General features: G+C 36.0%; 2 protein-coding genes across 3 annotated transcripts; one reads left to right on the top strand and one right to left on the bottom strand.

The window, feature by feature from the left end:
- Positions 1-11,703: 11,703 nt before the first annotated feature.
- Positions 11,704-20,064, bottom strand: Cdk5alpha (Cdk5 activator-like protein). The gene is made up of 2 exons (XM_088230898.1): positions 19,260-20,064; positions 11,704-16,120 (listed from the first exon to the last, which is right to left on the bottom strand). Exons 1-2 carry the CDS (start codon positions 19,908-19,910, stop codon positions 15,743-15,745), a joined length of 1,029 nt encoding a protein of 342 aa, XP_088087024.1. The 5' UTR covers positions 19,911-20,064; the 3' UTR covers positions 11,704-15,742.
- A 3,527-nt stretch (positions 20,065-23,591) lies between these two features.
- Positions 23,592-71,867, top strand: cutlet (chromosome transmission fidelity protein 18 homolog). 2 transcript variants are annotated; one of them, XM_088230897.1, is made up of 14 exons: positions 23,600-23,745; positions 23,941-24,063; positions 27,959-28,388; positions 29,721-29,889; positions 33,811-33,990; positions 34,237-34,456; positions 35,122-35,250; positions 36,818-37,173; positions 37,794-37,960; positions 38,038-38,266; positions 39,149-39,455; positions 40,924-41,152; positions 70,484-70,544; positions 71,711-71,867. In XM_088230897.1, the coding sequence occupies exons 2-12, from the start codon at positions 23,985-23,987 to the stop codon at positions 41,133-41,135; spliced, it is 2,478 nt and encodes an 825-aa protein (XP_088087023.1). In that variant the 5' UTR covers positions 23,600-23,745; positions 23,941-23,984; the 3' UTR covers positions 41,136-41,152; positions 70,484-70,544; positions 71,711-71,867. The 2 variants fall into 2 exon arrangements, with proteins under 2 accessions (XP_088087022.1, XP_088087023.1); XM_088230896.1 differs by having other exon boundaries at positions 23,592-24,063.
- Positions 71,868-72,089: the final 222 nt, after the last annotated feature.

Genomic DNA, 72,089 nt, shown 5'->3' with positions numbered 1-72,089 from the left:
CCATCTTTGTTTTGTCAGTGCCACCTGTAATTTTTTCTTTCCGGAAATAGAAGCTTCCCGAAGAAGCGTTTTTTCATATTCGTTATATCGATTCCTTCTTTTAATTTAACTTCAGTTGTGTTTCGTCTCTGCATTTGGTGAGTGCTTCTTCTCGCATCTTTGCATGATACTTACAGCATTTTGTATTATTGTTTTGTGTTTCCATTGATTTCTTCCATTAAATTCACTCGTTTCCTCTAAAGTAGTAGTTTTTTCACATCAGTAAATTTAACTTCAGATTTGTTTTGTTTTGTGTGGCGTCCATTTGTGCGTTCAATCAAGTAAACTCGTTTCCGTCAAATTAGCTTCAGTTTTTTTGTGACGTTTATTAAAATCTTTCATTCTTTTTAAATAAGTGAGTAAATAAATTCAGTAAAGTAGATTAAATTCCATTTTTATATTATAAATTCGAAAAGGTACCGGCGGCGAGCCATCTTTGTTTTGTCAGTGCCACCTGTAATTTTTTCTTTCCGGAAATAGAAGCTTCCCGAAGAAGCGTCTTTTCATATTCGTTATATCGATTCCTTCTTTTAATTTAACTTCAGTTGTGTTTCGTCTCTGCATTTGGTGAGTGCTTCTTCTCGCATCTTTGCATGATACTTACAGCATTTTGTATTATTGTTTTGTGTTTCCATTGATTTCTTCCATTAAATTCACTCGTTTCCTCTAAAGTAGTAGTTTTTTCACATCAGTAAATTTAACTTCAGTTTTGTTTTGTTTTGTGTGGCGTCCATTTGTGCGTTCAATCAAGTAAACTCGTTTCCGTCAAATTAGCTTCAGTTTTTTTGTGACGTTTATTAAAATCTTTCATTCTTTTTAAATAAGTGAGTAAATAAATTCAGTAAAGTAGATTAAATTCCATTTTTATATTATAAATTCGAAAAGGTACCGGCGGCGGGCCATCTTTGTTTTGTCAGTGCCACCTGTAATTTTTTCTTTCCGGAAATAGAAGCTTCCCGAAGAAGCGTCTTTTCATATTCGTTATATCGATTCCTTCTTTTAATTTAACTTCAGTTGTGTTTCGTCTCTGCATTTGGTGAGTGCTTCTTCTCGCATCTTTGCATGATACTTACAGCATTTTGTATTATTGTTTTGTGTTTCCATTGATTTCTTCCATTAAATTCACTCGTTTCCTCTAAAGTAGTAGTTTTTTCATATCAGTAAATTTAACTTCTGTTTTGTTTTGTTTTGTGTGGCGTCCATTTGTGCGTTCAATCAAGTAAACTCGTTTCCGTCAAATTAGCTTCAGTTTTTTTGTGACGTTTATTAAAATCTTTCATTCATTTTAAATAAGTGAGTAAATAAATTCAGTAAAGTAGATTAAATTCCATTTTTATATTATAAATTCGAAAAGGTACCGGCGGCGGGCCATCTTTGTTTTGTCAGTGCCACCGCTTGGGCCAATTGAATCTACCTTTTTTTTTTTTTTTTTTTTTTTTTAGCTCTCGCTTAGTAAAATGCAACGTACCCCTACGAAAAAGAAAATAGATCCACCTGACTTTTCCCCAGGTTCAGAGAGAGCTTTTACTGCTGAACCGCAGGCATCTGAACCCGCTCGAGCCTCCAAACTCGTAATATCCCCAGCATTAGTCATTAAAGATAAAGCAGAACAGGCTCTCAGAGCTCTTTGTAATAGCGGCAACATTAAAGCCGCTATAAAGAATGAAATATCAGAATGCCTTTCTGATATCATTACTGCAAATGCCACCTTCGAGTCAGAAATGATGTCTATTGGTCTAAAGCACCAATCGGAGATGCTAGCCGCGAAGCTCTCCTTTACGGAACAGGCTCTAGAACAGGAAATTAGACACAGTTCAGTGTTGGCAGTTCAAGTGTCTTCCCCATCTAACACTCCCTCTCAACCAAATAATGCTACTGTTTATACTCCTCCTGTGAGTTATGCGGGTGTAGCAGCAGCAAATTTACAAACAGCTTATCACAATTCCGACCAACCAGCCTTGAAACCGAAAACTCGGCACACGGTTATTATTCAGGGTAAAATAACGCCTACAGCGAGCGAAACCCTCGAAAAAACTATTAAAAGCACCGTCAACGTTGCAGCATTAGGGATCGGAATAAAAAGCCTTAAAAAGACAACAAACAATAAAGTTCTTATACAGTGCGATACTGAAGAACAATGCAACCAGCTATCGGCCGAAATTTCAAAAAATGACAGTCTTAAAGCCCAAATCGGCACCAAGATTAGACCAAAGGTCATCTTGAAGGGGATCGACGCCGATCTTACCAAAGAACAGATCGTAACTGCTCTGTTTAATCAAAACACAGCCCTAATAGACACTAATGAAACTTCCACTCCTAAGGCTTCCGTTCTCTTTACACTAGCTTTTAAAAAAGATGTCACACGCAAATGCGCCGTGATTTCAGTCGAGCCTGAAATTTGGTCCCGCCTCGTTAAAATGGAACGCGTTAATATTGGGTACGACAGAGTCTGGGTGGCAGAATACATGGCCATCATTTCATGTCAAAAATGCATGAGTTACGGACATTCCGTTGCTCATTGCAAAAACAAAGAGGTCTGTTGGAAGTGTGGCGGAGAGCACAAAGCTGCTCAATGCTTAAATACCGACATAAAAATTAAATGTTACAACTGCTCCATAGTCAACAAAGTTTATAAAAGCAAAACACCAACTGACCACAAAGCTCTAAGTCTGGAGTGTCCGGCACACCAAAGACAACTAATTAGATATAGAAACATGGTCGATTATGGACAGTAAATCTATAAAAACCATTAAAGTTGCTCAGGCAAACCTCCAAAGATGCGAGGCAGCCACATTGTCATTTTTAGAACAAGCTATACAACAAAAGTATGACATAGCACTCATACAAGAGCCGTATACTGGTAACACCGGAAAGATCAATAAATCAACGTTCAGTGGCAAAATATTTCAAAAGTGTAGCCGAAATTCACCAGTAAAGGCAGCCGTTATAATTTTTAACTCTGAGATATCTCAGAGCTGCATACTCTTAGATAAATATAGTGATACTACGAGCGTTTTTATTGAAATTAAAACAACATTACAACCACTTGTATTAGGCTCCCAATATTTTACTCCAAGCGAAGACGTCGACTCCTGCCTGAGCAAAATCAGCACCATGTTGAACGATAAGATCAAAAATCTAATTCTTATCGGGGCAGATGCAAATTCTAAGAGCATCTGGTGGGGCAGCGACAGATCAGACAAAAGAGGAGATAGAGTTAATGACTTCATGTCCCAAAATCAACTTCACATATTAAACGAGGGAACCACACCCACATTCGAAACGTTTCGAGGAAATGATTTGTTAACAAGCATCATAGACATCACAACATGCTCTACAAACATGATTGGTCTAGTCGAAAAATGGCGAGTCGACCGACAGCTAGCCGCTCTTTCAGACCATAATGCAGTTACATTTAATATTAAATTAGAAACGGACTCTAATACTTGTGTAAATGACGCTACGACGTTTCTATACAAAACCAGCAAAGCAAACTGGAAAACATTTCAAAAAACCTTAAAGAAAATATTAACAGAAAAAGAGCTAAATTCAATAAAAATAGACGAAAATATTGAACCGAGCGTCCTTAACAGACAGGTAAGTACGATTACAGATGCAATATCTGAAGCCTGTCGCTCATCCATCCCCAACATTAAAGCCTCAAAAACCAAAAAATGTCCCTGGTGGACTGCAGAACTAAATGATCTTAAAAAAGAAGTCATTAGATTAAAAAGAAAATTGGTTAACTCGGCTGCTGGTAGAAGAAATTTTGTAACATTACCAGCATACATAGAGATCAAGCAAAAATATAAAGAGGCGATCTCGTTAGCTAAGACTAAAAGCTGGAAGGATTTCTGTACGGGACAAAATAAAGATACGGTTTGGTCTACGGTACAAAGAATATTAAGAAATTCACAATCACGACCCCCCGAGACGCTTAAATTCAACGGCGTTCAAACCACCTCAGCGCAGGAGTCGGCAACTGAGCTTCTTAAACATTTCTTTCCGGATGATACCACGCACGGTGAAACAAGCGAGCAACTCGAAATTAGGCAAAATATAGCAAAAAATCTACTAGCCGATAATGATATGCCTTTTACGTTATTAGAAATAAGAAATATTCTATTTAGTTTAAATTCCAGTAAAGCACCGGGCCGCGATCATTTCACTGCAGACATTTGCCAAAAAACATTCGAATGCATTCCGAACACCATTCATAGCATATTTAATGCGAGTCTGAGACTCGGCTGCTTCCCAGCACTATGGAAAATTGCCAGAGTAAAAGTAATCCCAAAACCAGGTAAGGAAGATTACGGAGACGTGTCTTCATATAGGCCAATCGGTCTTTTACCCGTATTTGGAAAGGTCTTAGAAAAACTTCTAATCAAAAGAATCTCATGGAGATTCAATAAACTTGAAAAACTAAGCCCTAATCAATACGGATTTACCCAACAAAAGAGTGCCGAAGACGCTATGGTGAACGCGGTCACTCTCATTAAAGAAGCAACAAAGAATGGTTACCATGTCTGTGCTATATCTTTAGATATTAAAGGGGCCTTCGATAACGCTTGGTGGCCCCATATTTTAAATCAATTAACAAAACTTGAGTGCCCGAAGAACATATTCAATGTCTTCCAAGACTACCACTCCGACAGGATGGTAGAAGTTAAATACGCTGGCGCATACTCAAATAAAAGTTCAAACAAAGGTTGCATACAGGGATCTGCTTGTGGACCGGTGCTTTGGAATATCGTCCTAGACGAACTTTTACAGTTAAGTTATCACTGCAATGTTCATTTACAAGCATTTGCAGATGATGTCCTAGTTTTAATAAAGCACAAAGATACGAACTTATTGGAACAAATAACAAACGAAACTCTCTCCTTAGTCACTTCTTGGGGAGACAAAGTAAAATTAAAATTTTCCGAAGAAAAAACAAATGCTCTATTTATAACTAAGAGAAAAGCACAACCTCCAAATATATTTATGAGAGGAAAAAGGCTTTATTTTGTCAAAGATTGTAAAATCCTTGGTGTAGTTCTGGACGAAAATCTAAATTGGAGTAAACACGTTGACTCAATAACAAAAAAAGCAGCGAAAATAGCAAATCGCCTAACATTCATGGCCAAACCGACATGGGGACTCAGCCCAGAAATAGTAAGAACGATTTATAGCGGGGTAGTAGAACCCACTATTACTTATGCTGCCGCGGTATGGTCAGAAGCAGCAAAGAGGAAAAATATCCAGACAAAACTAAATAGAATTCAACGGTCAATGGGAATAAGAATAAGCAAAGCATATAGAACTACATCCCTCACCTCGGTCCAGGCAATTGCAGGACTCATGCCATTGGATATTAGAATTAAAGAGATTAGCGATATCTATTACACAAAATTGAACCATACTATCATAAATGCTCCAAACGACATATTGTATCAAGGAAGGATCGCCTATACAGATCTTCCACATCCAAGCAAACAAGTGGGCTTATCTACTGGGCATCCAGAAACGTACGCCAGACTTGAATTTCCAGAGGATGAAATAGACATCTACACGGACGGCAGTAAAACTGGAGGGAAAGTGGGCGCTGCCTTCGCCGCATTTGACAATTCCGGAGAGTTGTACAGTAAGAAGCTTCCCATGGCAGACTACTGCACGGTATTCCAAGCCGAACTCTTCGCAATTGTGAAGGCACTAGAATGGGTCAATAGCAAAAAGAAAAACTGGAAGACTGTCAACTTATTGTCAGATTCAAAAAGCTCTATTCAGGCGCTAGATGATGGATCGCCTAACAATCCCATGGTATTCTGCATACAAGAATCTTCGAGAAATCTCGAGAAAAGAGGCATTGAATGCAAATTCTTGTGGATACGTGGTCATAACGGTCTCTCTGGAAATGATAGAGCTGATGAGTTAGCGAAAGATGCAGCCTTACACGTAAAAACTGTAAAGCTATACACAAAGTTTCCACTAAGCTACGCAAAAAGGGAACTAAGAGAAAAGTCTCTCGAAGAATGGGAAAACCGATACCAAACAAGCTCTACTGGGTCAGTAACTAAATATTTCTTTGAAAATTTAAATGACTGCAAACAATTTCGCAAAGCAAACAAACACACCTTTGAATTAACACAAATTCTCACAGGTCACGGTGCTACACTTTCGTATCTTCACAGATTTAAATTGAAGAGTAGCAGTGCCTGCCCATGCGATACGCTAAGCGAGCAAAATGTCCAACATCTTCTCCTTCACTGCCCAATGTTTGCGAAAGAAAGGTATGATTTGGAAAAAGAGTGCAACAAAAGAAAAATTGCAATTGAAGATTTTCGGACAGTTCTACAGCACAGCATATTGTCCCAAAAGTTCGTGTCTTACGCTAAACTAATAATAGAAAAAATAAGGCCAATGAACAAGTAATGGGGCAGGTACCCAAAACTTTTCAACTGTGATATGCATGCACTAACAATAGACATAGCTATATTTTATATTTAAATTGCTATAGTTTAACCATTTTACAGTTGTTACTGTTATTTTGTTACTTGTTGTTACTTGTTGCTTTGACTGACTCTGTAATGTAACTTTTGTTACATTATTGTTTTGAAGTTGATATGTAACTTTTGCTACATATATATTGTTATGAAGTAGGTGCGTAACTTTTGTTAAGTATCTATTGTTAAATAACTTATTGTTACAAATTATTATGTAACTTTCGTTACATTTATTGTTATTATGTTATAGAAATATAAATTTATGTTAATCCCTTTCCAGTCAAGGTTTTACATGGTTCCCTTGACAACGGTGCTGATTCCAATTCCGAGTCTCGACATGCGCACGTGTTGCTGGATATGTTGTGGTGACTAAGTTAGTGTACGCAGAGCGCACTTGGCAAAAACCGCAAGGTGACCGCCTGTGCATGAAGCGTGACACTGGACTGGGAATCGTGACATTGTTTGGTAAAACGTGGGCGGGCGGGACGAAGATGGATAGGCACTAGACGAATGTCGGAAAGTGCAAATAGTCCATGTCACAGCTTCAACACAAAACATAAACACATAAAATCATACACAAAGCACTAACAAAAATAACAGCCCAAAAATATCACCTTGTATAGTTATAAGCAAGGGATATCAAATAACACAACAAAAAAAAAAAAAAAAAAAAAAAAAAAAACCTAACCTAACCTAACCTAACCTAACATTCACTCGTTTCTTCTAAAGTAGTAGTTTTTGTGCGTTTTTTCACATCAGTAAACTTAACAAATTCAGTAAAGTAGATTAAATTCCATTTTTATATTATAAATTCGAAAAGGTACCGGCCGTTTGGGCCAATTGAATCTACCCTTTTTTTTTTTTTTTTTTTTCGTCGTTTGGCCGAATCGCACATACTCACTTAATCTCTCGTGACCCTTAAATTTTTACTTATAAATAATAATGGTTCTTAGAACCCCTCCACGGAGAACCCGAAAAGATCCTCCTGACAGATCTTTATCAGGAGGCCCACTCTCTCCTCCCTCTCCGATTCCTTCAACATCGAAAAAAGCATATTCTGATGATGAAGAATGCCCCGAAGAGCAAAGTCATGAAATCGTCATGATACTTTCGCCCACAGATACCATTCAATCAAAAGCAGAGCAAGCGATTCGCGCTTTGTCAAATAGTGGAAACATTAAAAGCTCCATTAAAGCAGAAATTCGTGACTGCCTCAAAGCTATAATTTTTGCAAATACTGCTATTGCCGCTGAGGCTTCGGCGACAAAAATTCGCTTTGAAGCAGAGTCTCTTAAAGCACAACTTTTGTATACTGAGCAGGTTCTTGTACAAGAAATAAAGCATAGTGAAGCCTCAAGGCTATAAAGAGGTCAACCTCGTTCAAAGCACATATTACTATGCCCCAAAGCTCTTCATTATCGCATGCTACCGCATCCTCAGCCATAAGCTATGCTCTGAAAATATGCATACTGAACGATAATCGAGAGGTGGAAATTGAAAGAAGGTAAGGTCTTACATAGGCGATGATCACGCCACTTGCTTGTTAGCAGTTGATCGCTCGAAATTCTGGTTCGCGGAATGCGTTATTCTTTATTTGCTTTGCCACGGAACCCTAAATATAATGACTTCAATAACCTACCCTATCCTAGGTTCTGGCACTTTTACTTTCTGGAACTTCTATCACCGCATTCAGGATCAGATCAGATCTTGCGGTCAGGAAGGAGGGGCACTTGACGATTACACAGTAGATTGAATAGTTATTGATCGCAAAATATCTTCTTCGATCGTGATGAGAATATAAAAAGCACATCGCATCCCTAGTTCTAGACTATGACACGTCAAAAAATAGCATTCTGAGATAATTGAATCCAAAGTTTCATTTCTCCGAAAAAAATCAAAGAATGTGTTTAGTTAACTGTGGTTTTTTTATAATTTGTTTGTCCGGGTTTGTATTTTCAAATGCAATTTTTTTTAAATATTATAAGGAAATTGTATGTATAGTCGTGTTTTTGAGATATACTCTAAAACTAGACGAATAAAATATTTGAATCAAGAATTTGAGTTAACTGATCATATACATTATTATTGCACTAACAAAAGTGGGAAATAAGATAATTTTTCTTTAAGATATTATGCAAAAGAATAAACTATCATTAATTTTTAACAATTTTTTTTATTTTGGGCCAAAATAACCTCTAAAAACAAAAAAAAAACAGCATAGAAACCATCTTACCAAATTATTATAGTTTAGTAATGTAATTGAAAGAAATAATAAGAACTTTCAAAGTCTCTTGCAAAAATACAATGGTTTATAGGTGCAAATTCAAAAATTGGAATAATTTTAATCATCGTTTTCTTTATAAGTCGATGGATTTTCTCTTTGAGATCAACGATTTTTAAATTATTGTAAAAAACGTGGTATGGCGTAGGAATTTTAATTTAATTAGAATTAGAATTAAATTTTTCTTACATAGGTTTAAAAGATCTCTCTTTTTGTTCAGTTATTCCCAGTGGCACACTATAAGCTTTCTGAAAATTCATACAATTTAAACTTAAATCCTTTTTTTACAATGTCAAATATTGTAAAATTGTAGGTTGTGAGTTTTTGGGTGTAGTAAAAGTCTGAAACTTCACCACAGGGCGATCAAAGAACTGCCAGTAAATCGAAGCATGCGACCATTATCTCTGAATCGGGGGTAGCAGCATTTGCCTCTCTTTTTTGTTTCGGATATGATAATTAATTTAAACTAATTGTTTTGATTTTCGCGTCTCATTAGAATTTTAATATGATGTGCACTTTTTTAGGTTGGAAACGCCCAATGTTGAATTCAGTATTAAAGTTTGTAGAATACTGCGACAATTTAACAAATGATAGATTATTTTTAACACTTTTCTTTGTATAGTCTATTTAGTGTTGCCAAATTCAAAGACCCATCAGTGAACTCTCTGGTAGTTTAGGCTCTCAGAAAGAAGGATTCCATTCTTGCTATTGATGAACTCCCTAACATATTGTTTTAATTCAGCGTCATTTTTTTTATGATTGTCATGTGAGCTCTAAGATCTTTTTAGATTATTCCATCACTGCTTGTTTTATTTATAAGTGTTCTTATCATGATAGAACTGATTGACAAGGTTGCCAAAAAAACTTTTCACAACCCCTTGTTCGTTCGGGTACATCGAAATAATATGCCGCTTTCTTAGAGCGATTGCTGCTCTCTCTGACATACCTATACTTTGGATTAATTTCTTCCATACATTTGGAAATGAAATATCTCTGCTGGTTCACTTCTCCAATATTCCAAAACTTTTGTAAAATTGTTTTACATTGGTCGTGGGTAATTTTAAAACTACATTTCAATCTGCATTTATGGTTCTTTTAACAATTTTTTTCAAAACTTCTCGACCCTTAGTGTTAGCGTATGCTTCATCTTTGTGTCTCTTACGTTTGTTTTCATTCACCACCCAATTGTCTGAGTTTCTTACCCTTTTCTTGCTCTTACGTTGTTCAACAACTTGTTGATCTGCCTGAATTATGTCAAGCACGTTGGTGGTTACATTGTTGGTGGTATTAGTAGTTGGTAGAAGTGACTCTTATTCTAGCTGGTGAAATGTCTCAACCGTAGGAATATCAGAAGATTGTTTATTATCATTCATTTGGAGGTGTATACTATCAGCAGTAGTATCACTCTCAGATGACGAAAGTTCAGATTTCAATGGTTCCCATTAACCTACTTCATGTATTTTTGTATCCAAAAACTCATTAGTGTCCTCAGTATAACATTCCACTTGTACAACAGGCACCGGGTCCAAATTTTGTAGGTTAGGTTTTGACGAACTCTTATATAATATAATTTTTTAATCTAATGCCCTTTTTTCTAGCCAATTCAATGCAATATTTACTTCTTAATGAACTCATCTTGAAAAATAAACGAATACTTAAAGTGTATATAAGAGTATCTCAGTGCTTAAAACGAAATATCTGTAAACAATAGAGCGCGCTTCGAAATAAACTATGACTGTCGAAAATTAATGTGTTACCAAAACTAAAAAATTAAGTCATTTGTCTATTCTTAAACTATGATAATTCGAAAATTTATTAGTCTAAAATTCATAAATATGTTGTTTTCTGATACAAGACTATAGAAACTCAAAATATCATAGCTTTGAAATACCACACTATGATTTAAGAAAATTTAAGACAGCATTTTGTGTTATTAAATTTAGAACAGTTCATTTAGACTTGTGATAGTTTTTGACCAGGTAGTTTATCATATTATTAATACTTCTACATTATTAACTCAAAATCTCAGTTTTTTTAAATTGTCATAGTCTTAAACTAGGGGTGCGACATGTACACACGATCAGTTCAGTGGTAATTCTCAGGCCGAGACAATACCGGTACCCACGGTAGGCAAATGCAACATCTTAACCAAGGCCCCGTAGGTAGCAAATAAATTTGAACGCCTCACCCCAGTAATTGTGCTATGTATATGGGTGTGTACACATAGAGTTAATGTGGCGGAACCAGGTGGTCCAAAGACCAGAACTTTGGTAAGCTGTAATAAGTCTCCTAAGTATTCACATTACTTTAAAAAAAAATTTAAGGCTAATCTTCTCCTTGTTTATATGACAGAATTTTTTTTGTATCCACGAAGACAATTTAAACTAATTTTATCAATAACACACAAGGGGCTATGGAAAATATAATGCTGGGTAAGAGATTAACTAACTTAAACCGAGGTGAAAGGCTTGATTGTTAATTTAATGTTAACTATAATTTATAAAATGTCGCATTTCTATAGAAAATATATATTTGAGGAGCTAGTTAAAATACGCAAGGCCGCTGCAAATCACTAGTTAAAAAAATTAACAACCCAATATATGGTGCTCCTGTTTTTTATAATTTATTTTAAATTTTAACATTTAATTTGCCAGTACCTAGGACTAACTCAAGGAAAAACTACTTTTTCTTTAGAGCATGTCATTATTATAATACTGTTCTCTCCGGTCACGCACATTTTTCATCTCTCCTATATGAAATATAGAAAACTCCTTATAAGGAGTCTATGTCTATAGACAGTACACCCGTTTAGTTTTACGATGAAATTCTCTTAGGGAAGGACTCAACTAAAACCAAGAAACTTGTCAAGGAAACGGGTTTTAAATGATTTTCAAAATGTTTTTTTTTTTTAAGAAATTCTTTATTCCAGTATTCGTGTACACTATTTACAATATATTTGGTAGTCAGTAACAGTAATAATTGCGGAGATTCTTTTCAATAAATCACTAAATAAACGCTATAAGAATCGCCACCTGAGAGGACCACCGAGGGCGCGGGCGCGGGCGAAGTTCGGCGGCTGCGCCCTCACTGCGTACAACACCCGCCGTACCGCAGCGCTGTCCTGAAAAGCGATCCATCTCGCGACCGACGACCGCTGACCATCTAGCGATTACTTTTCTACATCCACGAAAAGACAATGTAACATTCATATAACAATGGTAACAAATAACGAAACAATAAGCACGAATCACAGAAATATTATTAAATATTTGAAATAAAAACTTATTTTTAGAAAACTACTTATTTTACAAATTAAAATGCATGGGTAAACAGAATAATATCGACCGTTTAAATTTCCCGAGAAGTTCGACAAACTTGCCGCCGACTGCGGTTGACAAGTTCAGTACCTATTACATACATACATACATAAATAATGTTATTATAACAATGTAATAATCAATGAATGTCATAATATTGGAGAATATCAGATTTTTGTTTTATTTCTCACTCGTCACGTAATTTGGGAATAAATCTACCGAGACTAGAAGGTTCGCGATACAGTTAACCGGTGCTCGGACCTCGGGTAGCGGAGTGCCGGACCCGCAGCGGGACCGGGGGCCGGGGGCCGGGGACCGGGAGAGAACAACGCTGCAGGTTACAGCACCCATCTATTGACTATAGTTAGATGTAAGAAGTAATATTATGTTTTGTATAATACTATAAATAATAATATTTTATCAGATAAGCTTTCGTATTAGCACATGAAGGTACGTTTGCTTCGGTAGAATGACACAATAGAATTATAATTATAGGTTACCTAATGTATTTATAGGTAAACGCATTTTAGTATGTTAACGGTATTAAAATAAATGAAAACGTGTATGTAACGTTCACTTCTGCCATGAGCGGCTCTAAATAATCCACATGAGTTTTTTTCCCTCACCGCACATATTGTACATTGGTGGGTAATATTGAGCAGATTTATAATATTATATAACTGAATACAATCTTTCTCAGATTAAATGACAGTTCTAACGCTAATGGTTTTAATCTAGGTAATATTTTAAGTATAACAGTTTGTTTTTTATGCAGTTACAAAATACATTATAGACGAGTTGATACAGTCAACTTGGCGAATGCAATAAAATATGTTTTTAAAACTAAATAATGAAAACTGACTTCCATAATACTCGTACTGAGGCGCATGTAGGGGGTACTCTGTCAGCCAGCTGCTCTCGTGATTTTATTTAACTTAAAACCCTTTTTAAATAATATTTATGTTAACCTTAGGGCAGTAAACCAATCTAAATCTTTGTGTATGGTAAGTATGCTTTACTCACAACAATCAAGGGGTGAAAAATAGTATTTATTATTGAGAACATAAGTAGGCTTGTATCTCAGGTAGGTACCTCATCGATCGCATAAAGTTAAGTAATGAAAATGATCGATTTGCATATATAATGTAAGAACGAAATATTACTAAAATAATAAAATTACCAGAGTCCCAAAGTTTTTACTTTCCGTAAAAACTTTTAGAGTAATAAAATAAAAAACGATATTGCATAATTATGTTGCATCAAAAACATTTTCATGGACACGACGAAAAATGATTGAATCGTACCAACTTATTTTCTTTGCAATAAATATTTTTTAATATCTCCTCATACCGAATCAGGATTCAGGAGACTGCAGACTAGCAGCTAGAAATTCAATAGGTACCTACTACTAAAAAAAATCTAATTTTAGCGATCGCATTACTTCTAACTTTAGAAAGTATCGATAATTCGTACAAAATGTTTGTAATAATAACTTATACATGTAATAATGAGTTTCCTAGAAAGGGAATAGTTGGTCACCACTCACCGATCACCAGGCACACCGGTCACACCGGTCACAGTGGGTACTAGGTAAATACAAATGCCCATAGGTGATATATACTCGTATATATATAATATATCATCGCGCATCTTCCACGCGTCACGGTAAAATTAGGGTGGATTGACGTTCATCGTGGGGTTAGTTGGGGCAAGAGGAACAAAGGATAATCTATCAAAATCCAAAGAATTATGGGCCTATCTGCTAGTCGGTCAGACAGAGAGATGCGTTGTTGTTCTAGAATCAAAACAAATATGTTATTATTGCGTTCCATTTTTTTAAATAATGATAATTTTTGGCAGTGCTGATTGAAGGTACAAATTTTATTGGGAGTTACTCTAGATATTTGTATTCAAGGAAATAATATCTGTATTGTGACAATATAGTCGTCCGAGTATGGGAGATTTCATTTTTTTATTTTAGTTACATAGAGAACATTACAGAAATGACCTGCTTTGATACTCTTACCCCCGGTGATTGGGCAACTGGAACATTCGTGAATATTTTTTTATAATATTATTTATAACTCACTATTTTTTAATGTTTTTGGAGAAAAAATCAGCTTTATATAATAAAAAAATATAAAAAAGAAATATAAGCGTAGTTATATAATTTACCTAAATATTTAAATTTTGGTGGCGATTTTCAACGAGATGTAAATAACTCACTATTAGAAAATGGAAGTCAAGATGGGGCAGAGGGGGATTCGAAGTTCGGACCTCTGATCCGCGAGTCCGCAACACTAGCCACTGGACCACAACCCGTTTAATAGAACATTTAATTTGACTTTACAAACAAGTATAACACTCTTACCCCCCCCTGACCTCTTTCGTTTGTATTTAATATTCAAGAGGTACTCTCGGGTAAAATTTCGGCAAAAGGAAATCGAGTGGAGATTAGTCGGTCTCATAGTATACTGGTTAGTACGTTTTCCTCTCATTACGTCGAGAAGAATTATGAATGAATAAATATACATAATATAATAAATATTAATCCACCTTTGTAATTTTATCGCTATTTTTACCTGAAGGTAACAGGTAGAAGGTTAAATAAAAAATAAATGATATAAGGAATATCAATCCATCCTAATTTTACCGTGTCGTCCAGATTTAGACGAAATGTATGAAATGGGTTTACGGGACCCTCTTCCCACCTGTGCCCTGTGCCCTGTGCCTACGCCCGCCTCCGTTCACTTCCGCTACCCGCCACTGCCCTTAAGCAATCAGAATATTGACGATTTATTTAGAACTAGATAGGTACAAATGAAAATAATATCGTTTTCTAGTAATCTTATTATTAAACATAATAAATTTTAATAAACCCTTTTTTATCTATCCGCCCGTCATTATGTTAGTACAATATATAGGTAACAATATGAAGCCAGTGCATTATTATTGTGTGAAATCCGTTGATTTTTTCTTACTAAGAACAATAATATTATGTTGACAACTCTCGTTAACCGATATTTTTGTCAAACGAGAAAACTGAAAAACGGTCATATACGTACATACATATGGTCGGGATCTACGTTCAAAGCGCACGGAAGGAATGCGGTAGTGTGTTATGACACTGTCCGGTTGAGTTTAGATAAAAATTATCTAGTCGATATTTACGAATATTTTATATTCTCGAATATCGAGGCCCCAATTTTTATCGAAACTCAACCTGGCATCGTCAAAACACCTTATCGCATTCCTCCCATGCGCCTTGAACGTAGACCTCGTATATAGGCGTATTCCGGTAGTTAAATAATATTCTATTTTATACCAAAAATATATTCTAACGAGGATGAATGTATTTCATTCGGCCCATTAGAATAATTTTAATATCGGAGTATTTTATAAAAGTATCATCTTTAGAATTTTCCGAATTCGAAAGGAGCTGATTCCTCGCGCTGGCGGCCCGCAGACTGTTCGCACTGTACACTCGGGGCGAGGAGGACAGGTGGGGGGACACCGGACACCGGACACCGGACACCGGACATTGGACAGCGGTAGTAAGGCAGCAGCTAGCGCTGGGGGCGGCCCGCCAGCAGCAGGCGCACCACGGTCACCTCCGGGCGTCAAGCCGCGCCGCTGAGGGCAGCAGGCGCGGGCGCGGGCGCAGGCGCGGGCGCGGGTGCGGCGCGGGCCCCGCACGCCTTCAGCTCCGTGAAGATCTCCGTGAAGAAGCCGGGCTCGGAGTTGATGCGCAGCATGCTGGCCGACAGGCGCTCCACGATGAGCAGGCAGCGGTCCCAGAAGCGCTCCTTGGAGTCCTCCACGAGGAAGGGCTTGAGCGGGTAGGAGATCTCGTTGCCCATGTAGGAGTAGGACAGGTAGAGGCACGTGAGCACCACGGCCTGCAGTTCCTGCTCTCGCCCGATGCTCTCCCCGTCCACCAGCTCCCGCACCAGCATGTACACGAACACCACGTTGGCAGGGTTGATGAAGGCCACATCCTGTAACACACGTGCCATTTATTGTACGAGCCAAGTACCCACAATTATAGTCCTACGTCCTACCGTTCGCCGGCCGCCGCAGCCGGTACCGGAACCGGAACCGATAGTAGGTAGGTACTCAAACAAAATAAATAAACATTAACAAAAACTTAAAAATTAAAATGAAGCATTCTCGGGGTTGCTGCGTTTTCCGTAATATTTTTATTACTGTTTTGTTGTAAACGTAAGCGTTTATGTGAGTGTTTTTGTATGGAAATGCGAGTGAGCATCGATTGATCTGTACGGCCCATTTCGGCTAGTGACAAAATAACCTTCTGTGTGTAAAAAATACAATCAGACTCCCGGACGAGTGTTTTCGACTCTTCGACTCGGTAACTGAGTACTCTCAGGTGAAAATATCGAAAGGGGAATTCGCGGTATAGTGGTTGGCGCGTTCGCCCACCTTGCTAGAGATCTCATGTTCAATTGCCGGATAGCCGACCGATAGGTATTTGAGTAAAAAGTGTTATTATACTACAATATTATTTCCCTGTTCCCGGATTGGCACCTAAAGCGTAAAACTGATCAACTTAACTTCTTTTTGCAGATGATCAATATATGCTTAATTTTGTCTTCCAATGATGTGCCCTATGCACCATTGTGTGTGTCTACGAAATATTACTATTATAAATAGGTATTAAATTAAATACATAGATAGATCGGTTGGAAAATGATGTACACTGATAGATCTCGGCCAGATTCGCCAACCCATACCCATGCATCTGTATTTACATCGGAATGTATCGCAATCCAAGAAGCTGTCAAGTACGCTTTAAGCTCACAATATAGCAAGTTCCTAGGACACGACTAGTCGTGTCGGATTCCTCGAGTGCCTTACAAAAAACAAATCCCCTCCATCCTCTTATCCCGAGGACGAGCTCTGCGGGGAAACTCGATTTCTACTTTCTTTATCAGAGGCGTCCAATATGAGCATTGTTATGTCCTGGATCCCTAGCCATTGTGGTATTTCCCGGGAACAAAAAAGTGGACGCGTTAGCAAAGGAAGTGGTCCGCTCCGGGGATCCTGCCTATAGTAATTTACTACCACTGGGTGATCTCCTTGTTATGACGAAGGAGAAGCAACGTCGCACATGGCATGAACATTGGGTAGCCTCCTCCCAAGCCAAGGGTAGACATCTTTTCCAACTGAAGCCAAATGTAACAAAAAAACCTTGGTTTTTCAAAGTAATTCTGAACAAGTTTTAGATATCCTCCATATGCAGAATGCGCATGGGGCACTGCTGCAATGGTTCTCACCTGTTCAGAATCCGTGTTCGGGACTCTGCCATTTTCGAATGTCAGCTTGATGAGGAAGACTTAAGCCATGTTTTTTTTTTATGTCCCATAAATGATAGTTATCCTGATTTCCTATCCGACTTCTCTGATAATTATATCCCATTCCCTATTCATAGTCTAACTCTCCTGTCCCCACCCAATAAACATGTATTTAAAATTCAATGTAAATTATAAATGGTGTTAAGATGTTAATTGTTATATTATAATATTGAAGTGAAGTGAAAATGTGAAGTTTCCAAAATATTGAATACTAAATTCCTAACCTGTGTATATTACACATGTAAATAAAAGAAAAAACAAAAAACTTGACACTGGCCAGAACACCCGAGTTGAGAGGCGAAAGGGCCATAAAAAACGAAAAAGAAGATATATTGGGAAGGAAAAAGAAGGAAAATAATGAAGAGTGCTGGAGAATTAATGAAAAAAGTAGGAGTGTGAAAAAAGTTGAAGTGAAGTGAAAATGTGAAGTTTCCAAAATATTGAATACTAAATTCCTAACCTGTGTATATTACTAACACACATGTAAATAAAAGAAAAAACAAAAAACTTGACACTGGCCAGAACACCCGAGTTGAGAGGCGAAAGGGCCATTAAAAACGAAAAAGAAGATATATTGGGAAGGAAAAAGAAGGAAAATAATGAAGAGTGCTGGAGAATGAATGAAAAAAGTAGGAGTGTAAAATTGCATTTAATTTGACGAGAAATAAAAAACAAAAAAATACAGAACGTCCATTCTCTGTTATTCTAAATCAAGCTTATTAGTTCTCTTTTGTACATTCGTATAATTGTATACGAAATATTAAATTATATGGACTATTAAAATTCTTGTTTAATGTTTCACACATACGAGGGATGACAGAACGTTTCCGACGATTAGATTCAATGTGAGGAATATATATAAAAGATCAGACGGTCTAGTTGATCTGAAGGGGACACGGTAAACAAGTAGATTTATTAGTTATTACAATTGTGTAAAGCAGGATCTGGTCGTAGATATCTCTTCTGTGTGTTAGTGAATCAAGATTATGAAATTTAAAGAAGCTATATAATTTTAAAAATGCAAATATTTGTATTCTACTCGTTTCAGGTTTTTTTTTCAACACTCTCAATTCTAATAATATTCAAGATGGGGGCGTACGTATGTATTACATTAATTTATGAGTGAAATTTGGCGTGTAAGTCGTCAGACACAACATATTATTTACTTTCTATAATAAGTACAAATCCATACCTGCTAAATTTCAAGATTTTATAGTACTTTTTGATATGCCTGTAATGAATAGTAACTATAATGATGACATTAATGAGAAACCCATAATATTATTATTTAATTATTATAGGTGCATAAGTAGGTTTTCCAAAAAGTTTCTTACAAAATTAGTGCGATGAAGATACAGTATTTTCATCGTAGGTACCTGCGTTGGTACCTACTTTCCCACTTACAAAATGTTTTACGATTTTATTTTATTTACAAGTTAGTTTCATCTGTAATAACTCTGTAGATAATAATGTACATAACAATGCATCACCTATTATAGAGTGTTAAATTGGACATACCCTCTGTTGCTACTAGATACCACCACTACCACTATCTTTGTTTGTAGTTGTACATAGGTGTGTATTTCCCCGATTTAGCCCAGTTCAGTTCCTCTACGAACTCTACATCCAACGTAATAATGGTATTATCAGTTCTAGTGACCTACGTTCCGTAATTGGCTTAGTAGGTATGTTGCGCGCTGAGGAAGGCGGGAGTAGGCAGTAGGCAATGAGGAACGGGGAACGGGGAGTGAGGAGTGACGCTCACCTGCCAGCCCTGCAACAGGAGGCTGCGGTCCACCGTGCGCAGCCACATGACGGCGTCCCCCGCCTGGAAGTCGCGCAGGCGGTGGCAGCGCTCGTGCAGGAACAGGCCCAGGCAGCGCAGCAGCTCGGACGTGGAGGCCTGGATCACGGTCTTGCGGGGCCCCGGGGGCGCGACGCGCGGGGGCGCGGCGGCCGGGGGGCGCAGCGCCTCGGCCGGGAAGTAACACGGCGCCACGCGCGGTATCCGCTCGGCGGCGGCGGGCTTGGCCGAGATCACCGGCTGATTATTATCACTGAGAGGTTGCCTGAACACGGCCAACTTCTTGTTATTATTGTCCAACTTCTTTTTGTTATTGTTCGCGGTCGAAAACCTCTTCCACGACAAGGCGTTGATAAACAACGAGTGCTTCTTGAGGTTCTTCTCCAGGGCATTTTTCTCGGAAATGATCTTGGCACTGTCCCCGGTGCGGCTGTGAGCCAGCGCGGGCAAACTGTCGCGGGACGCCGCCAGCGCGCCGCCCCCGAGCGCCTTGTTCTCGCGATTCTTGACATTGTTCAGCTGCTCGTACGAGAAGCTATCCAGGCTGAAGTCGGGCGGGGCGGGGCCGCCGGGCCTCCGCTCCCGCGGACTGAAGCTCAGCACGGTGCCCATCCTGCTACTGGCTGCTGGCTCTGGCCGCCTCCGCCAGGTCACGCCGCTCCATGCAGCCGCGGGTCACGCCGAGCCGCAGCGGCCATCGGGCGGCCGCCAGAAGAACACGGAAGGATCCCTTGTTTAGCTCCGCCACTCGGAGCCGCAGCCACTTTGTACTGGCGCTATCGGGTCGATGCTTTGGCGCATGCCCCCGCTTGCCGATCAATAGTCGTCTGTCACGTGACGGGGTGGCGCTTCCGCCCCCTCCTCACTGCCCTGCGCTGTGTAGTAAACACCGCTGAACCGTAGGCTCTCCATAGATATGTATATTATATAGGTGCGTGATATAGCAACCTATCTTGGTATAATACAACTACTGCCTACCTCATGTTACGCATGCATAATAATATAGTAAAATGTATTTATTCCTCAATGTTGGATTTAAATACTTCAAAACAAGATTTACAAAGACAATGCGCCCTTGAAGTGATTACTCGCGAAAACTTGTAGAGATTTATTATTATTATTAAAGTGAAAGATAAAGCAATTTTTGGTAATTCCTAAATGAATGAAATAATAATTGATTATATTATATCTCAATGATTATGTATTAGTTTGTCGACATAATTTATTGTCAGATTGAGTATTGAGTCATTTTTCCCTACACTTTTTTGTTCGTATTTTTTAAATATAATTTTAACTACAGTTTTAATTTTTTATCGTCATATTTTAAAACTGGTTGCGGTAGCTTATACATTATTCTTATTAAATTATTATTTGTAACACACTGCATACTGTGAACAATTATAACGGATGATGGCTGCACCTACCTACCTACAAAATAATATGGGAGGTATGTTTGATCTTTTTCAAGCATACACAGGTTTTGTTTTACAATCTTCATTAAAAAAAATAGGAGGTACCTAATTTTTGATCCATTTAGTATTTATTTAATTTTTTTTAAAGTTTTATTTATTTTAACAAATAAATAACATCCATAATTGCATTTTTGCTCCCGCAAGGCCGAAGCTTGTCTGCGGGTTACATTACATTTTTTTATTTATTTTTAAAAGTTAAGTACATAGTTTAATAATAAATGAAGAATATAATATATTTATGTGCACACTTAAGTTTCACTCGCTGTTTTCAACAAGTGTTTACTATTTTTAAAAATTTATTTAGGTTTTTTTTCCTCGCGGTTTTCAACAGGTATTAAATTAAACAGTTTTGGTACTACACTCCCCATTGTTCTGTCTCCATAGTAGTTCTTTTGTCGTGGCACCGTCAGCTGCTGTGCCGATACTTGTCGAGTCACGATCTGGTAGGTTACTTTGGATTTGAAACTGCAATCGAGGAAATTATTTGTCATTATCTTATACTGACACTGTTTGTTAATTGGCATAACGTTAACATAATCAAATAATATTTTATTATTGTCTTTTGCCTCAATCTTTATTTATACAAGTACGATAGTTTTTAAAAATTTTACTTGTAGGTTTAAGACTTTGTCGGTATAAAATTTGATCAATCTATCCATATTATATTAATAACTATATTAATTATCTCAATCCATATTGAATTATTGGGTCAACTAGCCCGAAGTAAACTGATCTCAGCACTGGGTATGGTAGATATGGTTTTAAGTCGTACATGTTAAGCAGGCAAACTCTTAGCTTATTGCAAGCTGTTCTTTCCAATTAAAAGTATCTTTAAAAAGTATCTTTAAAAGAATCTTTAATAATACCTAAATACTTATATTTTGATACAGGATCTATTTTTGTGCATTTACAGTCTTATAGATTTTTATGCAAACATTCGTGAGTGTGCGCATATATTAATATGTTTTCTCTTGGTCTATTATATGGGGAAGAAATGTGTAACGCTTTCGTTTTCTTCGTATTTATTGTTAGGCTATAATCATGTGACCATCTTAAAACTTGATTAAAATCCGACTGCAGTTTTTGCTGCGCGTCTGGTTGTGTGTCTCTAATAGCAACAATTAGTTAGGGGACTAATTACTGACCACTCCCGTTTTAACTTGTACTTTATTGCTGAATATGTCTTGTATTTTCTCAATTATATTTCGATTATTGAGATAGTTAGCGAGTAGTTCTATATACATACTTTGCTATGATCCCAGCATCGTCCAAACATTCTACAAAGCAAGAATGATCTAAGGTGTCGAAGGCTTTAGCATATTCGACAATAATAAAGTATTAACAATATATCCTATTTTAACGTTTCCCATTCCTAATACGATGAAAAATAGAATTGTGTACAATAAAGAGGGGTGACATTTTACAATTATGTCCTTTCTTTTTTCTCTTAATAAGTATTCCTATAATTACAAATAAAATCACAAAAATATAGTATTTCCATTGTTAAGTAAGTAAATATACAGTTTTTTTCACTTAAGTTCCATATAAAAAATATCTGAATATATTTTACATACCTATCATTTTGAATATCAGAATAACTGAGATATGTGAGGATGAGAATATCGTAAGATGGAGTAGATAGCGAAGGAGGGACTGGTATAGTCATGTCCAAGGAATGGACACCACCGGACTGCCCTACATAATCAGCCCCACTCTACTCGTCCCCGTGGAAGACCTCCCGAAAGATGATAGGACAGCTGGGAATCCACCTTTCGTCATCAGGAGGAACGACCCTTAGGATAACGGACCGCATAGATCTACAGTAATGAAGAAAAATATTATTTTTACTTGGTTGTATATTTAGTTTTTTTTTTCATTAATTTTATTGAAGAAAAATATTATTTACTTTAAAATATAAAAATATAATGCAGTTGTTTGTTCAATGTTTAATTTCATTTTTCAATTTTTCCTTATTGAATATAATGACATCTGTGCGATGACAGTCGAACCTCTATCAAAATGTGCGGTTAATCCTTAAAGTATCTATATACTCGGATACTTTAAGTATAAATAAATATATGTTTCTTTTAAAACGCAGACGGCGTTAGTTTCTGTCAACAGAAGGGTGGGTTTTTAAATATCAGAGACGGAGGATGTACTTCAAATTTATTCAATTAGCGCTAATCGCTGCGCAGCGATGAGGTGAATAAAGCCATCAAACAAGAAAGAAAAAGATAACACCGCAGTACGTAAGAAAACATTTAACGGTACAATCAACAAACAAGCTGCTTGACGAAAGCGAAAAGCTTGGCAACCGTACGTAAACCTCAGCATCCACACGCTTGCGAAATCCTGAGCGTTCACCGGTTCAAGTCTAAAGTGCATAGCTTCCTTTGATTTGTGCTCAAAATACCAACACCGTCTCAAACCGCGGCATCGCAAGCAGCGTTGTCAACCTCCATCAAATGAAAATCAGTAGATACTGAAAAATAAATCGGTAGATTAATAATTATTAACCCTTGTATCGTTGACGAAGGGCAGCATTGCCAACTTCAAAATTCATTATTTTTCTATCGAGAGCAAGAGCGTTGGGGGGGGGGGGAGGATTCCCAGTGTTTCCAAAATCTAGTTACTGGTTGTGTCAACAAATTGAACAATTATTAAGAATTCCACGGATAAAACTATTTTTATGTTGTAATTTTATTCCATGAGAAAATATTTCAAAACCGGTAAAATTTAAGTCAAACTTGGTAGATTGCTCCCAAAATCGGTAGGGTCGGCAACACTGTCCGCAAGACAAGCCAAACGCCCGATCTACACCGACTAGACAGATGAACGTTGGCCCATTTACACGCTGGCACTTATCCACGTTTGGCAAGGGTGTGGAGTACCTTTACGATCACTCTGATTTGCGCATTTCATATCTTGTTAAAATCTATGCAGTTACTACTGTCAAAATAGCTGTCAGAATTTTGGTAATAATCTGTGGTTATAATTTCGAAAAGAGCGGCAATTTGCTGCTAGTTATAATAAATATAATAATTACGCTATATCCAAACTAACTTCAACACCTTCATTTTTATGCTAAATACCACCTCTTTATTTGGTTTCGTGGTATGGTAAAAAAAAACGAAGTTTTATAGTTGTTTCCTAAACCATTAAACTTTTAGGTTAACAATTTGATACTAACATAAATATCATACTGTATCTAAACATGGATGAGTTTCCCGATCCCGAAGACGAATATGAATTAATGTATGGCGATGACTTGGAAGCTGTTCGAGAATTAGAAGGTTAGTTTAAACAATCGGGAGAGTCAATGTGTGTCACGTGAATTCACTTATTTTCAGCGTAACATAATGAATTACTAGAAAATATATCTGCTTCATATTGTCTCGCTCGATACTGACCGTCGCAATCTACGGGGATATACAGTCGAACTTGGTTATTACGAGGGAAGATAGGACCGACTGAATATGCTCATTATAAGCATTAATCTTTATACCAGAGACCGGTTTTTTTAAAATCCAATCGCCATCGCATACTGTACAGATAATTAAATAAAACTATTACCGAAAATTATAATAAATGCTGACAAACGCTGATGCTGTCGAAATTTCAAATGCAGATAAATATTTTTCCACAATATTACTTTGTATAAGGATAAAAATAACTTTTGACAAACTTCAGCATTTTTCGCACCACATTCTATTTCACAAATATTTGCCACTTTTTCACAAATTGAGAGACTCGTCCTCTTATTAATAGATATGTTTACAATTCAAGGGTTAGTTTTCAACTGATCTAACACCACTCACTCCTAATGTTTATTATGCATTGACCATAGAACATTACAAAAACTGTAAAATGTAAATCCCCGAAATAGGGAGATCATTCATGAACTACAAAAGAAGTTGTGAATTGTAATGCATTGTCTAGCCGGTACTTCTGAGTTCACAATGCTTGGATTTTATAAACGCAATTTGAACCATGTGTGTGATAATTTTCCAAAGTTGTTGGCGAAAACACCAATCAGGTACTTAGACATTTACATAGTGTCATAAACTTCATTTGATCCCGATTTCCAATCGCATCGGCCTTAAGTTAGCCGCCCGTTTGGATTTTATTGCTTAAGTTCTTATTTCAAAAATTATATTTTAAATGATTGAAGTGTTTTTGCTCAACTTTAGACAATATTTTTGTCCGGTACGTTCAAAAAGTAGCTCGTTATAAAACTGAATAAATATGTATGAAGAAAACCATAAACCAAAATATCAACTAATGTTTGCTCATTACATCTGAGATCTCGCTATTTCCGTGATCATTATAACCAAGTACGACTGTATATACGTCCATTCCTCCCGATACTGAGCCGAGTTGTGTTCGGCATTTAATAAAGACCCCGTTAATAAGAATATTTGATCCTCGATGCTGGAGACCCTTGTCTCGCTCGTTAACTCTCAACTGTTCCTGTCCATCAGCTTTTCTAATTTTTTCTAGCAATATGTCAACAATAGGATAGAATCCCTTTTCTGCTTGTCATATTGATAGTTCCTGAAGAATGGAGACGTTCGTATGTCTCGCATTCCGTAGAATACCCAGAATTTGTCTCCGGCACCACATTTCAAAAGTGTAAAACTATCAGTATCGCAATATATTTTTAATTTACTAAATGTTATTAAATATTTGTATATAACCACTTACTGACTTTTCTATGTCTACCGGTTTCGAGATGTACCCGTCTCTTCGTCAGAACACCAATTAAACCAACATGCAAAACCCATTATACACCTTCACTATAGCTGTTGCACAAAAATATAAAATCCACACGACATGCATTTTAATAAGCACATGCACTGGTTAGGACAAACATGCTCAGATTAGATTATGAAAACATTTTATGTTGTTTGAGAAATAGTTGAAAAAAAAGAAAGAGGATGGAAGGAGGAGCTGGAGTTTAATAGGTTTAGGGCGACCATTACAATAGAACATTATATAACGGGCTATATTGAAAGGTTGTTTGATTATTGATTAAAATCTTATATACAAATAATCAAGGGTCTTTTAACCCTTTATTATTTGTATCTAAGATTTTAATCAATAATCAAATAACCTTTCAATATAGCCCGTTATACGATGTTCCATTATAATGGTCACCCTAAATCTATTAAACTCAAGCTCCTCCTTCATTCCCTCTCCCTTTTTTCAACTATTTCTGAAACAACATAAAATATCTTCATAATCTAATTAGTGCATGTTTGTCCTAATCAGTGCATGTGCTTATTGTATTGTATTTATTTTAGATAGTTGTACAAATAAAATTTGAACATCTAATTAGTTATATCTTAAATAATAAACAATATATTGTTAAAAATCATCGCTATCCCACGAAACGATACTATAGACCCAGCATCTCTAATCTCTTGTGGCGACTCATTAAACATCTTAAGTCCTTTATGACACAGATTGTTTTGAGTTGCCCGGTTTCTTGTTTTGAGGAGTCTGAAATCCTCACCTCCCCTATTGATAGCGATGAATTTTGTCATTACGCCGAACATCACAAAACATGTATTCAAGCAATAATTTATATTTATAATTTAAAATGCATGCTATCGGTAAGTGGTTATTTACAAATATTTAAAAACATTTAGTCAAATATTTGACCACAGAGTTAATCCTTTAAATATTAATAATATTTATAATTTACCTATCAACTTTTAATCATTAAATAATTAATGATTTAAAGTTGATAAGTTCACATATTACCAATTCAATAATATGAAAAGAGAATTCTGGCTGTGGTGGTTTTACGGATGCACAGAACGATGGTCGTCGATCGACGTATTGCGATTTGTGTGGTAGCATCGGCCCATTGATGGGTACGAATCGATAAAATAATGGACCATCGGCACGGCACGGTGAGCCATTTATAATTGATCGATGATGGATCTATAAAAATAAAATAATCGGTCAGATCAATTTGGTGTAGCAAAAACTGTCGATCGACCTCAGTCGGATGAATGTGGTAACACCCTATGTTTTTTTCTCTAATTTGAGCTTCATTTAATTTTTGGATTAATTTTTTCGATTTTTTATGATTCTTGGTAACTCACATACTACAGAGTCAAAAAAGATTACTAATTCAATTATATGTGTGCCTGTAAGTGTTACCGGTAACTTGTGCTGATTAATTTTTCCTGTTTTTGGACTATACATAAATCAGTTAATGTTCGCGATACTCTCAATAATCATCATCCTAAATATTCCCTCCTATTTTGTTCAAATTTATTTAACTTATTTTCAGTTCACAAACAGTAAAATATATCATTTTTATTTTTATTTTATTTATTTCGAATACAGACAGATGTACAGGTCAAATTATTATAAATAGAAACTATAAAAAAATATACATATAAAAATAGTAGGGCCTGCCATCCAATAATATGTATTTACCTAATTATACTAAAGATGACGGTTTAAACTATATAAAGAATAAATATACTATATATTCAAAACTATGGAGATACCAACATAAATGGAGTCACGTGTTAAACATATTCTTGTCACGTTTTGTTCTCCTGTTCAGAAATTGTAATACATATTGTACTGTATATATTATGGTTTTTTTTGTAATAATATCACTGTAATTGTACCAATATGCACAACAATATACTTAAATAAAATAAATATTAAAATAAAATAAATATGGACAAAACAAGGAAATAGTGGGAAGGAAAAAAAGGAAATTGATGAGGAGTGGTGAAGGATGAATGAAGGAAAGTAGGAGTGGAAAATTGTACACTTCATAAAACAAAAAATTATAACACTTAAATATCTTTCACCAATAATGACAAAACATAAATGAAAAATGTTAAATAGACCAAAATTTCATTAACAATACATATGTATAATTTATGCAATAAATTAAAATTTAATCTAAAATAGATATAATTTATACAATTTGATTGAATGAATTTAAATATTAATAATTCAAAGACACATAAAATATACTTTTTAATAGTAAAAATGTTTACAATGCGCTATGTTATTAAGCGATGTTAAACATTGTGTTAAAATATTTTCTATAAGGTAGACCTTTAATAAATTTGATTTATTATTTTATATAACAACAATAATAACAAAATTCCATACGACACTATTAATAATTATTTTAATGTTACCCTACAGAACAAACGCCTCGAGTGGATTTTGAAAATGACGCCAAGAGTCGCAGATCCCTCGATTTTTCAAGTCCCGCTGTTAGAAAAACCTTAAGTCGTTTCCCTGACCACTCGGCCCACGATTCTCAGGATGCAGCCTCTTCGACAGCGCCGCAGGAAGGTCTGGACATGAGCGGAATAGACGCTAACACCAGCACGCACCAGAAACGCAGCTTGGAGGAGCTATTCGGGGACATTGGGGACCTGGAGTGGCAGGAGACAGAGAAGCCATGCAAGCGCCAGCGCGTGGAGGACGCTGATGAACGGGACCGCCGCCTCGTGGAGCGCATCCGGGACCTGCGGCGCCACAAGCGCCTGGCGGGTCTCGTCCCCTCTCACACCCCCGCTGATGCCCTCACGCACGCCCGCTCTGATAACTTCTCCTTTACTATTCCCAGGTACAACATTTTAGTCGTGTTTCATTAAAAATAGTAATAATGTATTTTGAGATATTGCTATTTTTAAGTAAAAAGCTCACCCCAAATCAACTATTCAAATAAAACCGCTAGCCGAATATTATGAAATATTTTTTTTGTATTTATAAAATATGACTTTTTTTATTTACTTTTTAAACAAAGATTATTTGATGCCAGTTATGAAGAAATCTTTTTTTCGAAAATTTGTTTATTCATAATTTTTCCGATCTATAGAATTCATAATTATTTTCCTTCCACAAACATTTTCTATGTTTAATTAAGATTCTTAGATTTCCATGGCCGTTCAGGCACACCCACATATTATTCTCCCATCAAATGTAAGTTCTGGGTGATTTTGTTTCTACTCGTGTAGGTACCTGGTTTGGCATGATAAATTATAGGGCATAGTAAAATCAACAAGTAATCGCATCCACTAAAATTTTTAAACCGAAAATCTTATTGTATTTCAATTTTACAAAACTTGCCTTTGGACCCAACAGTAAAAGAAGGAATGAAAACAATTCATTTGAGTACCATGTTATATGAACAATAAAGTAGGCAACGGTTTTATGAATACCTTTCTGTGAACATGCAATTATTTTAAATAATAAATTACCTTAGAATATTGCCTGCATATAAATACCCATTTAATTCTTTCTCAATCGTAATCGTTTTATGGAGGTGCTGACCAAATTCTAAGAAAACGTAATTTATAATAAATCTTTTCGGTCATCGAATTAAATTGTAGATAATTATGAGCACAATAGAATTTATGAAAAATAGACATAATTATAAATGCGCAAAAACAGCATTGTAATCACTGCAGATTTTAAAATATTATTCATATTTATAAAAAGGAAGTAATCAAAAATACAGAAAGTGTATTGGGCTCGCCTTTCACCTTCCTGTTACCTTCTATGACCCCGAAGTGAAGCCACATTGCCCGGGATTCCCTGTAGCGTTGCTGATGTTATGCAACAGATATTCAAATCCTACTGCAAGAAGTGAATCCCCGCAACTCCTACTGACCATTTGAATCCTGATAATAATAATTTTATAAAATATAATTTGGACAGAAAAGTAATACTCTGTATTAAAGCTGTACATCTGTGTGAGTACTGTGATGGCCTCAACGTAGGCTGTGTAACCTTTACCAAATACTTTCATCTATTTTATAAACCCTCCATGCAAATATGAACTAATTTAAGAAATTAGTTCAAAGTTTAAAAAGTTATATTTTATTTGATAGATGCAACCCAGAATGTTTGTAATGTTCAACTAACAATGTCTCATTTAAATATGTTTATTTTTTAGGTGGCCTTGTTTCCCTTTGACCCGAAGCAATGGAGATAAAGTGTATGTGAGGTTGCACAGTGAAGAGTTCATGGAGAAGGAAGTAAATGCGGTCACGAAATGTCATAAAGGCTTTAAAAGTCTTTTAGGAAATCAATTCAATGAAATTATGGAAGAGGCAAAATTATATGTACGTTCTTTTCATTTATTGATTGCTAAGTAGAACTAATTACGTAATAAGTTGCATAAGTTGTTATATTTATAATGTGTATAATTAGGTCAGGTGGTATGTTTCGGATGTGGCCTATTTTAGGAGCTCCTGTCTTAATACAGAGGCATTTGTTCTAATGACGAGGAAACTAAAGAACACTCGCCAGACTTTCTGATCCACTTGAAGAGTGTTCAGCATTTGGTGCCCTACTTTCATTGATACCTTTTTTGCCTTAACTATATCTATACGATACATAACATGACTAGACCTTATAATATTTCTTATGTAACCCTAAAAGGTTTTTCAAAACAATAAATCACATAAATGAAATGACAGGAATGACTTTCTTGATGAGTCCTTATGACTTATGAATATTGTTTAAATCCTCATCCAGACTTCTGCATTGCGTCAACTGAAAAAGGAGCAATGCGTCAACAGATGGGGGACGCCTTGAGGATTTATACTATCACATGGGAAGATGTTGATCCCGGGTTGCTCGAATCTGTGCAATGAGTTGGTATCCCGCACACTGCATTTTCCTAAAATTGAAAGACATGGTATAAAGATGGTAAAAACGTTTTCCTTTCCTTTCCTGTAGAACCTTTAAAATGGTGATCATTCCAGGGCTGTAAAGTTCTGTTTCTTATTTTTCTATCGGCAAAACATACACCGCAAGACAAATAAATTTACGAGTTCTCAAAAAAAACTAAAATTGACATATAATGAATTATTCTTGATATTTAATTAGTTTTTTTTATATTGTTTGACATATGTGATGACTACTCGTTATTTCAAGGTTAAAATAAAAAATCTTACTCATGAATTGTACTTAGAAATTTCCATTATATATCAGGTATCAGATTACCCGAACCTTAGAGACCCATAACGGTTCATTTATGGTCGAGTGTTTGTGATGGAATAATAAAAGACATGTTATTTTTTAATTCATATTTAAGAAGTAGGTTCTTATCGCTTTATTTTAAATTAAAGTATTTTACATTTAAACATATTTATAACATTTAAAAATATTTAGTACTTAGTGAATTCACCTTTATTTTTTATAACATGTAAAATTCTATTATTTAGAGAAGCGTAAAGCGAATCTAAAATTTCTGATGTTATTTCTTCTTCCCAAACTTGAATTAAGTTTTTTTTTAATTCCTCAATGTTTTTTGATTTTTTTTTCCCGACTTTTTTTTTCATAATCGCCCATAAATTTTCTATCGGGTTCAAATCAGGGCTATTCCCGGGCCACGTCAACGATTTTAAGCCAATTTTCTCCTTGAATTCATTGATCTATAAAAAAACAATAAATTATTTATCATGTGGTCACAAAATGCATTTAAAAATATATATATTTGTACTCACAGTGCGGGCTCGTCAGAATCGTCCTGAAAAATTGGGTCCGCGGTATACTGCGTAATGTCCTCGATTGTTGGAATAATATGTTTTTTTAACACTTTTTTGTACTGAATGGCATTCATCGTACCCTGTACAAAATTTAGAGGTCCTAAACCGTATGCTGTCATGCACCCCCAAATCATCACGTAGGGTGAATGTTTAACGGTTCGAGTGACGCACGACGGATGATATCTTTCCCCACGTTTTCGTCGAACTATCTTTCTGCCGTCTGGACCAAAAAGGTTGAATTTTGATTCATCAGAGAAAACAACATTTTGCCAATCCTCCAAGGTCCAATTCTGGTGCTCTTTCGCCCAATCCAGTCTAGCCTTCTTCATTTTGTCCGTGAGTAATGGTTTCTTTGCGGGACTCCGTGCTTGGAAACCATGCTCCAACAGCCGCCTGGACACTGTTTTTACTGAAAATGTTGATGTGCTGGTAGACTGCACCTCTGCGTGTATTTCAAGTGCCGTTAAAAATCGATCGCGCATAACAATTTTTTTTATTAAGCGATCATCTCGGGCAGATGTCACGCGCCCCCGTCCGCTTCCTTTTTTCCGTTCTATGGATCCAGTTTCTTGGATTTTTTTAAATAAAAACCTCACTGCACCTTCTGAATACCCAACTCGACGAGATATTTCACAATTAGATATGTTTTCTTGCGACAATGTGATTATTTTGGATTTTATCGCAATCGACATTTGCTTTGCACTTTCCATGATTGTTGTGTTATGTTCACTCAAACGCGGGTAAAACAAGACTGTTGAGACATTTTAAAATGTAAATATTGTAGAAAGGTGACACATAGTGTCCTTAATTTATTAAACAAAAGAAAGAGGTATCGATAAAGGATTTCTTAGAAAAAGGGTTCAGTAAAGTCAAGGGGCGCGGTAGCAGGTAAACTCGTAATTTTTTTTGTCTTGCGGTGTAGTGGAAAGTCAGCGAAATAAGCTGTCTTCAGAATTAAATTTCTGGATATAAGTGACAATACGAAAATATTGACTGAATCTCGAAGCACAACCCTGCATGCATCTTTAATTGCATATAATGGGTGCTTTTTTCAATACATATACTGAACTTCTAATACTAAGCGCAGAGGCTAGACGTCTAACTCAACTATCATTTATCCTGACATACATTCCTAGCTTCTTCCATATTCATGCATCTTTCAATACGTGCTCTTCGGTTGTGTCTGCTTTCGACATGACCGGAATTGTTTTAATCAGCTTAGACCGTCAACGTGAGTAATGTTAGGAATGCAAAATTACAACAAGACTTATATGCATTATCAAATTACTGTTAATACAAATTACTATATTAACTATATATCGATGTTTTTAAATGTTACAAAACATCATTCATTTGAAACAAAAATAAAATTGAATATAATTATATGATAAATGAAAATACAATAAAAGAAGCTAACAAAATACGTCACTTAGGAATTCTTTTGGACTCAAAATTAAATTACAATAGTCATATAGAAACAATAATTAACAAGGCATTAAAAATGACCGGATTTATTATGCGGCTGTGTAAATCTTTTAAATACTATAATGCTATACACAACATACGTACCCCGCCATCTTGAATATTGCTCTGCTATTTGGTCCCCTGTTTATAAATTTGATGTTATCAAAATTGAGTGTTAAAAAAAAATTCTGTAACAAGTAAAATACAAATTTCATTTTCCAAATTATAAATCTTCTTTAAAATTTCATAACTTCAATTCACTAACACGCAGAAGAGATATCTACGATCGAATCCTGCTTTACAAAATTGTAAAATAATTAGTTTTATTCCACAGAACGAATTAATCTATTCGCTTACCCTGTTCCCTCTAGACCAACTAGATTGTCTGATCTGTTCTATATTCCTAACATTAAAATGAATAATCAGAAACATTTTGCCATCCCATGTAAATGTGAAACATTTAACGAGAATTCTAATAACCCGGATATATTTAACACTCCATATAATAGGCACAGAAGAGAACTAACAAGTTTGATTTAGAATAACAGAGAATAGATGTTTTGTCTTTTTTTTTATTTTTTTTATTTCTCGTCATTTACACTCCTATTTTCCTTCATTCATCCTCCACCACTTCTCATCACTTTCCTTCTTTTTTCCTTCCCTCTATCTCTGTGTTTTGTCCCTTTTTCTTTTATTTTTATTTAAATGAATTGCATTGTTTCAATTACTTATAATTTTATTTTTTATATAGTTTAAACCGTCGCTTTACAATTAAGTGAATACATGGATGGCAGGCCCTTTTATTTTGATGTATTTTATTTGTAATAGTCTCTATGCATAAATATTTAACCTGTACATTTGTTTGTGTTCTAAATAAATAAAATAAAAACATTGATTATAAAAATGCAAATTGCTAGGCATTGAAACAAAATGTTTGATTTCCCAAAAATATCTCATAAAATCAGCTTAATGCCGCTATTGTCCTTAGTAGTAATAATTACCAAGCAATATTTATGGAATTTCCAGTTAGAAGGCAAGTGCGAATCAGTCTCCTCGCGGCAGGAAGTGGAGGAGAGCAGCGTCAGTGCGGCGAGTGAGGAGGGGGAACTGTGGGTGCAGCGCTACCGGCCGCAGAGCTACTGCGACCTGCTGTCTGATGAAGCCACCAACCGGGCTCTTCTGCGCTGGCTCAAGATGTGGGACAAGGTGACTTCTCGCTGTAGTTTTAAAAATTACTTAGCTATTCAATAATGTGATGTCAAAATTTATCAATTTTTTCTATTTTATTACATGACTTTAATTCCTAACCTTTATGCTTTTTTTTGTTTATAATAATTTCGGTTGGTTGAATAAAAATTGCTGCATAACAATAATCTCAATGGGTACTTGGCCCTGAAGTTTTAATCAACCCTGCGCCAATAAGGCAACTAGCTAATAAGTAGAACTTCACAGGTGGTGTTTAACAGGGAGGTGAAACTGAAGACGGCAGAGAAGAAAAGTAGTTTCAACAAGCGCTCGGGCAAGTTTGAGTTCGGGCGAGAGAGCAAGGAGGCTGCGGAGTCCGAGCCGCCGTTGGACCAGCACGGGAGACCGTACCGCAGCTTGGTGCTGCTGTGCGGCCCGCCGGGCTGCGGCAAGACCACCTTGGCCCACCTGTTGGCCCGACACGCTGGTATCCTTTCTACACCTGATGTTTTGTTCTAATTATACGAATATATCCATTGATAATCATCATTTGTCTGACACTTTTGATACAAAACAATTTCTTCGTATATTTATATAAGCCGCTTGTTTACCATATAATATAAAATCAATAATCTTCCGTTGATAATACGACTGTTTGTGGCTGCAAAATAATGGCATTAATACAACCTGCTTTGTGTCAATTCAGTGCGAGGTGGTTTTAGGTGTGCATGAACACTGTTATAACTGAAACTAAACTAGTCAAAATATTCAACTGATACTTTAATAAGATAAGACATCTAATTTTACTGATCTGTTTGATATTGAACTGTTGCGATTTAAATTTACATTAAAAACAATCTGTCCTACATTAGTTATCATTGCAAATGTTGCATTTCTACCTGATGACTGCACTTTAATTTTATAGAATAATTGTATTATAAACAATCGGCCTTTGCCAGTATGGATTATTATCTAGTACACATTATTTACTTCTTTGTACTCTATAGTGAGGTTTTTAAATTAGTCGGCGTAGCGGAATGGCTAACTATGATTGCCAATTTATTCCAGTATAAAACTTTTCTTAAAATTGAGGCAGAATTAATGACGAGCTTCCATTTATCTGAAGAGTTTTTACCCTGTTACTTTTTTCAGGATACAACGTCGTTGAGGTGAACGCTTCGGATGATCGTAATGTCGAATCATTCAAGAACGCTCTAGAGAATTCCACACAAATGAAATCAGTTTTGGATTTGGAGAAGAGACCCAACTGTCTCGTCTTAGGTATTTGAAAATTACTCTACTTTGTATGTACGCTAAACTTCCTTACAGAAGTGGTTTTGCCTTTTGATTTTTTTTAAAGAGACTTTTATAGTTAACTAAAAATTTTTGGTATTTACATGTTTTATTCGCCGATCAAAATATAAAATAAAATGTCTATTTATTTTTGGTAACTCCTTTTATTATTTCTGATTGGTATGGAAACAAAAAATTGTATTTTTTTCAATCCTGGGTGCTCTGTGCGAAATTTACCTTTGTAATTGGGCCTCTGGGCATGTTTCGGTGCAATTTTTTTTACAAAATCAATAAAGGAGTGCTGTGTTGGTTTGGATATGTAAAGTAAATAGTCAGTGAAAGACAGGGAAGACATTGCATGATTCAACTTCAACAAATTTTACCTTTTAATTTTTTGTTCAGGGGAGAGTAAAACCAGTTTTTACTTCAGAAGAGAATTGAAACAAAGTTTTTTTCCGTGCTTGTTTATTTTTTTTAAATAATGCAACACTCTACGAATATATAAGTTTTACAAACATATAGATTATAGATTATTTGAAGTCCTAACAGAAAACTATGATATATAATTTTTGACTATTTGTGGACTTTTACAAGTTTGGGTGAGGATATATGTATCCATATATTGTAAATATATATATCAACATAGAGGAAGCGAGGTATGTATGCAAAGACAGAGTTGTGCATCGTTCTAGCCCTTCCGCTTACTCCTGCAAAAATACTCCGTAAAATAAAAATATAAGTACTCAAGTTTTGTTTAATAGCTATAGTAAAATTTTACGGTCTACATTACCAATAAGGACAACAAAATTGATATTAATTTCCATAGAGTATTTCGTCTCCAAACATCTAATGCATCGCCACTCACCCGCATCCAATTGAGGGGTCTTACAGCTGCCTACTTGCAAAACAACTTTTACGCTATTATGAGCGGAAAATTACAATACCGCATTCAAACATCTATCACCGTCAGCGTACTCCATTATTATAATGCAATAATTTGCTGTCATCACTAATCTTACTGTTAATTTACTGTTTAAATCGAGGTAACTCTTATATATTGTTATTACACCGTATTTCCTCGGTTATAAGACGCATGTTTTATCCTATTTAGGCGTCTCTGAATTCAGGGTGTTTCTTATAATCGATAATGTCTTACAATAGCTGTAAAATCTTGTCTAGTAAAATTGTTTAAAAAAGGCCTCCGTTATGTCGGCAAGAAGAATACATTATGATGCTTCATTTAAAAGAAAAATTATTAAGTATGAAAAAAGCATGAAAACTGAACTGCGAGGCATAAATTAGACATACGTGAAGCGATTTGATATTTCATGACATGTTGTGGGAAGGACGAAGACAATGACTCGCCAAAAAGTTATATAGAAAAAATCCATAAATATAAAATCCAAATACACAAATAATATGCCTATTTTTAAATCCTTTTTACTATGATTGTATGACTTTGTTTATAATAAGATTTTTTGTATGGTATTTTTTTGCTCGAAAAATAAGGGTGCGTATAATTGAGAAATTTTAGTAATTAAAAATTATGTTACAGATGAAATAGACGGAGCGCCTCTTCCAGTCATCGAGTTGTTGGTAAAGTTCATGTCGTCCAACCCGGCGGGCGGCAAGGCCAAGGGGCGCCCCCGCGTAGCCCGCCGGCCCGTAATCTGCATCTGCAATGACCCGCACGGTGCGGCGCTCCGCCCCCTGCGGCGCGCAGCTCTCGTGCTGCGGGTGCCTCCGGCGGGCGCGGGGCGCCTGGCGGAGCGCCTGGCGCTAGTGTGGCGCCGAGAGGGGCTGCGGCCCGCGCCCGACCCTCCGCTACTGGCCGCGCTCGCATTGCGCACGGACAGCGACATCCGGGCCTGTCTCACCATCTTGAACTTTTGCAAATCTAAAGGAAAAATGGTAATTATATAACTTGTTATCGCTATTCTGTAAAATCTAATATGCACAAAACTACGTACTCAAATACCAGAACTGCGTCCTATGTGCCCTTATGTAGGCTCGTAGTATATTAAAAAATTCCATCTGAACGATTTATATTCTTGTTCTCAAATCGGAGATTGTTCTTTGCATTTTATTACATGGGTATTTTATTAGAGCAAGTTTTTCAGGCATGCTCAATAAACAACAATGTTTTTAGTTTGTCCAAATCTTTGTAGACATTACTTGATTAAACTTGTCTATGAAGTATAAGAATTGGAAAATATTTTAAGGCGTTGTCTAGTATGTAAGTGAAATAATTCAGCCAATTAAAAAAATAAAATGTACTTGTATGTGAATGTGAATGCCTCTTCTGTGTTTCTACCAAATAAGATTATTTAATTTAATAATTTATGGCTGTCGACATCTTATTTATTTTTAAATCTGTATATTTCTTTATCACAATAATTATTTACAGAATGCCATGTCACCCATACATCAAATTTATAAAAGTTTATCTGTATATTATGAAGTCGTTTTAAAATGTATGTTTTTTGTTTAGTTATTGTAAATAAATAAATAAAATTCAAATACTATTTTAGTTAAAATTAGCAGACCTGGACAAAATAAACATTGGTCATAAGGATATGGCAAAAGGCTTGTTCCAAGTGTGGAAGGAAGTGTTCCAGATTTTACCTGCCGGGGAGGAGGGGAAGGGGGGATCCGCACGCCTGCTGCGCTCTGTACACTCCGCCGGAGACCTAGACAGGTAGTACGGCCTTCTACTGGCCAGATTGTTGTAGCCACGCTAGTGCTCTAACTAAGACAATTTCAATGTGGATACAGGTTAGTTCAAGGGGTGTTCGAGAACTACTTGGTACGCGGAGGAGTAGGGCTGGCAGCCGTGTGCGGAGGGCTGGAGTGGTTCGCGACGTATGACCGACTCAGCAGCCACATCGCCTCCACCCAGAACTACTCGCTGTACCCGTACCTGCCGTACGCCTTTGCCTCCTGGCACCTCCACTTCGCTCGCATGGCGTGGTCTAACATCAATTATCCCAAGATAGGATTCGAGGTTTGCAACTTATTTCTAATGCTACATTGGAAAGAGAGGTTTTTTAATTTGACATTAAAATAAGCGCATGTCATTTTTCCACGTAGTCCTTAACTTTTCAAAAGTTTTCCCAATGAATACGTAAATTTGAGAATCCGTGAAAATAATATTGGTCGTGTCTGCAGCCAATTACACACATATGCTTCCACTCTTGCGTCATTGTTAAACCTTTGGCCTTTCTTTTTGGGGACCAAAGACATGGAAATTGCTAGGGGGCTAAAGAGGGAGTTCCAGTGCTTTCCACCCGAGTTGCCCCAATTTTTCTTGTTTCAGGTTCGCTGTATAGGGACGAGCGTTGTCTTGGAGAAGAATCACTTCTCTCATCAATAAATACCGTCATTTTTGGTGATATGGCAGTCTCACTTTGCTCAAAACATTGCAGACTACTGCAGCGTTTATTGTCTGACATTCGTGCATAAAATTTAAATGCAACAGTCGACGCTGGTTGAAAAAAACCTTAGCAAATGTTTTCTGCAACACTGGTGAGGTCTGCAATCATGACTTTCATATTTCATTTCATTTCAGTTCATTTATTTATTCAGATATTTAAAACATTACAGAAAGAAACCCCGATTCATTCTAAATACAATAATAAATCACAAATTATAGCAGATAGTTGCGTTATTAAAATAATATAACAAAATGTAAAAAGAAAAATTTATTAAGATAATCTCACAAATCTCTACAAATTGCTTGTGCTGAGCGAACTCTCAAGTTCTTGAAGGAGTATCTCCCTTAAACAGATCAGTCTCCCGAAGAACTCGGCCGGTTTAACGCCTTACCGAGCGAGAAACTTATTAACAGTGCACTGCTGACTAGTTAACGCCGCCTTGTCTCCGGCAGATGCACCAGAGGCGTGTCCAGCTAGACGGGGTGGTATGCTCAGTGCAGCGCGGCGTGTGCGCGCGCCTCCAGCCGTGGTGCTCGCGGCGCGCACTGCGGCTGGATGCGTTGCCGCTGCTGCCGCACATACTCAGCCCGGCGCTGCGCCCCGTGGGCGTGCAACTGTACTCGGAGCGCGAGCGCCGCGCCCTCGCCGCGCTGGTGGGCGTCATGCTAGACTACAGCCTGCACTACTCGCAGCAGAAGCTGCAAGACTCTTCCTACACCTACGTGTTGGACCCGGATATTATGTCTGTGGGCGTATTTGGTAATTATTTATTTATCTTATTATAGCTTCATTATGCATTACTAAACAAAATTATTTTGTATGTTTAACATAAAATAATCAATTTTATTAGTCGTATTACTATTTTTATTATTATCTTAGATTTTCATGGTTATTATGCCAGGTATCATTCGTACTCTATTCCGATGCTGCAGATCGCATTACACCATCTGCTATCAGGGTTGATGTTGTCACCGCGGACTCTGCAATGCAATCCGAAACATCGGATTAGAGGTCCATGCTTCAAACCCCACTCTACTATAACTCGATTCCCATTTTCTAATTGCGAGTTATTTAAAAGTCATTAAAAATGGCCCTCGAAATTGATATGTTTGCGTAATTCTTAATAACGCATATTTATATTTCTTTATTTACAAAAAAAGTATCGAACCCAGAATCTTGCGCATGTAAGTCGAGCATCTTGCCATTACATACCTCGGAAGATTGAATAAAGATAACTGCTTTTTTTTTTTACAAAATGATTTATACTAAATTCAACAGTTGCAAATTCTTTTAAAATGCCATCTCGATTTACTTGCAATAATAATTTTCTTATGGCTTAATTTAGGTAGTGAATACTCGATTAATAAGAGTATTTTTCATTTATATATTTAAAAAAAAAAAAATTTAAACTATTACTTTTGTCTATAATACGGTATGGAGTATTATACTGAGCGGTTATTATATTGATTACTTTATAATCTTTTTTTTTTTTTACTTATTGTACATATTAACTTGACAGTAGCCCAGCCCTATGAATGTTTGAATATTTAAAAAAGGAAAATATTATTTTTTATTATAAATTTGGTGTCATAAAAAATAATGGAAACTATTTGCGTTAGAGTGGGATTCAAACCTTAAACCTCTGATCCACGAGTCTAGCCTCTCATCCACTATATCTAGATCTCTATCATCTATCAATTAATTGGGGACGATATTATTTAGTAAATAAATTACATAGTATTTACAACTTTTGTGTATGAACTTTGTGTGTGACAATTTCATAAGCAACATTTTAAGTAAACATTTACTTAAATTCCGAAGAACCGTGTTGTCTAATCTGGATATTTACAGAAACTAAGATTTGATATTATGCCTTCATGCCCGTGAAGGCTATTGTACTATTACTTTTGTGCTCAAATTCCTACAAGAAATTGTCAATTTTTTACTCAGTCCAGCTCTCTTATTATCGAAGGTTCTAATCTAAAATCACAAGGACTACACAATTTTTACAGAGAATCTGTCGGGCTACAAGTGAAGAAAGAAAAATAGAAAAATCTGTTTGAACCCCTTAAACCCCCTAAATCATAAAAATGCAACTTTTTTTTATTCTCGGAAGCATCCACAGTACATGGTCAGGGTTGCAACTTCTGTTGTCTTATTTCCAATTACTTACAAAATGAAACCACTGCACGCCTGACTTACTAATAGAAGCAATATCGATTTCCAGAGGAGAAAACATCGAGTGTGCGCAACCTAACGTATGCCATGAAGCAACTCATAGCCCGCGAGGTGGACCTGGAGGGGATACGGCGAGTTGAGGGGGGGGGCGGGGGGGCGGGGGGGCGGCCGCCGGGCGGCTTTCAGAGTCCGCCCCCCCTTCCGCCCCGGCCACCCTCCCCCTCCCCAACCACCTGCAGAGATTGGAGCCCAAAAAGATGACCTCGGATATTCCTCTAGTAAGTGCCAAAAAAAAAATTAAATGCATGAATTTTTTTTTTCCAAATGCACACATGTTATTGTCTATTCTATTCCTGCCTACAGGTGGCAAGTCATAAACATGTCATCTCGCATACTTTTTAATAAAATATTAGGGTTCTGTTCTGAGCCCAATTCTCTTCAATATCTATACGCATGACATCAGCGACATTGTTCCTATGGAAGCAAGTTTGCTTCGGTACGCGGATGATTTTTTCATGTATGATCATGCATCTAAATTTGCAAAAATATGACAATGTGGAAGCTTATTGGCATGTAACTGGCACACAAACCACTGTTTCATCGAATGCAATCGCAACCAGCTTTGTAAGATCAATATCATACCTTATTATGGGTTTCCCAATTTTTCTAACTTTTCCTACATTTACAAATACGTGACCAATAAGCTCTGGCTCAAGTTCTTTTAACAGATTAATGTTTTTCATTTCCTCCGCTTTTTTTTAATGTTATGGTCTTGTCTTCACATCCATAAAATATAAATTAATCTGATCAGAATCTGTAACAACTGGCTGAGATGATAAAGCTGTTCTTGTTTTCCTTCTCTTACGCCCAATTTTAAATTCAATCAATGACGTTTGATATGTTGCTTCGTGATATAAGGCCAACATCTTGAGGTGCAGCTGTTCCCGCTCGATCAGAAATGCCATACTGATCTAATGTTCTAGCTATGGCCGAAAATTTGGTCACTTCAAGTCTTCGAGATTCGGGATACGCTCAACAATATCCTACTATATTGGAAAGTCAGTACTCTTGCCCACACGCTGCTTCCGTTTGCTCGTATTTTTCTCAAAGTGGTCTTGTGCTAAGTTATTGGGATTGATGATCATTTTTAGATATCTTTTAGAAGAAAAAGTAAATAAATTATTGAGAAGTTAGCTTCTTAACAATTTCTTTACACGGTGTAGAAATGTCTTCCTCATGTCGCATGTCGGTTAAAATTCCTTTGTACGTACCAGACTATGTTTTCATAGGTAGAAAGCATATCACAACCAGACCCGAAACCAGGGCAAATTATGTATTTTCTTAATATCGCTATAGCGCAAAACTAGTTCAAGTACATAGATTCAGGCAATTCATACGATATAATAGTAATTTATTAAGCGGGAACAGCGGTCGCGCATGCTATTCCGACGGCCGCTTGCTCAGTTTGATGCAGTTTTACGAACTGATTCGCAGGGATGCGGGGAAGGGGTTAGTTATCAAAGCCATCGTGAAATATTATTTAAATTATGATAATAATTTATGCATATTTAATTTGCCGAAAAACAGTCATTTAGTATCCAAAATCATCATACCAAAACATGGCTTTTTAAAAAAAAAAAATAATATTCAACCCCCTCACGGCAAACCTTACCCTTAAAAGATATTTTTTTTACTTTATTTTTCCCTTATTCTATATACTGTGGAACATCTTTTCCGCATAGAGCCATTTTGATAAATTTTTTTTCTCCATACATGATCGATCCACCCTAATGCATATCCACGCATTCTTGTTTAATGTCTACAACAGAAGACTGAACACTTACTTCTTTGATGGCAAAAAACTCTCAAACCTGTACACGGTAGAAAAACTCGTAACCATGCATGACAGGTATGTCTCATTTAAAAGTGGTGTACTTACCTAAAAATGATTGGAATTTTTTTCCAAATCGAAAAATATGACCAGAAAATATTGCATTTAGTGAGGAGAATTTAATTTAGTTTTTTTGGCACTAAACGAGATTTCACTCTTCAGTCACAAAACATCAAATCATCAAAACAGTTATAAAGCACAAATAAAGGTTTCAGCTCTTTAACTTCACAAAAATCAACAGATGAAAGAATTGAAGGAATATAGATGTTCAAATATGGGCAGAATGGTGAATTTTACACAGTGTGTAAAGTGGCCACTTAAACCAGCCATTGACAGGTCATAAGCCCTGTAGATGCCTAGACTTCCATATTACCTTCTCTTAAATCTTCTTCATCTCTGTTGTAATATTTTAACAAAACATCTTTCAAAATGGTCTGGACTGATTCAAATGAAATGTTCCCAGTATCAGCGAGGTATCTAATTTCTCGTCGACGAATTTTGATTACCAATTCCCAAGAATCGGCCAAGTACTGCTCCTAAAGCGATATAGACCAAGGTTGGCCAACCCGCGGCCCGCTGGGTGTCCGCTAATGGCCCGCGGAGCATATTATGCAAAAAAATATATATTATTATTATTATGGATAATGTGTGTAGCGCCGTTTTCGTATAAATATACCTCAAGGGCGATTTAATAGTGTACATAAAACCACCAAAGAACATTCCATCGTGCATAGTTTGTATGGAAGTATCTCAGTACATTGATTCAACTATCGTGACAATTTCTTCTACGGTAGGTAAAGCGAACACGCTGATCTTGCGTGGATAGCCGTAAATGCGGGATGCGGGGCGGGATGCATCGCGCGCAGTGCGCAGTGTTGCCATACTCGTATATACAAATTTATCTGAATTTATACAGATTTTAGGGTACCATTACAGATTACAGATTTTACTCAAGTTTTATACAGATTTTTCAATTATTGGACATAGTCTACCGATTTCGGTAATTTGACCACAAACAAACATAATTTATTACAAGCATAAGATACCTAAATAATACTACTTTATACTACATAATTTATAAAACATTGATATTATTGAACAAACAGAATCATTACAAAATAGTGTATAACTAAATTTGATAAACAATGAATACGTGTGTGGTAACAGTGTATTATTAACGTTTTTAATGTTATAAAATATTACGCCTTTTACTTTAACAATATTCAAAGGTTAAAATTTTTGAGACATAAAAAGTGTAGCCTCAATGTCGGTAGATACATTCAGGTTTTTATACTACACTCGATTTGTGAACAAACTTGGGTATTGACTTAAATAATAAATAATGACAGGACAATATTACTGTATAATAACTGAAAATGCTACACGGGCTACTGTTTTATTTTCTCAAAAAGGTAAGTTTTCCTATAAACTGCCATATTTTTTTGGTTTTAAAATTTCAATTTTACAGATTTTGGTTTATTGATCTCATACAAATTTCTAGGTTTTGTAATCCAGATTTTTTGGTTTAACATATGGCAACACTGGTCGTGCGACCGCCAGATTGCCATTCTGTGGCAAGCTCGCAACGCCGAAGGACATGTGGTCGCTTCCATTGTGTGCGTTACATTGTATCTCGCGAGATTTTGAGATTAACTTTTACCGACCGCAACTGAGTATCCTGTCTAATCCCATACCGAGTCCTGACTACTTTTTTAAGTGCAGTGAAGGTAAGCAAACCCAGCTTTTATTTTATATTTAATTTTGGCTTTAATTTTGTAGACTTCTATTTTTTGTTTTGTGTTTAATTATGGGAATCTAACCAAATTGCCAACCGTGCTGACTACTGGCTTTTGTCTGAGTACCTACATTTAAGTTTAATAGTACCGAAAAATAAAATGTCTTTTTTTAATATTTCAGTATCAGTTTCAGTTAGTATTTCACTTTATTTACATACTTAGTTTTTATTTTACTAATGAATTAGCCCGAATCAGATTCTCAATGGCATTACAGATTTTTTACAATGCACCATAAATATCTCATCCTTTTGACAGAAAATTATGCAATACTGATGTCATTTTATTTATTTTTTAGTTAAAAACGAAGACCCATAATGTCGTCAAGTAGTAAAGATGTTGGACCAAAGAAAAGAAGAGTAACAGAAGAACTGAGAAGTTTTCAAGACAAATGGACTATAAACTATTTTTTCGTGGAATTTAAAACAAAGCCAATATGCTTGATATGCAATGATTCTGTTTCTGTCTTGAAAGAGTATAACATTAAATGGCATTACAATGCTAAACATGCAAATAAGTTTGATAAGTACAAAGGGCAATTTCGACAAGACCAAGTGAATGAATTCAAAAGAAAACTTTCTGCACAACATCGGATATTTACTAGGGCGGCTCAAGAGTCAACATGCTATGTAAAAGCTAGTTATGCAGTAGCCATGATACTAGCAAAAAAATTTAAGCCATATTCAGACGGTGAAATGGTTAAGGAATGTTTGGAGAGTATCGATGAAATTCTGTGCCCAGAAAAGAAAACGTAGTTCTCAAAAATAAGCCTGTCTCGTCAAACTATTACTAGGCGTGTGGACGACATTGGAAAACATATTGAAGATAATTTGAAAAATCGAGCATCCAAGTTCGTATATTATTATCTAGCATTGGATGATGCACAGACCCAACAGATACCGCCCAAGTGGCGATTTTTATCAGGAGGGTTGATGTCAATTTTAACAAAATAGAAGAATTAGCGGCACTGTATCCACTTAAGGACACTACTTGCTCACGAGATTTGTTAGGAGCTGTTACATCGACATTGAATCGCTTTTCGTTACAACTCAACAACCTATCGAGCTTAACAACAGATGGTGCTCCAGCAAAATTGATTGAAAATGAGGCCGGCAAAGTTGGTAATACTTCGATGCTAAATTTTCATTGCATTATTCATCAGGAGAATTTATGTGCCAAGTCCCTTAAAATGGATCATGTCATAAAGGTGGTCATCAAAACAGTGAACTTTATCAAGTCGAAGGGGTTGAATATCCGACAGTTCCATGAGTTTCTCAAGTCTTTGGATTCAGAGTATAATGACGTTACATTTTATGCAGAAGTAAGATGGCTAACCCGTGCCAAAACGTTGAAAAGAGTGTTTGATTTGAAGCAAGAAATACAATCATTCTTCGCAAGCAACTCAAAAAGTATCCCAGAATTTGAAGACAAGGAGTGGGTTAGCGACTTTGCATTTCTGGTTGATATAATTAGCCACCTAAATGTTGTTAATACTCGCCTACGGGGGAAGATCAACTATCTCATAACATGTATGATCTTATTTCCGCATTCCAAATGAAACTTGGGCTTTAGGAACAACAGTTAAGGACAAAAATCTTCACTCACTTTCCTACATTGTTATTGCAGACAGATGTCACACAGATGGCGGCGGATAAATACGCTTCATTGATAGCTGACTTGAACTTGGAATTTGAAAACCAATTTCAAGATTTCAAAAAACATCGTGTGCTTTTTGCTGCATTTGCAACGCCATTTTCCATAGATGTGAATTTACTGCCAGAAATGTTACAAATGTAACATTGTGAAATGTGTTGTGATACATAGTTAAAGGAGAAATTTAATCAGGTTTGTTTGGAAGAGTTTTATAAAACATATTTGGACAAGGAAAAATATCCTGCATTTCACAAACATGCCCTATCGATGATTTTGCTATTTAAAAACACTTACACGTGTGAGCAGCTTTTCAGTCGAATGAAGCACATTAAATCTCAAATGAGATCACGAATCACTGATGAGCATTTGGAAAACTGTTTATGTGTAGCAACAACATCAATTGCTATCAACATTGATGCACTTAGTTGTGACAAACAAAATCAGACGTCACACTAAAACTTATTAACTAACTAACGATCACGCCATTTTCCTGTAGGAGTTGGCAGAGAAGATAAAACACCATATCACTGTATCTTGACACACTTCCTTCGCTTCCTCTACATTCATACATCTTCTCATGCACACACGCTGATTATTTCAACTTTTCACATGTCCACTTTTAAGTACTTATCGTACTTGATCATGCCAAGTCTTTCTCGGCCTTCCTCGGCTTCTACATCCAGGCACACTTGCATTATAACATCTTTTAGCCATTTTTTCATCACTCATTCGCTCCACATGACCAAATTATCGTAAGAGCCCTTTCTTAATTTTGTCGATAATGCTTAGCTCAGCCTTGCACTCTGCTCTAATTTCGACATTTGTACACCTATCATACATAATCTTACCACACATTCGCCCGAGAGATCGCATTTCAAAAACATTCAGTCTACTTTCATCCTTCTTTTTTCAACACCACGCTTCACTACCATACATAAGGGTTGGTACCAGAACTCCGTTATGTACTGCCAATTTTGCTTTTTCTTTCGATAAGTTCTTATTTGCCACTATCGATTTTAAGGCACCATTATTCCACTATGTTTCCGGCACTAACCCTTCTCTCAATGTCCTTATCCACATTTCCGTCTCTTGTAAACATACTTCCCAAATATACAAATTCTTCAACCTGCTTTAATCTGTCTCCATTTGCTATAATCTTACATCCCTACGGTATATACAATTTATTATATTTTGTTTATTTTTTATGATAATTTTTTGGATTGCTATTTTTTGTATTGTAACTCTAATCTAATAAACATGTTTGCCTCTCATTTTTGTTATATCTTCTTAAAAAATATACATATTTCTTATTTGCATTGAATAATAGAAGAAATTTTGTTGTACGGCCCGGTAGGAAATCTCATTTCCAAAATCTGGCCCGGCTGCTGAAAAGGTTGGCCACCCATGGTATAGACCAATCACTCTTCTGCCAATTCTGGAAAAAATACTGGAATGACTAATATGTAACAGACTTGAGTCTCACTTAAATGTAACTCAACCAATAAGTGCTAAGCAATTTGGGTTCAGATCCAATATTTCTACCGAAGATGCCATCATTTCGATAAGCAATTTAGCTAAAAACACAAACAAAAATATATGCTCATTATATTACTTGATATTTCAGGTGCCTTCGATCATGCTTGGTGGCCAATGGTTCTATCTAAGCTATGACTTCGACAAATACCTGCAAGCTTATTTAAAATTATAATAACCTATTTTTCAAACTGAAACGTTGTGTGGCCTGGTGGTAGTATACTTTTCATGTGAGATTTCATGTGGCTGTCCTCAGGGCTTTGTTTTGGGACCACTTCTGTGGTATTGTTATTGTTTGATGATTAGCTCGAACTTCCCCTTACTTCATCATGTATAATTCAGGCTTTTGCCGATGATGGATGTATTTTGATTAGGGGCAATAGCTGCCGGTCCGTGGAGGGTGACGCAGCTAATGCATTAAATAAAGTAGCCGATTTGGGTATTCGAAACAAATCAAGTTTTTCTCCTCAAAAACCCAATTTCCACTATTAAAACGCAATCTTGTATGTCCTCCTTCTATCGAATTCCTGGGCACTTCTATTCGAGCTTCGAATTCGGTATCAAACCTCGGTGTAATTCTTGAAAAAAAATTGTTCCTATACTTGTCATGCTAGGAAAGATGGCTTTTTACAAAGTTGAACGCTTGGCCAGAGCCAACTGGGGGTTGTCTTTTGAAACTTCAATGGTATATTATAAATCCATTTTCTTAGGTATTGTGTGCTATGCGGCCGGCTGTAAGGTACACCGTTGTGAATTGCAATATTTTAGGCGAATTATTTTAAGCGGACAAAGGCAACCTCTCTTGGATGCTAGAGCATATCGACTGATAAACTCCCGGTTCTAACGGGCTTATCCCCTTTGGATCTGGAGGCTCAGCGACGATCCGCAAATTTTCACTTAAAAAGAAAGCGTTCCTCTGTTATTGGTGGCGTCCGTCTACTCCCAACTGAAGGAATGTCTCAATCAGATATTAAATCATGTAATTCAATGCTCCTTTTGATGCTTGGCAATCGTGATGGGAATATTCTCCTTCAGGGAGAGTTACATTTCTTTTTTTCACTTCAATCCGTCAGCGCTTAAAATCTTCTTGGGTTATCCCAGATCACTGGACTACGCAGTTTTTATCAGGTCATGGTAAATTTGATGACGAATTATTTGTTTTTAATATTGTTGATATCCTAATCTAATAATAATAAAAAATTATCCCCGTAGTATATCAAAATGCTCGGAGCGACGGCGTCGTCAATAAAATTCAAGAATTTATATCAAAAATTCTCGTGCAGCAACCGTACATGGTAGCCTTTACCGAAACTTGACTTAATTCAAGTGTACTATCTTCTGAATGATTTGGATCGCTCTCCCACGTCTACAGGAAGGATAGAGAAAATCCTGGAGGTGGAACACTATTTGCCATTCGTGACACCAGCTTCTCCCATGCCGAATGATTGAATTCCCACAGCCAAATTTCATTTCTTATATTTCCCTTCTAATTTTAAAACTAAGCAATACCAGTCCTTTTATGAAAAAATAATTAGTCAAAATATATATATTTACAGGACAAGAATACATTTATCATCGCCAACTTTAACCTGCCATCTGGGAATAATCCCAATGCATGTTTCGAATATTTTCGTTCTTTGTTCAACTGGAAACAGCTAAACAATGTTCACAATTTTAACAATCGCATGTTAGATCACGTTCCGAGCAATCCAGAAATGTTGTTGTCAGTAGGCACGACTAAAGAAGACGAGCATCATCCTACTCTTTCACTCTCATACGAGTATTATTCTTAAATTCAGGATGCCCCAGCTGTTTTTTTTTTTTTTTTTTACATTTTTTTTTTTTTTTTGCACCACAACAGGCCAGGAGACCTAATTACAGTGGTGAATTACATCACAGAGCACCCAGGCTTGAGAAAAATCACATTTTTAAAATTTTTGCCCCAGCTGTTATGCCTGCTGACATCAACTTGGGTTGGATTTTTGACGGAAATGCGGAACGTGACTTTGCTTCTGTCCTAAGCCTGAAAATATGGAATCTCGATGATCTCGACGTTAATCTTGCCGTAGATTCTTTTTATTTTCATTTATATGAGATTTTCGATACTCGCTTTAAAATTTCCATAAGCTGATTCCGGAAGTATAGTATATGTAATCCAAATATACTGAAAGAGGTCAGTTTGTATGAGAGCGAGATCTCATCCACTGTTTTACGCATCCAGAAGCCGTACAATAAATTGCAAGTCAGAATTCACCCATTAATAGGGCAATTCGCTTCTGCGGATAAAATGGATCTATTTTCTGTACATATTGGCAGTTAAGCAGCTATCCGCTTTCTATTTATTAACTTCGAACTTATATTTACAGTCTGCATCACGCGATGGTAACAACTACTAAAATAATACACTGTACAATAATTGTCAAATAAATAAATAAGCTTCTTTTGTTCCCCCTCAACTGTAATCAAACCACGAAAGTCTTCTATCAATGTTACCGCTCTTTCAGCTTACTGATCTCTGCTCTATATTGTGATCGTGTTTTGGGATGTAGAAATCGAGCACTATTCGCCCATGAAGCTTACTCCAACAAATTTCCAAACGTATGTCCCTACATCTAAAACTATCGTCATTTTTAAATCGAGAGAACAATGTCTCGCTTTTGACTGATATGAAATCATTGGTGTTTTTCTCTAAATTAAAAAAAAAAATTGAACAAAGGCAAATCACTGAACACGTGGATGTACCAATTATATTACTGTGTTTCTGAAATCAAATGTATAATCTTTATTTTTGTGTATGTAAATTAATTTTCGTTTCTTTTATTACTTCTTCTATCTCCTTATTTTCTCTTTTTTTCTTTAAACACATTAAGTCTTATCTTGATCTTTATTATTACTCGAATTGATTTAATTGAGTTACCCACATATTTCATATAATTTATAAAAGATGGTGGAGTTGTATAATTGAGGATAGATATGAAGAATGATACCGATGCTTATCTACAAATTGTTTGTATTTTATATATCCTCCTTGAACTTCCAAATAAAAATAATAAATAAATGATAAATCTAAGTACTGACAGGATCTGGGATCTGCGCTTTCCGAAACTAGTAGTGCTTTAAATAAACTCAAGTGATCTTAAAGCAAAGTGTTTAATTTAATATATTTATTCAATATACCAAACTAACCGTACAATGAACCACAAAGTACTACCGTCGGCGTCGATGGAACGTATCGCTTCTCATCGGTCGAGACATTTTCGTTATCTTAATTTGCTACCGATTTCTATATTTGTTTCTCTGTCCGCATTATCATTAAAAAGTGACAAGACTGCTAACTGCTACTTCATCAGTCAAATGCCATAAATGCTATCTAAATATATGTGAAACTTCTTTCGAAATACTTTCATGCGCGTTTTCGTCAGCTTTCAAAGAGCACAAATATTTGTCGGATGCTTTAATTGCCGAAATGCACTGAAGTCACGGCCGTGGGTTGTCACAACAAACAAGCGGCCGTCTAACAGTACCGCCCTGTGTTTAGTGGAGAATTTTAGCTGAGCTCGAGCTCGTCACTCGTCACTCGCCGCTCGCCGCTCGCCGCTCGTTACATGGACCCGGGGGTCGCTTTTTCTGTATCTCCAATCTCCACCTGACAATACCGTGGAAAGTTCTATCAACTCTCGATAGTCTCATCTGACAATTACGTTAGTTACTTCAGCGCGGTAAAATTCAAGTAAATTTTCCATTTTGGATACGGTCAGGAACGATTCCGCTGTTTCTCTAAAGCACTGTATTTTAATGAGAACCATATTTTTCTAATTATCTACGATTTTTTTGAAAAGTGAAATATCAGGACTCGCTATTACTTGTCTAAATTTGACTGAATGCGCTGCTTAATACCAGATCATACACCTGATTCGGCAATCGAAAATAAGCCGTTCTATTTTAAACTTTAGCTCTCGCTCACTGTTGGAAAATCTTCGTGCGAATCCGCATTTTCACTATAATTAGAAGTTTTTTTTCGCAATCATCCGTATGATGCTGAAGATGTTGACGCGGAGACATATTTGATTCGCCGATTTTCTTCTTCGACGGCTCGAAATCGCCTCTTTATCAGCCAGTTTTGGTCCGATGAAAATCGGCCTTCCTACTAATTAACAATGTACGAACTCGGCGAGTACCGGGTGCTGTCCTCTGTCCGCGCGACGCAACGTGGCCTACGTAACGTGCAACAACTCTATCGGACCGTGTACATAATACTATACACTATACTATGTACCGAGTACCGACTCGTCTTCTCGCGTTATAAGCCGACGCGTCATCATCTCGGCGGAAATAAAATGTTCCCAATAATAAAGTACGGGTTTCGCCTTCCGGCATTATTAAATGGATTTCATCCTCCGCGTGTGTGTATGCGAACTGAACATCTCGCCGTTAATCACTCGGGCGGGGGGGTGCAGACGCCGAGGAAGAAGAATGATTTACGGAGCGAATAAATTCCGCCAGTCGCCACCCCTCGCGCGCGGCGTGCGGGGTGCGCGCGGCGTGCGCGGCGCGCGCGGCGCGCCCGAGGAGACTGCCCCTAATGAAAATGGGAAACATGTTAGCGATATTACTCGGCGCTAAGGAGTTACGGCCATAATCGCCTGGAAGATTTAGTGTCGGGAGTGAGAAGTTAACTCGAGCGGCCCATACATCTCCGGGAGAATAATAGTTACCGCTGAACGGCGGCGGGGGCGGAGCGCCCCTAACCCTTTCTGGGCCTGCTTTATACAGATAGTAGGTATGTACGTATATTCACTCGGAACTTACTCCCTGAAGCTAGAATATATGTATATTCATTATGTAGAAGTGCAGGTGCGATCGAGTAACCTCGTTTGTTCTTCAAAATACCGAGTGAACATGTTATCGTCGCGCGATCCCGCTCTTCCACAACTTTATTCCTATTTTAATGCGCAGTTATTTCGTGGGAGATCGATTCGGAAAATGTTTCGATGATGATAATAAACGAGGGCTGCCTTTTAAGTTTTCACAGAAACAACGAAATATTTATTTATTCCGGTTACAAATCGTTTTATCGCTCGATGCTCGACCAATTCTCGGAATAGTTTTTCCTCTGTGAAAGTGGCGCACTCGACGCGGGATGGGGGTCGGGGGTCGGAACAAATGTGTAATGAATATCAAGTTAAAATGCATAAATCACCTAAATGAATATGCGCACGTACATATTTTTATTACAGTTCATACTGTTTATTATGCACGCGACTTCAGCCACTTCATTCCATGTTTACAAACAATCGGCAATCCATCGATCCGTTTGAGTAACATGATGGCATTTTGCTCTCGCTTTAGACAGGCTCGCTCAATGGCCGGATAGAGATTCAGCGAGCGCCGCAGATCGGTTAGGCTCTCCGATTAAAAAGCCCGAATTCGTCATCCGTTTGCAGGACGTAGTAAATCGGGGATTTGGTTTCGGTAGCTTTTATGTCGGCTTCTTCGTCAACGAATTATCGATTTAAGAAAGGCACCAAATTTAGCAGAAGATACCGAACAACAAATAAAACATTCGAGACGAGGTGGAAAAAATAATTCGATAAATTATTTGAATATTTTATTTTTATTTTAGGGATCAACAGCAGGACATGCAAACATAAATAACATACAAGATATATACAATTACTAGGTTCGTCACCCTTTTTTAATTGTTTAAACCATGCGATGAGTCATAAACTTTGAATGAATAAAAGTAATAATCAAGTGTAGTTAAGGGTGAAGTCGGCTGGCAGCCAGCAGCCAGCAGCCAGCAGCCAGCAGCCAGCAGCCAGCAGCCAGCAGTCAGCGGCCATCGTGCTCCGGACAGGGGTGATGGAAAATACGTTCAGCTTCAGCATACGTTCTAGTAGTGCCGCACAGATCTAGCCTTAGTCTATTTCTTTTTTTTAATGTACTGTCATAGCAAATACGTAAATTAAAAAAAATCGCAGACACTTACGTTTATATATAATTTTATTTTATTTATTTATGCATTTATTTCATATTATACAAAATGGCACAAAAAACACTGACGAATTTTGCTAGTACTTGGAGTAGGCTCAATATATGAAGGTTTCGGCAAGCCTGAAATATTAGTATGCCTAATTTTGCAATCGGTTCCTATTTGTTCTAAGAAACCAATTTGTTGCGGCTATAAATGTGTTATGTATATGTTTCCCATTAATAAAAATCGTAATTAATTTGATTTTTAATTTGATTCTTAATTTTGTCCTTCAATTTTAACTTTTTAATTTGAATTCTTAATTTTAACTTTTAATTTAAACTTTTAACTTAATTTTTTAATTTAAACTTTTCATTTTAATTTTAACTTTTACTTTTAATTTTAATCATTTGATTTCAACTCTTACTTACCTACATCTACTACCTGCATCGAATAATTTATTGTTAGTTGTGATTTTTTTTACAATTAAATTGAAATGTTCATGGAAGCAGAGAGAGAGTGAGGAAAGTAGAGTAGCTTTTCAATGTCTTCTCCTTTTTATGAACTTTTTATGTAATATTTTTATTTTTACTTTTTTAGAATTAAATTATTTTTAACACTAATGAATGCAGGAGGAGAGCCTCCTGCATTCATTAGTGTTAAATCTGTAATTGGTCTTACTTTTTAAAATTGTTCTTTGTACCTTGTTTTATATAAAGACTGTATGATTTCATTAATAAATAAATAAAAAAATAAAAATTAATGGGAAACATATTCGATATTATGTAGCTCAACTATCAGTTTACCCTGAATATAGCTCCTGCAATTGGAATCCGAAACGTCCGAACGAATCCAACTTACACGGAATCACCCAAAAAAGAATTGTACGAATATGTCCGTATTGATAGCCTCGCGCTCTCTCCCTCTAGAGAGCGTTCAGAATCTTACTGCTGGTCTCAATACTGAAAATGTGTCGACATTTTCGAAATGTCAGGATGCTTCTGTTTCCATGATCATTTCACATGATCCACTTTACTCATTTTGGGCATGGCATCGATGTTCTTCTAGAACAATAGGAATTTGTCACTAACGGAAGTACGGCCGCGACGGAACAGTCTTTTCTGATGGTCCTTTATTTCCACAAGTTAAACAAAGCTATTCTAGACATTGTTGTCGGGTTAGGCTTTTACATAAATCGTAAATAATCAAACTACTTCGACGATTTCTGAACTGTCGCTATTTTAACAAATACAAATATCAAATTTCACTAAAATACCAATCTTACATCTGAAGAGTGCCATCTAGTGGTCCTTTGAAAAAACTTAAAAGCCACCCTATGTACTACTAACTGACATGTTATGATTTAAATAACAACACAGACAAAATGAAACTGTTTATATTAATGTAAAATCGTAATTTAGAGTCCGGTTTTTGTCCCATGGATGTGTTGCTGACTAGGATGGATGAAAAAACTATGGTCGCGGATTTACAGATCAGGTGTCCATTTGAATAATTGCTTATCAGGCTTTAATTACTTACTGATATTTCATAATTTTCCATTTTATTTCTAGTAACGAACATAAAAATCATTTGCATGTAATAAAATCAAACAAACGTGAAGCAATTTAACTCCCACTCGGGATCAAGAAGTTCGTTCAAATTCGGGTGATTAACATTCAAAGAGAAAAGTCTCAAAATTTTCGCGATAAATTTTACTCCCTCTTACATTTCAAAATAAATAAATAAAAAACATTATTTTATTACGTATCTATTTATGTAAGTGGGAGCATTATGTTATTTCATTGTTGTTATTATGTATTTGTCTTATTGATAATGAGGAATATTTGCGTTCTTATAATTTACCCAGATGTTGCATTTTTAGGACGATTTTCAACGAGTTCTTTAGAACATAAAATTATTTATAATTCGCTATTACAAAATGATAATCAAGTTGCGGTAGAGTGGGTTTCGAACCATGGACCACTGATCCACGAGTCCGCGGCACTAGCCACGGGACTACGACCCGGTTCAGGTTCATTATGTACCTACTTATCACATTAATTATCCGGCGATCCCCCCCGACAACCCTGACGGTGGAGAGGGGGGCCCTTAATGGCTCGGCCCGGCAATCGGGTGAAGCGTCCGTTTCCGGAACGCAGTTGGAAAAATGCGAAAATTGGAGTTTAGTAAATAAAATAAATAAATGTAATGACGTCACGGGGGAAAAAGCTCCAAATGGCCTAAATAGCCGGAAGCTTTTAGAGTTTCTTTCCCCCCTCCCTCGACGTCAGGGTAGGCCAACTCGCGGTCAACCTCGGGCCCGCCGGAGGAGCGAGCGGCCCGCGGGCCCGAGGTGCGCAGCCCCGGCCGCCGAGATACATTCTGCCTATTAGCTCGTGATTTACCGACGGCTCTATTACCCTTACACAATCTCTTAACGTTTCCTCCATCTCCACGCAGAATTATTCCGCTTATATTTCACGCGATGTTCTCAATTAACGAGATGGTTTGATCCGGCGGCGGGGGGGGTGGGCGTGTGCGCGCCCCGCCGCCCGGCTGGACGGGGCGCGAGACGCGAGGGCGTAAATCTCTCCGGACAGGTCTCGTCCGGAAGTCCCGTGCCTGGCGCGGTATAAACTGGCGATAAATCTCGCCCGCCGAGTTCCTGTGGGCCGCGGCCGTATGCTGAACGCTTCCCGCACTCCGCTCCTTCTCAGCCGCCGAGGAGCGAGGAGTGCAACGCGCCCCCGATCATTTTAGAAATAATGAGTCTAATTAGGCGACACAAAAATCTGCTCTCGTTTGTTTATGACCTTACCTTCATCACATACAATAATATAAAATACCATCGCCTCTGCTCGCTCGACACGCATCCGCCCGCGCCATCCGCAATCCCCCCGCCACGCGCCCCGTGCCTGGCGAAGCCGAGGAGGTGCACATCAAATTTGGAGCGATGCACCTCCTGCGAACTTTCTCGAATGTTACCGAATCACTCCGAATGTTTATTGCGGTGTTTATTATAATATAATGCATTTCTTCGTCATCTTACTAACTCATCTCTTTTTAATAGATTAATATGGTAGATAGATTAGAAAAGTAAGGAAAATCTGAATTCTTCACATCTCGGATTGGTGTTTAACTGTCATCGTTATATTTGGCGAAGAACGAAGAAGATCCGGTCGAGGATCGAGGATTGAGGGCCCAGTTCGAGTCAGTTATCGCGTTAAGTTATTATTCGTCGGTCGGTGTTTTGATTTTCAGACATTGATGGTGCGTTGTCCATATTATACACCCTTTTACATACATATAATATATAGATATACGCACGCATACATTTCAAAGTGTACCATAATTTAATATTTGTGATTTTAATTTAGAAACTTCACTGGACCGTGTTTCAACCTTATCTTTATTGTGTAATTTAATCATTGTTGTTAAACAAATAACAACGTGTAACAAATTATTTATTGGGAGTGCTTAGGGAAACTACTTAACTGTTGTAAATTATTTATACAACCACAATGACTTCGGTGGTAAGTGATCTTTATTGTTTATTTTAGAACTGGTTACGCCGCATGTTCTGTGTTTATGTGTTTTGTACATTTACTTGTAGGTTGCTGTGTTGAATTTATTGCTACCTACTGAGCCCAAGTGGGAATGTTGTAATTATCCTACTGTGGGTACAATCGTTTTCTCTCCGGGCCAATAAGAACTAAACTGTCAACGAATGTACATGTGATTTGATATTCCCAGCGCGATCGCTAACAATTTCTTTTAGCTATCAATAAGTCATTATAGATGTGTATTTATCATCAAGAAACCGACAAGTGCCGATCTGACCGCAGGATCTGATCGAGCCTGCCGCGAGAGAGGAGTTCGAACATTGAGGTTGAAAGAAGCCCAGTACAAGGTAGATAATTGCATTAATTTGTATCGGGGTTCGAAGGTAAATTTAATGAGGATAACACATAGCAACGCCGGATTCTGCGAAACAGCAAAAAATCTATATTCGAGCGTTCATCCGTTATCTGACGAGTGGCGCGATCAAGATGAAAAGATCGTACAATATTTTTTTTGTTATTTTTAAATGTACATTTGGATGTTATATTTTATCAATTCGGTGTTTTGTTTGTTTTTCTATTAAATAAGTAATTCACTACAAGGATGAAGGAAAACTCTCTTTTTATTAAATTTGTCCACGGCGAGAATTGAACCCACAGCTGACGGTTTATTTTACCGGGTCTTTGGTTGCACCCTCTTACTGCCCTTATTTTCTCAATTAAAATCACTTATCAAAAATACATATATAGAAAGCAACTTCGTTAAAATACCGTGGCTGCTGACAGAGAGTCTCCCAGGACTCTACTATACAACGGCTGCGGGTGGAGGTGGGTTTGCTCCCTCGATGTTACCAGGTCTCTAAGATTGTCGATGTTCTAGTGGGTTAACTTGCTACCGGATCGGACCCTACCCCCACCGTTATGTTTTTTACTATAAATACACATATTGCTGCCCTACAGCCGTAGGTTTCTCCGTCCTCGGACTGCAGTGAACGTGTTCAATGGAAACTATAATAGCTTTCTTCCTTCCGGTTTTGGGGGCGGAGCGAGCTTCAATGGATGCTTCCCGTTTTCCACTTCCGTTTGTTATTTGATCCCTTATGGCGGAAATATTTTTTCGAAGATGCGAAACTATTTTTTTTCCCTGTTGATTACGTTAATCCGCCCATCTTCAGTTAGCCTCCTGTGTTATCTTGTCAATCTGACTCGGGCCGGCTGCCGTTCGTCGCCGTGTCGCGACGCAAACTAACCCATGTTCCATATTTGCGAAACCGACCGTTTCGAATAAATGTAGCAAATAAACATTCCATCAGACCCGGTGTTCACTTTCGGGGCAAGGATTTCTCCCTCCGTGTCGTATAGCTCGTTTGTGTTTGCGGTGAACCCAATCGACTGCACCGGGAAGTGAAGAAAGGAGGCAGCGGCGCGAGTGGGCCGCGTAATGATCCCCACTCGCACTCTGGCAGCCCTCGCGCGGCCATCCTCCTCCAGTTAGCAGTTAGCTCATTAGCGCGCGGCACCGGCTACCCGGCTACCGTCACAGCTCCGTCCCGGCACCTCTCCCCGCTGCGCTTGAGCATTACTCGTTAACGAGATCTCCACCGACCCTCTTCGGAGCTCCTCGACTCCGTGGATACGTTAAACACTCGCGCGACTACGTTATAATATATCGCCGCTACATTTTCTGTTTATACTAACATCGGTAATATGTACATGTACACTAATAATGTATCCTTTCTCTCGGGTCGTCCGTAGGTAGGTACGAAAACCGATCGGGTACCCGATACAATATTTCCCCAGGCGACAGAGGAGAGTGAACAAAACAGATTGTTATTCAGCATCCGATAATCTCCGCCGGAGTGGAAACACAATTCTATTTCCATTTCGACTTTTCCAATATAAATATGAAAGTTACGAGCGATGGCGGTGGCGCGACAAAACTAATTTCGAAGCGATCAAAGTAAGATTGTAGCCAGTTACTTACTTACTCCGCTCTTCTCTCGCGGCGCTTCCGGCACTATCGGAATATTGTTCTGCTTATTGTTGTTTATTGCATAGCCCGATATCGGCTCGGTCGCGACTCTACTTCCTACTCCCCAGTCTCCAGTGTCTTACCTAGTGCGCAGTATGGCTCCGTAGTGTAGGTGGAGTAGGTAGTGTAGGTAGGCGGTGGGCGCCCTCACGCTCGCGTCCGGCCATCCCACAGCGCCGACTAAATCCACCCAATTTCTTGCCGGTCATTTTTCATGGTTCTATGTAATCCTCTATTTCTCTATTCTTCTCTTAACTCGTAAATCCGCTATAGAGCGTAACGCGTATCGTCTATCGTCCCATATTCTGTTTTCCTTCACTTATAACACCCTAAATCGGACCAATTTCTAAATTATTATATTTTTTTAAACTATTTGAGAAGATAATTTATGATCAAGTATCTGAAGCACTCAAATCTTCTTTTAGTACTTCACAACGTGGGTTTACACCTAGTATTATACTAATTATCTTCTAAAAAATATGTACAACCGATTCTAAGTTGACTCAATCTACACGGACTTTGGTAAAGCCTTCGATTAATTCTACTACTAAAAATGAAACTAATTGCCATAAGTGGTGATTGATGGATTTGTTCTTACATTGATAAAATAGATCACAAGCGGTAGTAATTGCTGGATACAAATCGAACTGCTTTTCTGTTACATCTGGCGTACCCCAAGGATCAATTCTAAGACCCCTGCTATTTAATATATTTATTAACAACATTAAAACAATAAAAATGAATGTATGTATATATATTATATTAGAGTATATAAACTTTCAACTCTTTCGATGATTTGGTTTGATAGAAATACAACACTAGCTGATATTTGTCAAAATTGGTACTATTTATCTCATTATTCCACATACAGACAAATAATTATATTTACAAAAAAATATATATCCGTACTTTTTTACACAATAATTGCAGCGCAATCAAATATTTTTTCATTACACGCGACGTGTATATTTCTGCACAGTACCGCATCTTAATACGATGAAAGTCCGTCCGAAAAAACAAGGCCCGTAAACTGCAATATTTTATATTCTATATTATTAAATTACATTCCTGTTTCTACAAGAGATGTAAAGAAGTCCTAAATGCTGCTTGCTTCTGCTTTTTTTTTTCATTTTGTTTTACGATTCCCCATTGTGCGATTATTTGTAGATGTACATAAAAATACCGTTTTTTTTTTGTTTGAAAAAAGTTCTCAGTCTTTGAGACGTCAACCGTCCTCGGCGAGTGAAACGCGAATGAATCGACATTTGTAATCTGGCTTTTTTTGTATTAAGATTTGTATAGGATTTTTACACCTTTAAAACAGTTTATACGATATAATGACCTAACAAAACTTATTATAAAAAACGAGGTATTGAGACTTAGAAGAAGATTAAAGCATTACGATAAACTAAAATATAATTCCGTACCATATTTACAAATACATTAAATACCTATCTAAACGTTGACTGTTTTCGGTGATTTCACGATCTTTGAGATTTGTTTCACTAACTTAGAATATAAAAATAAAAAAGCAAAAGATATTGAGCTCTAGAAGAATATTTTAATTTTGACGAGTATTTTAGACGGACAACTACAAGTACTTTAAATATCCCATCAAAATATTACATTTAAGCATTTTTCAGGGCACTCCTCCTTAACATTAATAAATGCACATGTATATATTTCTCGCGTAAACATAATATTTTAAATTCCCAGTATGATCTAATGAATGAAATTGCTCCAGGGAAGAACGTTATTTGAGACTTGGCAATAGATTTAGATTCCAAGCCCATATTCGATATTTACATTAATGAAATTATTTATAAGGCTTTTAAAATGCTAGGTTTTTTTAATGCGAATGTCTAACGACTTCAAAAACATTAACACACGTGTGAGAAGTCAGTTAGAATATGCTTCAAATATATTGAATCCCCAATATAAAATATGTGTAAACATCTTTGAAAGGATACAGATTTAAAAAAATAAAATACAAATTTCATTGTACACTAAATGCAATTCAAACTCTGGAGTATAGAAGAGTGATTGTAGATCAATTATTCATATTTCAAATAGTTAACAACGTCATAGACTGCCCTTTACTTACAAGTTCTTTAGAATATCTTGTACCCAACAGGACAGGACTCCATACTACATTCAGTTTGCTGATATCGAGGAATAACTCGAGGGAAAATGATTTTTTCTTTAGAGCATATCATTATTATAATACCATTCTCTCCGGTCATACTCTCCGGCCCGGTCTCTCTTACACGAAATATAGAAGATTCCTTATAGGCAATACGCCTGCTTAGTTGTACGATGTCAGTAATTAGGTATGTTCATTATTAGTGGGGTTTCTACTGACACATCTATAAGGCAGACCTTGCAAAATGTGATTAAAGCAAGCCGCTTGCCACAGTTGTTCACTTGGTCAAACTGAGTTGATTAAGCCCGGTTGGCAGCGTTTCCCTCCCCGCCGGCGGGCAGGGGGGGGGGTCAAAGTGTCCATCTGCCGCGCGTCAGTCTACGATTTAAATCAAAGTCAGTTCGACTACTAGGTCATGTTTGGTATCGTTTTCGCATAAATCAGGGTCAAAAAATTCATTTATGAAACCATTTTATTGACTTTTCATAGTAAAAATAGGGAAAAAATAGAAAACAGTAAAAAAAAAATTTTAGTTTTTTTTGTTTTTGATAAATAACTTTTGAAGTATTGCGATATTTATAAAATAAAAAATATTTTTAAACAGTCTCATTAAATTTAATTACATATACAATAATTTTTTGAATACATTTATGAAAAATATAATATAATAAATACTTTAAAAAAAACATTAATGCCGCGCGGCAGAGCGACGCGTTGAGAGCGCCCACATACAAAAAGCGTTTCTCTCTCTCTAAGAAAAGATTTATCTCTAGAGAAATTAAACCTTCTACGATATTTTTATTTAACTGTATTTTTTTCTTTTTCTTTAAATTTATTTACTATTTATTAATTTTTATTTACTTTATTATTATTACTTCTTAAGTCCTAACATTTCTCAATTTTTAAATTGCTTTTATTTTGATTCCTATAATGTACTTAATCAACAGCTTACTGACTGTTTTCACAGTTTTAATTTTTATATGTTCCCATTTTTTATATGCAATATATTATGTAAAAACTTTTTTTTTCCCAAATAAATAAATAATATAATGTTCGAGTTAAGGCACGGTAGGTTCACTGTTGGGAGATATTATTAACGCCACACCACACTTGTAGCGGGGAATTTTATAGAATATTAAAATTCATATTTAAAGCAAGCAAGAAAGGAACTGGCCGATTACTTCAGCTTTTTTCTTCACTCAAAATGTATACTGTTTTATAACGTCTCAAAATCAGTTTGTGTTTTTTCCTCCTGAAGTGTACTCGCTGATTACATATATTATTTGAAGCTTCTTTATTTGGAGAATAGCGTTTCGATCATTTTTTCCCAAGGATCGTTTTCCCTTGATAGTATACAGTTGACATATGACATCAGTTCTTTCGTCCGCCCGTCTCTAATGTTAGTGGCGCTCCGCTCGGCGCATGTGTCAATTTTTGCCATTATTCATTTTTAGAAGGAATTATTAAAAGAAGGTCACGTGTCGGTGCTCAGTGTTAACATTTTTGTCGCAATATTATCTTTAATATGTCTAATGAATGTAATTGTTTTTTTTTTAAACTTTAGCATATATGCATTGTATTAAAATAATAATATGCTTTCATATATCACGTAATGATTAATTGTTGTTTAAATTTAATTGGTTGATTATTGGTAATAATTATTTTAATTGAAAATAAGTAGGTATTCCGTCTTCTGTTGTCAGCAGCTGAAGCGGGGAGATGATTTTGTATTCGCACAAAACGATAGAAAAAAAGCCGTGTATGTACATAATTACTTACTTGTATACGCATATTGTACACGCAGGTACAAATATTTTTATTTAAATATTGCTTTCCTATAAAAAAAGTCACCCTTTGCCACTGTCATCGAGTGAAGATGCGCTTATTTTTATTTCATTTTTTTTTTTATGTTTTTTTTTGTATTTCACAGTTTTTAAATATACAGAGTTTCTTTGTTTCAGGTCCCGACTAGCTAGGAAATTCCTGTGTTTAGGAAGGACCTTATTTTTTACATGTTTTTTTATTTATTTCATTAAATGATACTTAATAAATTCAAAGAATAATAACAACATAAATAAAAATAAATATAAACATGAATTAGAAAACATGCAGGTAATAATAATAAAAATTTAATCGTAAAAATAAATTAGAAAATATGCCATTAATAGTAAAGAAATGAGACATAATTATTATAAATTAGAAAACATACTGATAATAAAAATTGAAGCATAAATACACATTATAAGATATAACATTAGTAATAAAGAAATTAAACAAAAATATAAATTGGAAAACATACCGATAATAATAAAAATTGAAGCATAAATATAAATTTGAAAATATATCGTTAATAATTAAAAATTGAAGAACAAAAATGAATTACCGAATATACCATTTATAATTAGAAAATTAAAAATACGAGTAAATACTAGTATTAATAAGAAAAATAAAACATATGTTAATGAATAAACATAAAAAGTAAAAATAAAATATACATAAAAACAATAAGGAGATATTTGGCAATTAAAAGCTACACAATTTTTAGTCGTGAAAATAATTACAGGATATAAAAAGGTCTACCCCTTATCCACTTGCTCACCTTCTTCTTATAAACATCGAAACTGACAGACGCCTTTATGTCAGGGTCCAACATGTTAAAAAACCTAGGGCCCAATACTGCAAAATGCCTCTGAATAAAGGCAGTTCTACTTAGAGGTACCCCAAAGTTTACACTTATTGCATATCTGGTTTTAATATTTTGTTGTGTTCTATTTTTTATTAAAGACCAGAAATTTGTAAGGACTTCTCTAACATAAAGTTATCTTACAGTTAGTAAATTTGTTGTTTCAAATAGAGTATGAGAGGGGTAGGTGGATGTCAGTTTTAGCATTATTTTCAATATTGTTTTTTGCAGAATGACCAATGGATTTATCATGACCTCCGAACAACCACCCCATCCAATCACTCCATATGACGCGACCGACTGGAACAGTGCAAAATATACCGATTTAACTGCTCCGTAATCTAAAACACCTCTCAATGAGTAGAACACATGTATCAGTTTTCGGAGTTTTTTGACAGTCATAGAAATGTGAGATTCCCATCTAAGATGGCTGTCGATCATAATTCCCAAGTATTTTATTTCATTAACTCTTTTCAAGGGAAAACAGGTACACGGCACTTTATCTTGTCCATTAATTTGGTTTAAACCACAAGTATGAAGCATAACATTGAAAGATGTGACTGGTTGGGTAGCTCCACTGAGGCTAAATGTTATGTAGTTTTTTTTTAACAATATTGAGAGAAAATAAATTTATGTCTAGCCACTTTCTCACCATTTCTATTCCTGCTGTGGCCTTACAAAAAACATCATTCCATGAGCATCCATCGAAAACAATTACGGTATCATCTGCAAAAGAAATAATGGCTTTTCCAAGTTCCATGTTACAGAGATTATTAGTGTATACAAGAAATAGTATTGGACCCAGTACACTACCTTGGGGTTAGTACACTACCAGAACAGTTTGAAGAAGATTACTTTCAGTCGTTAACTCTTTTAAGAAATGCTTTATATAAAATATTATAAAGTGAATTGTAGCACTTGCAGCATCCAAAAAAATATTGAAAATTGTCATAGTCATTATAGAGATTACTGGGAGTGATACTATGTAGATCATTTTATACGGTAGCAGAGTCATGGAAATTTTACAGCATATACTTAAGATACACACAGTGAGAATTATACAATTATTTAATAAAAAGCACAGAGACATATATTTTAAAATGTAGAGAAGAGTCAGTATATAGTATAAAAGAGCAAAATAAAAAACAAAAAAGAATAATCATTATAAATAGTATTGGTATAAATAGTATTAATAAATATCGTTAAAGTCCATAAAATCATTTGTTCATTGTGTGGTAAGTTATTAGTATGTTTGTTTGAAGTATTATTAAAATATTTTACATTCATTGAAGAAAAATACATGCATAAAAAATATACTGTCACGAAAGCAGAATGAAAATAAGTTTGTGTATGAAAAGATTTGAACAAAGTATAATAATGATAGGTAAAAGAACAAGAAACGTTACGCACAATTGTGGAGATCATGTAAGATGTGATGGCTACAATAAAAAAGACCAGTCACAGTTTATCGAAGTCAGCTTCTGTTTTTTTCCCGTCTTCCTTCCTCATAAGAATTTTTCCTGCTTTAACCCAGACGAATCGGTATTTCTTCATGGCCGCGAATTGTTTTGCCTTGTACAGCAAGTACTTTTGCCTAGATGTCAGCTGCTCCGAAATGTAGATGACCCGTCGCTCAGAGATTGGCGTTATTTCGAGAGAAGCGGTGTTTAATGCAGACTCGATTTTTTCCTCCTTGCACGTTTTTATATATTGTTTAACTACATCAATGAATGTGTCCCTGGTCGTTTTGCTTTTCAATTCAACGATAATTGGTCTGGGATGAATAAGATTTGTGTGCCCCAATCTTCTAATTGAAATACAATCTGTAGCAGAATCATGCAATTTTATGGTGTCAGTTTTTTTTCATAAAATTTAGTTAAATTTTCCTTTTCATTTTCGGGACAATTTCGAATTTCTATGTTTAATTCAATCCATCCCACAAAGTTAAGGCTGTAATCTAAAAAGAAGTAATAAAATCAAACGATTTTAGCCATTTAAATATCCGTTATTTCAAAATCGCGCCATTGAAAAAGAAAATAAGCATTATAATAATTTTAAAAGTCTATAATATACCTATGAAATGTGATAAATACAAAAAACACACTAACAACAAAGGTATACACGGTTGAGTGGCGGACTTATTGCGACTATCGATTTCTGACAGTCTGACCGAGAAAAAATTAAAATTGCAATAATAATATAATTAGATTTTAAAAAATAATAAAATTAATAACTGAAAAGTTAAGAAAAACACAAACCGTAAAAACGTTATATTAGTTTTAGTGTATGTTGCTTACATTATTTAAATATATTCAGTTGCATATTCCAAATATTCAATTATACTATAGAAACATTCATTTATTAGAAACACTTTTAACGCTTGCATTTTTTTATTATTAAACCTTTATTTAGCGTGAAAATAATTCAGAAATAAATAAAAAATAGACCACTTTTGCTTGAACTTGCAAAAAATAGTCATGCTCTTGTGTTCAAAACAATATAAAATAGAAACAAAAATGCATAACAAATAAAAAAAACAATTCAAAATTAAAAAAACATTTAAAAAAGAAAACTAAGTTAATTATTATCCTATGTATATTTTTTTAATAAAATTTATTTCCTTTATTTGTTTGAGAAGCTTTATATTAATTTTGACTGCCGTGCATATAATATGATCGTTTCGCCAATGCAGTTTTTAATATATTTTTATTCCTAGTGATATGAAAGTGACTTTTTTCTTGTGTATTAAAATATTCTGGTATTGATTTAACCATAAGGCAAGATATTCCATAATATTAATACCCGTCACTGTTAATAATAAATTATGTATAATGAAAATTGGCCTACATGTTGACGGAAAATCAGCATTTACCATTTTTCTAACACATTTTTTTATTATTTTAAAGACACATGTACATTAGTAGAGTTTCCTCAAAAAATAATACCAAATTTCAAAATTAGATATACATACGAGTATGCCTAACAAGTAGACATAACAGGTTAAAAATGTTTGCTATTTGAAACAGTTTATTTAATACAAATACGTAACCGCTTATTTTAGCGACAACAGTCTTCGCGTGTTCTTTCCAGCTTTGGTGGTTTTCTAATTTAATGCCTAGAAGGGAACAGTAACAGTTTGAAGTTGTTTTTTGTTATTTTAGAATTAATCATTATATTTCAATTTAATTGGAATGCTTGCTTTAGCTGAAAATGTAATTTTTTTTGTTTTCTCTGTGTTTAAATACAGATTTATAGATGCAAGCCAATTCGCTACTGATTTTCATTTTTCATTTATATCTATAGAAATATTATTTGAATCTCCCGTGCTGTAAAAAAATGTTGCTGTGTCATTCGCAAAAATAGTGCAATGTTTTGTTCTCACAATTTAGGGCAGTTCATTTATATGATTCATAAATGGTAGAGGCCCTAAAATACTGCCTTACGGTACACCCTTTTCCACAATTTTCCGATTAGATGCAATGCTTCTCGAAAACGAGGTGTTTCGTTTGTTTTTTGTATTTTTTTTTACTTCTTTTTGTTTTATATTGTAAGAATATGATTCGAACCATTGTAACACAATACCATGTATGCCTATACTATTATTATATTTATTCAATACTTGCATGCGGTCAACATTATCGAAATCCTTACTAAGATCCAAAAAGACTCCAACCGTTTTTCTGTTTTCATATACCAAAAATGTATAATGTGCTCCCATTAAATATAAAAAAAACAAAAAACTTATCAGGCCCAAGAGAAAGACGAATGCTGAAAATCTTGCTTTTAGAACGTGCTTTTTTATATGGATTTTTTTGTTTTTTTCTTTTTTTATTAGGACAATTTTTTTTCCTACGTGACACATATTTCCGATGCACATGGGAATACATATTTTCTTTTTTTCCATTGTAATAAGAGATTTTTATATGTTATAAAATTTAAGAGATAAGATTATGTATATATATTATAACTTAACTATAAGCACCTGCTGACGAACTGCATTTTATGCAGCTCAGTAGGATTTGATAATTTGTATTTTAATTTTTCTATGTTTTTGATAAATAAATAAAAATAAAAAATTCTATCGAGCTTCATATTTCATTTATGAAAGATAAAACGGAAGTTGTGGTTGTACGTCATTTTCTAAATCCAAATTATTGCTGCGAAATATTACCGAAATTTTCGAGAAATTTGTATTTTAATTTAAACATAATCCTTTAATTTTTTTTTTACAAATTTGTTAATAGCGAAATAGGTCTATAATTATTGAGTTCGGATTTTGAACATTTTTAATTTATGCATAGGAACTATGATCGATTTTGCAAACTCAACATAACGTGGAAATATCGAGGTTTTACTGACAGAATGCATTAATTGAGTCAACAGTCTTTATATGTTTCGAATATTTTTAAATATAGGCGCAAGATTTTGATTTCAATTTTTCGATTTACGCTATGCCTAGAATAAAGATTACTCTTTCAAAACTTAAAAAAAAAAAACAAAACAAATCTGGAACTTGTTTCATTGACTTCGATATACTCGTGCCTGTAGAAAACGATAGTTTAATATTATTTAAGTACCCACATAGTAGGGAAGCGAGTACAAATAAGAAAGTGTCGTATCTCTGAACAGTGTTTTTGAGGTCTAATATCGTTTCTTTTATATTCATCTTCCGAAGCCATTTGTTAAAAACAAACATTTTCTGAGATATTTCTGATAAAAAATATGCTTTAAAGTTTTATATTATTCAAACTTTTAGACCGACAAATTTTGGTATTCGTTTAAAGTATATGTATTCGAGTAAATTTCGTTCTAACAATTTGAAGATAATATATCCAATAAAGAGGTGATCTAAGAAATTGTTGTTTTCTAAAAGTAATACTCGCATTTTATGCCACACAAAGTTAGTGGTATTTTTCTCAAATTCTAGGTTAAATAATTCCTTATCCCTACTATCGTTTAAAAAAGATAAAAACAACAAAAGATATCATTTACAGTATTAGCAATATGAGCATTTATTCAGTTAACACGATTCGAGATCTAGGAATAACTCTCGACTCGCGCTTTAAATTTTCACTCATTTTAATAAAATGAAAGAAAAAACCCTAAAGATGTTTGGATTTATATTCAGACTATGTAAACCATTTAAATCTGTACAATCGATAATTTGTTTATACAATTCATTAGTTTTTAGTAATTTGGAATTTGGATGTGTAGTCTGGTCACCAGTCACCAGTCACCACATTACATAACTCACATTAATTTCATTTGAATCTGTGCAAAAAAATTCTTCGTATCCTAACATTTAAATGTAACCCGGGCAGTGCCCTTCAGTCTTATGATCAGCGCCTAGAACATTCGGTCTTGATAAGTTGGAATTCAGGAGACAGGTTTTAGACTCGATATATCCTTATAAAATAATTCATTGTAATATTGATTTTACATTTTGTTTAGAGAATGTACCCCTGAATATCCCCAGTCGGTGATTGAGATCGTACACAACATTTTATCTTTCAACCTTCAATAATAATATGGCGCACTTTAATGCATTATCACGTATGTTAAGATTGTATAATAATGTAGAAAGTAATGCTGATATTGATATCTTTAACGATACGTGAAATAATTATAGGAAAACTGTAGCGCAATTTATAAAATCAAATAATCACTTTTGTTAGTTTGGTAAAATAATTTGTAATAATTTATTGTCATAACTTTTATAACGATCATAGAATTCAATTGAGCTAGCAAATTTAAAAAAAAACTCTCATAAACTTTTTTTTCTTTATTTGTACGTGCTGTGTTCACATATAATTGGTGAACAATATCTAAAAAAACAATTAGTGATTATTATACCAGCGTCATAAGTATTGTTTATTGTTTGTGAACCATAATAAATAAAAAAAATAATAATAAAAAATAGATAAATTTTTTTAGTTCAAACCTTTTTACGGAAACGTTTTTTTTTTTTTTCTTAAAAAAATAAAATTTAATTCATTTCCGCAGTTTGTTTTTTTACGTCCGTATTTTCATTTTCGTATAGGCCATTCGACGGCATTAAGATTTAGTTAGTGAATATCAGTCCCGCTATTATTGGAGATATACACGACAATGCTGTATTATTTAATATGTACATCTTAAGATTTGTCTCGTATCTTTGTGTAATGTTATAAAATGTGAATTAATAGGTGGACACTTATTAAATCAACTTTATGGTCAAACATTTGATCAAACGTTACTAAATAATTAACCATTTACCGACTTTTCTATGTCTGCCGATGTCGAAAATAATGAACTAATCAGAAATTGCGCTAGGAAAATGTGCGTACTAATGGGAATATTTTGTTCCTCAGGTGATGAAGGACTTCTTCGGTCGCTCCGTGGCTTGCTCTCCCGCTTCCGCTGCCCGCAAAGGTACGAGTAGGTGACGCGACATAAGTTAAGGTCGACGGACACGTGGAAAAATGTTTGTATCGGTCTATCTGTAGGGACTTCCGAAGGGTAGGCCCGTTTCGCACGTATCGTTCAAATCCGCGCGGCACGGTAAAATTAGGGGAAATTCACATTTATTATATTATTTTGTATTTATTAAAAATTCCGAATTACCGGGATTATCCGTGTGCCAGTTATAAATTAAAATTATTGGCATCTACTTTAATCTGTAATAAACTGACTTTACTGCAATTGCCCTGAAAAATCACTGAATAAATATTTCACGTCAACCACACGCACGGTATCCAAACGCGCTAACTTCGCCACGAGATGGATGTAAAATACGTTTTGTTTTTTTTAATCACGTCGTCGTTAAAGTAAAATATCGATTAATTATGATAATTTAATAACAAATATTATATTATGGACCGAAATGGAATACACTATGTTCAAAAACTATCCATCCGTATGAGTACTGTGTTTGCCCCAACTTAGTTCGCGTTACCTATATACCTATACCTTCTTGGATATTTTTCAATACTTCATTTTTATTAATTATTTACGCGTGTCTATTATACCAATATCGGATTTTACCGAAAATCTGTAACAAAAGTTTTCGTAGTTTCAGAAGAACGAAAAATGTGCAATGTGGTGAACGTATAATACAGTTGGCGAATGTTTAAAATGCCGTTGGGACCAAAGTGTAAATTGTTTAATAAAAGAAAATAAAGTTTACGAAATGCATATTTCTCGATTATTATTGATATGATATTATTTAAATGCCGTAATTATTTCGAATATTTTCACAACGATACTAATCGATAGCCATATGTTTAATATTCATTTGGATTTTTGAAAATATTGTGAACAATCGAACAATTAACGGCATTTCAAATTTCCATGTTGAGGTGCCGACGCGATTCTAATCGATCCTCTGTTCTGTGAACATTTCTAGTACGATCAGTAGTCGCGTGGAGAATAATCGCTTTTCCGATTGCGGCGCGGATTGTTGGACCAATTACGCTGAACAAATTTGTCTCGCTCTCTGAACAAACTCCGCGCCCCGATACAGGGAGAGGCTCTCCCGCTCCCGCCCCCTAGGGCGCCCTCTGTGCGGGCGCGTGCATAATGTGTTGTTACTGTTGCAGCGGGCAAGACAGACGACATCGTCAAGAGTGCCGTGTGGTACCACTACAAGGAGGGATTCAACAACGCTGTTCGGAGGGACGTTAAAATCAGCGATCTGCTTTAAACTATGTACGCCTTATGTTTTATAAGATTCAAATAAAGAGTTATTTCCTTCAAGTTTAAATAGTATTATTGAACCGCCGCGTATTCCCCGCCCCCTGGAAATGTGTCCGGATCTTGCGAGTGTCGGGCGTCAGGCGTCAGGCGTCGGGCGTCGGGCGTGTGCCGTAAATCCTTCCCGGCTAATTTATTACAATCTCTAAACTTTCCCGAGCAACTGGGACTGAGCGATATATTACTGCGGGGGACAGCCATCAGCAGGTAGGGTTGCCGGAAGTT

Source organism: Micrasema longulum, unplaced genomic scaffold (genome assembly GCF_059751315.1).
Source record: "Micrasema longulum isolate JH-2025_06_02 unplaced genomic scaffold, ASM5975131v1 h1tg000826l, whole genome shotgun sequence".
Taxonomy (NCBI): Eukaryota; Metazoa; Arthropoda; class Insecta; order Trichoptera; family Brachycentridae; genus Micrasema; species Micrasema longulum.
This window is presented reverse-complemented; position numbering and strand designations above follow the sequence as displayed.

Coding starts and splice junctions, on each gene's coding strand:
- Cdk5alpha (XM_088230898.1), bottom strand. CDS start 19,910: ATGGGCACCGTGCTGAGCTTCAGTCCGCGGGAGCGGAGGCCCGGCGGC. Junction 16,121..19,259: donor TCCTGTTGCAGGGCTGGCAG/GTGAGCGTCACT, acceptor CGTGTGTTACAG/GATGTGGCCTTCATCAACCC.
- cutlet (XM_088230896.1), top strand. CDS start 23,985: ATGGATGAGTTTCCCGATCCCGAAGACGAATATGAATTAATGTATGGC. Junction 29,890..33,810: donor TGGAAGAGGCAAAATTATAT/GTACGTTCTTTT, acceptor TGGAATTTCCAG/TTAGAAGGCAAGTGCGAATC. Junction 35,251..36,817: donor ACCCAACTGTCTCGTCTTAG/GTATTTGAAAAT, acceptor ATTATGTTACAG/ATGAAATAGACGGAGCGCCT.